The sequence below is a fragment of the Balaenoptera acutorostrata genome, chromosome 15 (genome assembly GCF_949987535.1).
Source record: "Balaenoptera acutorostrata chromosome 15, mBalAcu1.1, whole genome shotgun sequence".
Classification (NCBI taxonomy): domain Eukaryota; kingdom Metazoa; phylum Chordata; class Mammalia; order Artiodactyla; family Balaenopteridae; genus Balaenoptera; species Balaenoptera acutorostrata.
Window position 1 is genome coordinate 86,156,147 of NC_080078.1, and position 70,767 is coordinate 86,226,913.

The 70,767-nt window shown below is 51.0% G+C and overlaps 1 protein-coding gene across 1 annotated transcript; it reads left to right on the forward strand.

Moving 5' to 3' along the window:
• Window positions 1-511: 511 nt before the first annotated feature.
• Window positions 512-22,898, forward strand: EDN3 (endothelin 3). Its single transcript, XM_057529513.1, has 5 exons — window positions 512-695; window positions 1,327-1,615; window positions 18,196-18,369; window positions 19,465-19,545; window positions 22,399-22,898. The coding sequence occupies exons 1-5, from the start codon at window positions 644-646 to the stop codon at window positions 22,436-22,438; spliced, it is 636 nt and encodes a 211-aa protein (XP_057385496.1). The 5' UTR covers window positions 512-643; the 3' UTR covers window positions 22,439-22,898.
• The last annotated feature ends 47,869 nt before the right edge of the window (window positions 22,899-70,767 follow it).

The window sequence follows — 70,767 nt, forward strand, 5'->3', positions numbered from 1 at the left end:
CAGGTCTGTGCAAGGGTAAGGTGTCATTAGGTGAACGCTGAGAAATGCTGCTTTCCAGAGCCCCAGAGATAAAAGACAGGATTCAGGCGCAGCCTTTTATCTCTCCCACTGCGCTGCGGTGGGAGCAGCAGGGTCCGGGCAGCGACGCAGCGGCGTGGGCGCGTGAGCGTGAGTGCGCGCGTGTGCGTGTGTATGCGAGTGTGTGCGCGCGTGTGAGCGTGAGTGTGTGCGCGCGCGTGGCCTTCCGGCAGCTGTCCCGGCCCCCACCCCACCCATCGCACCCGGCCCTGCGCCTGGCCGGCTCCCCCGCGCCTGCGAGGCGACCCCCGTGCGCCCCGGGTTCAAAGGCCCTGCGCGGCAGCTCCAGCCCCTCCGGGGGGCGGGGAGGCGAGGGGGGTGGTGCGGGAAGCAGAAGAGCCGGAGCCCACAGCCGGCCAGCCCTGCGCCGGGATGGGTAGCGCGCTCTGAAGTTCGAGACCGTCGCAGCCAACTCCTGGCCGCAGCCCGGGACGCAGCCAGCCAGCGGCCGGCCTCGAAGACCCCCTAGCCGGAGGGCGAGGCCCGCTGTGCCCGGCACGAGCGCCCTTTCGCGGCCACAGGCGTCCGTCCTCCGGCCCGGTGCTCCCGCGGCCGACCGGGGTTCATGGAGCTGCGGCTGTGGCTCCTTTTCGGGCTCGCAGTGACCTCCGCCGCAGGTAAGCGGGAGGGGCGGCGCGCGGCTCCTGGCGCGAGCGCACACAAAAGGACCCCGGGACGGGCGGGGCGGGGGGCGCGGGGAAGGGGGCATCGCTGGCAGAGGCCTCTGGCCCCGGCTCGCCACCCCTGCAGGCGCCCGGGGGGCGGGCTGGGGGGCAGAACCTGAGGGCACGGACCCCCCGCGGGCTCGGGAGGTTGCAGCCCACACGCATGCTGGAGACCCGGGGCCCGGGGCGGACTTTGTCGATTTTTCGTGAAGTCGGGAACTTTTCCAAAAGTTTGCAGACGATTCACAAACTGTGCAAAATGACTGCAGAGTTTTCCGAAAGCCTGCACAATGCTTGCACGTCTTCAGCGGGCACAGATAGCTTGCAGGCTGCGCGACGAGAAGAGCTCCCAAGCTTTTCACCAAGTGTGCACGCAACTTGCAAACTTTTCGGAAACTGCGCGCCTAGCTTTGCACGCTTTTCCGAACCTCGGGCGTAGCTTGGAGACTTAACAGAAAGTGTCATTAGCTTGCAAACTTGGCAGAAAGTTTGGCTCTCCCCCTCCCCTGGGTTTTGGGGGATGGTGGGTGTCCGGGGCCTGCACCCTCGGCAACTCAGGAGCCCCTCCATCTGCCTTCTGCAGGATTGGCGCCTCGCCCCCAGCCTGGGGACGCTGGCAGGAGCGGCGAGCCCCGGGCCCCCTCTGCAGCCAGATCGGAGGGGGACACGGAGGAGACTGTGCCCAGAACAGCAGTGCGTGGTCCAAGCCCCCGAAGCCCTGGGCAGGAGGAGGGACCTGGTCGGTTTGGGGAGCAGGCGGCCAAGGGAGGCCCTGTGCACCACCGAGCCCGGCGCTGTACATGTTTTACCTACAAGGACAAAGAGTGTGTCTACTATTGCCACCTGGACATCATCTGGATCAACACTCCTGAGTGAGTCAGCCCTGGGGGCGGGGCTCCTGGGCCAGGCCCCTCTCTTCACACTCCGGGATGACCTGGTCCCATCCCAGCCTGGTCAGCCCAGAGCCCGCCTGGCACAGCCTTCAGCCCTCGCTAGGCTCTCCTGCCAGCCCAGGTCAGGTCTGCAGGTCAAGGGTGTGACCCCCATCCCCTCTGAGGGTCTGGCGCAGGAGAAACCCAACCCCAGAGTTTCTGATCCGGTGGAAGGGCGAGCCTTCCCTCTGCGGGAAATGAGCCCGCCAGAGGGATTAGACACCTGAGAAGTCCCTCTGGGAGGGAAGAAGCCCCGAAAGTTATCTCCTGCCCCAGGGGCTAAGTGGGCCTGGCCCCCCTTGCTGACCCTGCCAGGCTCCAAGGAGTTTCAGATTCCTTGAAAGCAGCCTGCTGTCTAGGGAGCACAGGGGTGGGCTTGGCAGGGCCTAGTGGAACCTGCCCCGTAGGGGTGAAATTCCATGGGCTTCAGGCTCCTTACCTCCTGGGGGGGGGCAAGCCCATGGGTCCTCCCCAGGCTGTCACCCCCTGCCCCAGACAGCTCCCCTTGTCCCTTCCGGTCCCTGAGAACTCTCTTACTGCAGGACCGAGACAGTGGCATCTGAGTTAGTTGTGGGGTCTCCTTGCTGTAAAGCCCACTCTCTCCCGAGGCCGTGGGCAGCGACTCAGTTGAGGAACCCCTTCTGCAGAAACATCATCCTGCAAACTGTGAAGAGGGCTTGACCTTGCTCTGCTCACCAGCCTTTGGGCTTCGCCTTCCTGGTCTCTAAAATCTGGGACTTGGACCAGACGTCTCTAGATGTCTCTAGGTATTCTTGGGATCTCTTGGGCGTCCTGCTTGCACCTGACTAGGGATTCGTAGCCTTCCTGGAGCCCTTGGCCTGGAAAGCCAACTTTGCCACTGTGTTTGGAGCCCCTTGATTCGTGTCCTTCAGGGGTTCCTTCATTCCGAGCCGTCTAACCTCTGAGCACCCTGGGTGATATCTCGATGGGCCTCACATACCCACCTTGTTTCACCGATACCTTGAGGATGAAATGCAAAGGAGGGTGAACCTGGGGGGCCGAATGTATTTCAAACCAGGTCATGAGCCGTCTAAGTACATCTGGGAGAGGTCTGGAAAGTCACCCTGTTGTCCAGCATGGCAAGCAGGGCTGGCTCCAGCGGGGAGCCTGGACGTGTGCACAGGGTTCCAGCTCAGAAAGACCCTCATGGTTTAAAGTGTATTGTCGCCATCTTGAAATGCTTAATACTTTTTTTAAAAAAATCGAAGTATAGTTGACTTACAATATCGTGTTAGTTTCAGGTGTGCAGCACAGCGATGGAAATGCTTAATACTTTTTGAAGCAAGGGCTCCATGTTTGCATTTTATCCCGGGTCCCCCAAAATGAAGCTGACCCAGATGGCAGAATTTGCTTGCCGGGCTGTGTCCGATCAGGTTCCTACACATACCGTCAGCCCACAGTAGGGAGGGTGGGGCCAGGTCATAACAGTGATGTGTGCTGGGGAGGGACTCCTGGACGGGCTGTCACTGATTGCCTTCTATTCTCAGACAGTGATCAGGGTCACCTTCTCCTACAGCCCCATCACCCTGACACTTGTCCTTTCTGATTCTTTCTTCCTGGCATTGTCCTCTGACCAAATGAACTTCACAGAATCCAGGACTGAGGGCAGCCTTGGTAGGAATACCAGGCTGTGGGTCTAGAAGGAGAAAGAAGAAAGCTAAGCAAGTTTGGGGCAGGGGGGCCTTTGCAGAGGAGAGGAGGGGAGGAAGGAGGGGATATTTGGAGACCACCTTAGTTCTCTGCCTGTTGCCAAGCCCTGAGCAGTGGCTGCGGGAAGCGATTGTCGCGAAGCCCTGCGACCTGGTGGGAATCCTGTCTCCCAGTTCTGAGCTGGCGTGTAGGGCCCGAGTTGAAGCCATGGGTCTTTGGCTTTTTCTAGGACAGCCAACTCGCTAACGTTCCCCTCACAGCTTGATTTACCTCTTCCCCTCTTCCCTGACCCTGATTCATTTTAAACACTAGGGGGAAAGGATTAAATATGGTGTTTGGGAGTTTCGTGAGCTACCCGGGGAAACAAAAAAAATGACAATAGCCAGACTTGAGCATTTTGAAGTCAGACAAGCAACATAACTTTTATACGGAAGATGTTCCTGGATGGTCTTTCTCTGTCTTCCTTTCTTTTCCTCCTCCCTCCCTCCCTCCCTCTTTCTTTCCTTCCTTCCAAAAATTCTCTGTTGATATATGGACAGGTCCACTGGCAAACTTTAAAACATCTTGGATAAGATCGCGAAGTGAGGAAATGGGTTTTAGGGAACTTGGACCTTTGGAGAAATGGAAGAATCTGAAGAATGGCTGGATTGAGCTAAACGGACAAGGGTAGCGCGCACCGAGGACTTTTCCAGCTTCTGCCCCCCACCCCTTAGCTGTCACCCCCTCTTCTTTAGCAGACCCTCTTGCTCTCTCGAAACTTCTCCAGGGTGTGAGTTGCATCCTGTCCCCACCGCTGGCTGTGCTGGGAACCCGCAGGAGTCTGGAGCCTCGTGCCTATATCGAGAGTCTTGAACTTTGGGTGATTTTCAGCTTCTGGTGTCTTTCCTTCTACTGCCTTCCGGTCACATGGAGGCAGAGGCAAAAATCCGGCTGTGCCTCGGAAGGACGCTTGCAAGGTTGCAGGCATTCTTGGAGAATCGTCGTTCTGGCTGCGTTTAAGGACCCAAAAACTTCAGGAGGGATGCTGTAGTTACTGTATCTCACGTGGAAAGTTAAGGCTCGAGAGACAAGCTGCTCCCAGTGGTATTTTCTGGGTATGAGATCCAAGTTCTCTGGTTTCCCCACATCCTTCTATGCACTTGGTTCTTCCAGACCTGAGCTCGAGCAGCACCCAGCACATAGTAGATCTCAGTAACGCTGGTGACTTCCTGTGAGGCCCTTGTCTTTGTTGTCACTGAGGTTCTGTCTGCGGGTCTTTCTCCCACAAATGAGGCGTGCTGTCCCAGGGCGTGTGGGTGCTGCCAGAGGTCTCACATCCCTATAGACGTGTGCGGGAATGTGGATTTTTCCAGGGCTGTTGCCCATAACTTCCATTGTTTCTTCCAGAAGATCCAGGACCCCAAAGAGAAATGAACCAAGTGCATCGTGGACACTGCCCTTCTTGCCCCTGGGGAGGCGGCTGAGATGGCAGCTCACCCACGGGACAAGGGGTGCTCATGGCTCTCCTTGGCCACGTTAGGAAGCCCCGCCCCTCCCCTCCCCCCAGCAACCCCACCGTTGCCAACAGAAACAAAAGCAAAACTCCACACCAGAGAAGAACACATCCCGTCTTATGGCCATGGAAAATTTGCCAAGAATAAGATAATAAGGAGAGAAGTAGCGACAAGTAGCCCATGTGCTTACATCCCTGTGCACTCGGGGTTGTTTTCCATGAGAATACTTCAACAACAGGAGTGTCCTATGACATGGTGGGGGATTGTGTCTGTCAGGGTCTCCAGAGAGATGGAACTAATAGGACGTGTGTGTGTAGATATCTATGTGTGTATAAACACACCACACACACACACACACGCACACACACACACAGGAGCTGATGTTGCAGTCTTCAGTCTGAGGCATCCTGGAGGCAGAATTCCCTTCCTGCTCAGGGCACCTCACTCCTCTCTGTCCTCTCCTTCACCTGATTGGACGAGGCCCACCCGCGTTATGAAGGGTAATCTGCTTTACTCAACATCTACTGATTTAAATGTTAATTGCCTCTAAAATATACCTCCCTAGCAACATCTAGACTGGCATTTGGTCACATATCTGGGTACCATGGCCCAGCCAAGTTGACACATAAAAAATTAACCATCACAGAGCTCTCAGTGCTAATGGTACCCCATAGCAGGGCAGTCCCTCTGCACCTGCCACTGTACACCTGGCCATGGAGTGAAACCACTCATTCTCAGATGGCCAGTGGAGTTAGCTGCAGGGCCCCCAGCAAGGAACCCTGCTCTGTTCCTCCCCACTTTTTTCCTGAGAATTGAGGGAAACTGCCATCTGTTAAATCCCTCCAAGGACATAATGAGGGAGGCATTGTGATGCTATGACAGTGACCATGTTTCCAAACAAAAATCTGAGCCACATGGGCTGACAAGTAGGAATGTATTTCTGGAAAGAGCAGCGCAAGATGTTTGGAATCACGGCTGTGGTGGAAAATCTGGGCTCTGTAATCTCGTGGGAAGACTCCAGACCCAGGAGCTCTGCCCTGTGTCCTGGATGTGACTCGCTGCATGACCTGGGGGTGATGCCACCCTCTCCCTGTGCCCCTGGGTAAGTTGCAGACATCAGTGTGACTTTAGGATGGTGACCTAACAAGATGATCAACCTGGCCACACTGACTCAGGAACGACATTTGTTTCCCCAAAGAAGCAGAGTAAAAATAATAATAACAAAACATTTTAATTGTATTTCAATGTATTCTACCACAAAAAGGCAACAATTCAACAGACTCACCTTTGCCTCCTGTGTTGTTCAAGAGAGATAGGCCAGCACATTTCTAAGAAAGGACGTTTTAAGTTTGAGAACATCCCAGAGGAAAGGATGGATTTGGTTTGCCAGCCTCCCACTGATGCGGGGCCAGCTGCCCACCCACCATGTGATTTCAGAGACCCCAATAACAGTCACGTGACCCGTGAGTCAGGACTGGGAGTATCGTTGCTGGAGAGGCAGCTTTTGAGGCAGAAGGATAGTCTTTCTGAGCTTCGTCATGATCATGTAGACGATGGTGATGATGGTGACAGTGGTCCACACTGATGTTGACCGTGACTTCTATGAGTAAAGATGTGTGAGGATGTCATGAGAAGGCGCGAGGGGCATTCTCAGCACAGTGTCTGGACTCTAGTAGACACTCAGTACCTCAAAGACATGACCACGCAGATAACTGTACAGCCCCTGGGGCTGCATAGCCCTTCCTGCCGCCCCACCTGCCGTATCCCAGTCTCTGATTGGAGAAGCCGGTGACTGAGAAGCTCAAGTCCTGCTGAGGTGGGCTTCCTTGGACCCTCCAACTGGTCTTGCGCTGCTTCCTGCAGTAACGCTGAGGAGCGCGCACCCGGGTACCTCAGTTTTTCCCTACTCTATGGCCCTTGGTGCGCGGTCTATTAGCATTTGATTTGCATAAGGTTTACAGACCCTGGGAAAAGGTGTGTTTGGCTGACTGCTGATAAGCGGCTTGATAAGCGCTCTGGTGGCCAAAGGTTGTTACAGGCTTGATGAGATTTGGTCCTGCCCTTTCTGCCCCTCCTTTCTTGTTTGAGTCCTACTTACCTTGGTAAATAATTAGAATTTTGGGGAACAGGGCATGGTGTTCTCTGAAGGCACTGCCCTGGGCTTCCTCTGCTCATTGGGGAGGTGGGTACAGTGAAGCAGGGGAGAGGGAGGGGGTCTGGCATTTCAGGATAATTCGAATGATCTGTTTAGAACTTTTTTGTTGAACGATGAAATCTTAGCGAGGGTGAGTCTAACAGAATAGACACAATTTCCATGGACCCAGCACCGCCGGGGACCTGAGTGTGGGCCACTAGGAAGGGATCCCAGGAAATAACTACGGAATCTGTTTACAAAAATGGTAAATAAATAAGGACACATAAGAAAAGACTGTATCAGCCAGACTAAAAATGATCTTGAACTCAGGGTTCTGACTGATCTTGTTTTTACGCTCTGAGTTGTTTCCCTTCCATGTAACCATCTCCGCCTTGGAAATCTAGTAGACGTTTACATCCCAATTTTGAGTCTGGGTAGCAGTAGCTCAGAACATTTCACGGCAAGATGCGTCTTTAAAATTTGAGGGCCTCGGGGCTAAATTTCAGAGTTTGTTGGCAAGGCCGGCTCACACAAGGTGACCTTCCGGTTGGGTTCACTTGGACTGAAAGTCCCCTTTTCTACCCCAGAGTGGGTGTGAGGAGGTGAGATATCCAGGGACAAAGATGGGTTCGTTGAAATGCATCTGATCCTGACTGGATGAGAAAGAGGCTTGAGGCTGGAAGGCAGTTTGATTTGCCTCGAGAAAACTCGGTACAAAGAGGTCGTGACCCTGCATGACCCTGGAGGGAGAATTTAGATTTCTGCTAGATGAAAGGGGCATTGCAGCTAGGAACTTGGCCTTAAATCTGAAGGCAGATGAAAGGCTCTGACTTCTCTGGTGCGGTATATTCCTGCAAGAATTTAAAACAAAGGAAGCTGGGCAGCAAACATTGCTTTCGTTAAGGGGGTCCCACGGCTGGGTCGGAGCTCACAGGGCTTTGTACCGCCAGCTCTCCATCCCGCCCTGGGATGTGCATCTCAGCACGTCCAGTGGGGCTGCCTGGGGCCCCTTTCCTAGCTCCAGGGAACCCCGTGTCACTGACGCTCAGCTTTGGAGCACATAACAAATAGATCAACTGTTTAATAAGAGGGAAATGACCCCATCCCATTCTAAGTCATGTTTCGGTGGAAACGGAGACCTCCTTAAAATGGGACACGCGTGTGCACACACACACACACACACACACTTTCCCCCTATTTGGGATAGGAACCAATTTTTTTTTTTTTTTTAGGCATTAGCACACCCAGTCCCAGGAAGGCATAGCCTTTTTTTTTTTTTTTTTTAATTTATTTATTTATTTTGGCCGTGTTGGGTCTTCATTTCTGTGCGAGGGCTTTCTCCAGTTGCGGCAAGTGGGGGCCACTCTTCATCGCGGTGCGCAGGCCTCTCACTATCGCGGCCTCTCTTGTTGCAGAGCACAGGCTCCAGACGCACAGGCTCAGTGATTGTGGCTCACGGGCGTAGTTGCTCCGTGGCATGTGGGATCTTCCCAGACCAGGGCTCGAACCCGTGTCCCCTGCATTAGCAGGCGGATTCTCAACCACTGCGCCACCAGGGAAGCCCTAGGAACCAATTTTATTTGGAAAGAAAATAAATCCGGGCAATGGCCACGATGTAGATGAGCTGCCGGTCCAGACACAGTTCAGGGGGTTTCTAAAGTCCTGCTCCCCCGCCGAGTCTCCCAGGAATGGACAGCAGGATAGGGCGTCCCCTGGCCTTTCTCATCTGCCCCGGCTCAGAATCTCGGGGGAGCCAAGAGCTTTGGGAGAACTTGGCAATGTTCAGAGCCCTGGACATCTTCTCTTCTTTTATAGCCTCTCAGGGCTGACTTAGCAGGAGGCCTTAATAAACAGTAACACTAGAACAGGGCAGCCAGCGAACCCTGTGCCCGGCCCAGTAATTTAAAAAACAGAAACAGATTCATGCATCCATGAGAAAGCCTCGGAGGCTGATGTGGCCGAGGTGCTGTGATCCTTTCTTGCTCAACGATGGCACGAACCGCCCACAACTTGGGGGGCGGCCAACAGCTTTGCCAGCAGTCAGAAGCAAGTTGGCAAGAGAGCAGAGGTGTCTGTAGCTTTTCTGGGTTTTTCTAAATCTGATTTCCATGGGTTTCTTGCAGGGTGGAGAATAGGGTGAGGCTCATGACCCGCTCTTTCAGGTGCAAACTTGAAGATGTCAAAAAGTAAAATAAAACTTAATGCGATGTTTTTAAAAAGTCAAAATTAGGGCAAGCATCACTAGTCATAATCAACCAAATATCGACATTTTTAATAAAGACAGGATCTGACCCTGTGCTTGGTTCTTGTTTGGGGATAAAGCCTGTCTCTCTAGAGGGACTCAAGTCTTCTTAGTTTGAGGTAAGCAATCAAGTGATTAGAGCTACCACAGGATGCAAACAATTAGATTAGGAAGAAAATGAGTGTCCTTATTTTTGTTGCCATGGCGAGCATGGCTTCGTTCGGTAGGACTTTTCCATCCTTAAGATGAAATCTCCTGAAAATTAGCAACTGGTGTCTTCTCTTGCTTCCTGTGGGTTATTTAAAGGGATGTGTGATGGTGTCTGTATTTTTTTTTTTTTATCCCTGTACAAATACCCCCATTCTTAAAAAAATACCTGCTCCTTCTTTTACCCCTTCTGTTTCCACTGCTGGGAACTATTTTGAGCCACGTCTGTCTGCAGCTTTGCATAAAGTCATAATGAGGCCACGCCAGACAGACGTGGATTGCTCATGCCTACATTCGACCTGGAATTCGTTAGGGTCACTGGGGGTTGGGGAGAGAAACTCTAGCCTAACTCATATGGACGCATTTGGGTTGTACCAGATGGAGGGGAAACCAGCTAATCTGTTGGATTCCACAGATGGCTTCATTCTCCAAATATTGCAGGCGTTTGTTGCCCTAACTTTTTTTTTTTTTTAAAGCTGTCACTCTTGGAAATCCCACCCCACACACCAAACACAGAAGGCTTTTTCTGCCGTTCTCCCTTGCTTTGACCACTGGTCAAATATCCTTCATTCAGAGCCCCTGTGTCTGCATTGGGGGAGGAAGCTGCTGTGTCCAGGGAGCTGATGGGATGATATCACCTGTGGCTTTGGGGTGATTTTTAAGCTCCGTTATGTGGCGGTAGGACGTGGGAGAGTCCTACTCTTTGGGCCAAAGCTTTCTAAATACAGTTGGTGAGATCCTGGGAATCTCTCCACTTGGGTGGGGTAGAGAGCCCACATTTCATTGTGGTTTAATTGCTGGAGAGAAGGGCTGGGCCCTGCTCTAGGATTTGTGCTGTTCGGAGATGCTCAAGTAACAGTGAGGGCGTTCGGGAATCTCTCGATGGAATTTGGAGCTGGACGGACCTTCCCGAGAGCCAGTGATTTCATTTGTCAACCCCAGAGAGAAGCCACTCACCTAGGGCCTCTCAGGGAACTAGTCTTCAATTTGGGCCAGAAACCTGGGTCTGTCTGCCAAGGGAAGCCTCTGGTTTTGTCTCTGAGGCCTCATCCATCCGGTAGCCTGGTTTCTTCCTCATGTGTCTGCGGAAGTTACTAGCAAGACATGGTTCTTCCATTTCTAGTGATCTAGAGACCATATTCTCTCTAGAAGAACCTCAAAGAGGGGCCGATTGAGGACAACAATAGTGAAATCCAGTGACTTAGCCAGGAATTCTGTACATTTGGCAGACTGGGCATGGCCTAGGAGAAATGGCCAATTGAGACCTCCTTCCCTCCCTCCTTTCTTCACGTAGCAGACCTTTGTTATTGAGATGTTGAGGTATTATTGGGCACCTGCTGTGAGCCAGGTACTGCCTGGGCTGCCCTGGGTGCCGAGGTGAACAGGCAGAGAACAGCTGTTACCAACCCCAGGGGACAAAAAGGAAGCCACACCTGCAGCAGAGGTGAGGAACGCCCCCATTCCTTGGGTCCGATTGATGGAGAGTCAATGTCCTCTTTGAAAATGTATGTAATTCTGGTAAAATTCCCCAACAACCAAGTCCTGGATAAATTCAAAAGTCGTGGGTTGTTTTTTTCTGGGGGGGAGGGTGAGGGGAATGTCTTAAAAAAAATTAATCTCCAACCCACAGCACATTGCTCACACTTTTGATATTTCTAAATGCTCTGGGGTCATTGGCTATTTCTGAGGCTGCAGGAGGACTTTCTCCATTGCCAGGTGGTGGAGGAACAATTTGCCTTGGGGTCCTCCCACTTAGAGATGCGGGGATTTTCTGCAGAAGTAAAGCTACAAATTGCCAGTTCACTTTATGTTGTTTGTGAGCGTGAAGTTTGTGTCATATTCTTCAGAACCAGAAAGCGTGTGCGTGTGTTTCTGCTTGCGTAACGAGGTCAAGGAGGAGATACAGTTTGGCTGTTTTCTTTCCTGGAGGTTGGAAGGGCACCCAGTGGTTGTCTGGCCCAAGGCCTGTCCCAAGCAGACTTTCACAGGTGTTTGGTGAGCGGACAAGGAGTCAAGTCACTGCAGGGTAAGCCTTGTGAGGTGGTCAGCCAAGTATCTGGGGGCTGGGCTCTGAGCGTCATGGGGTCATATGCTTGCTTCCACCTGCCCAAAGGACAGTGTGATCCGAACCAAACATTTCACAGTGGGCATACCTGGGAAGAAAGGCTTCCAGCCAGCTTCGTGGGCTAGGTTTTGTCCTGATTCGGAACATATTCTTTTGTGTTTGTTTCGATGAAGAAAATCTCTACTTGTCCTTGTCAGCTGCAGAGACTCCGGGTCTTTCTATGAAGCCCAAGAGATCATGGTTGCATCCATCTGGAGAAAGTGAGTTCCGGGGTCAGCTAGAGGTCACTGGTCGCAAGCAACAGAAACCTAGTGTTGCTAACACAGCATAGGAGTTTATTGGGAGGACACAGCGTGGCCCACAAACTGGAAGGGAGGGAGAAGCAGCACCAGGCTTAGAAAGGAGAGGTACCGAGACAGGACTGGGGGTCCCAGTGGGAGCACAGTCGACAGACAAGGCAGGACGGAGCCGCCTGGCAAGTAGCAGCTTCAGAGTATTTTCTGACCTTGAATTGCTTTGCTCAGGAGTCTTGGGAGGGAGAGGGTGTGATGGGCCAGCTTGGGTCACCTGTTGAGTCCTGAGGCAGGGGAAGGTGAGACTGTCAATCGACACTCTCTGCACGACCTCACACAGGGAGGGAGGGATAATTCCCCAGGGGAAAGATAAGAGATTGGATTCCAGGAGACAAAAACAGCCAGCGGTGATTCCAGGCTCTAGAGAATTCTGGGCTTTTAAGTCCTTCGAGAGGGGTACTCCTCTCTCTGAGCTGGTGTTTCCCTCTTGCCTCTATGTCTTTGTGCAAAGTGGCAGTGGCGGGGGAGGGGGGGGGGGGATGGTCCACTAGATTCTTGTTGAAGTGAATGGATGCTTTTATAGGCCTTTGAATATTCAGCCACTTCCTGTAGTTACTTCATCCTGTCTTACTCTTAAACAGAGTTCTTAGCTAGCAGTTTTTTCTGGCTAAGGTTACAAAGACAGTCAGTGAAGTTGATCCACACTTTCTTCCTTGCCCAAGAAGATATTTTGAAGCTTGAGAGAACAAGTGAGTGGTGTCTTCTAAGGAAGGAATTTAATAAAATCTGAAATCAAGCCCTAGTTAGAAAGCATGTTGGAGTCCCGAAGTTGATTCTCTGGGGAGTGTTGGGGGGGCAGTATCTAATGAGTGCTGGTGCCTGGCAGCTGGGCCTGCTGCCGCTGCCTGTCTGCCTACCCCTGGGAAACAGTTGTTCCCCTTCCTCTCGGCTGCAGGACCGGTCAGCAGAGTCGCGCCTTCTGTACAGTGTGTCCCAAAGGCGATCCTGCCCTTGCTTTCCCTTTCAGAAGGAAAAATGTGAACCAGAGAAGACAGAGCATCAACTTGATGTTCTGACCATGAAGTGAAAATGTTCTGTTTGTTGGGGAGACACTCCGCTAGAACCTAGGCTTTTTGAATTGATAATGACAGCACCTTTATTTGTAAAAATAGTAGCAGGTGCTAATTTTGTCACCATGTCACTTGACCTGTCTGGCTTTGCTTTGTGGGACAAGCCACTAGAGCAGGGGTTGTAAACTGAGATGCCCCTGAGGGCTAGACAGGTGAGAGAAGCAAGCAAAGAAGGACAGATACAGGGACTGGGGCCAAATAGAGAGCTTGAGCCAGACTCTGACAGCATCACTCAGCTCCAGACACCTGCTGCCATGTTGGAGTGTGGGGTTGGAGTGAGTATAACTTCCAGTTATACAAGAGAAGCTGGAAATTGTGATGTTTATGTGAAATTTTCAGATTAAAGAAAAACCACCCTCTTTTGATTGGATGAAGCCCACAAAAATGCCAATTTGCTAACCTCTGTACTAGATTAAAACTGTGGGTGGACAGGGCCACTGGTCTGTCTCATTCATGGATGTTCACCCAGAGTCTACTCCAGGGCCCATACATTGCAAACCACTCCACAAATATTTGTTGAGTGCTATTCAGTGATGGGGGGGGAGGATATGATAACTGGGTTTTCAAGGACAATTTGATAAACTTTCCTGAGAATTTAGAATTTGGCCAGTGAAGCTCCTTTTGCTGCAAGTGGCTGACCCTTGTGAATATCTGCTTCCCTCCTTTCACTTCAGGGACTGAAGCCAATTTTCCGATCAGAGAGATGGAGATGGTTGATTCGTTTAGGAAAAGGCAACAGTGAACTTAAAAACAGATTCTTAAAAGAAACATTCAACTTTCCTTATTTAAAAACTTCTTGTAGAAAGAAATAAAGTTCTTCCAGTGTGATGATGCAGATGAACAATGAACACAGGAGATTTGGAAGTTTAGTATTTAACATTTATGTGCGACATATGGGAGAAAATGTTAAATGGTAAATATGACTCTGGCACCACCGTCACTGAGCAAATCATGAATGTTCTGACCACATATGCTGAGGACAATTTATTATACAAATACACACAATGCTAGACATCGCCTATGTGAATGTTTTGGGGTGTTTTGTCTAAGAGCACTCGGACTCATCTTCTCATCTGCTTCTGTTTTGTTTGGAGCTCTGTGTTATAACTGGAACATTAACAGGTGGAAGAGCTGACTACTTTTACAAAGAATTGTGTTCTCTAAGCCCCACTGTAAAGCACAGGCTAAACCATAGGTCAGATGGTGTGCTGGTCAAAGTTCTCAGCCGATTTAACTTCATTTTCCTGGTTCCATCATTGGGTCCTTCCAATTCACCATTCAGGAAACATTCAAGAAATGATAAAGGTACCAAAACAATTAGAACATGAGTGCTTATTGGGCAGACAGTGTAGAATGATGGACCAGCCAAAAGGAAGCCTGGCAAAGAATGGCATTGCTATGCCATGTGGCACTCTGGTTCCTTCTTACCTGTCTTTATTACTTAGTCACACATCTCAAACGCAGGCCTGGTAGATGGGGTTTTTCTGCCTGGTAAAACTCTCTTGAATTCCCAGACCAAAAAAGCAACAATGGCAGCCACATTAATTCACCACTAGGAGCTCTTTGCTAAGCATTTTTCATGCAGTGCAGTGTATCATTCAGTCCGTCTGACAACCCTTTCATAGATCAGGAAACTGTGGAGCGGGTGGAGTGCTCATCATGTAAGTGCTTTACAACATAATAATGGGATCACTAGGTAACCTTTCTCTGTGCTCTGTGTACCTTGCACATACCTGGGTGTATTGGCTTGTCAGGTTTCCTTGACCTGTACTGTTTTCATACACCAGTAGCATGTGAACTCCTTAAGGCCTTTCTGCATCCTCATCACACTTAGACTAATACCACGGAGATACAGGCAGACCTTGAAAATACTGTGGATTTGGTTCCAGACAGCCTCAACGAAGTGAAAAAGCAAGTCACATGAATTTTTTGGTTTCTAATGCATATTAGAGTTATGTTTATGCTATACTGCAGTCCATTAGGTATGCAATAGCATTATGTCTAAAAAAATGTATATCCCTTAAAAAATACTTTATTGCTAAAAAATGCTAATCATCATCTGACAATGCAGGGTTGCCACAAAGCTTCAATTTGTAAAATCCATAGTATCTGTGAAGTGCAATAAAATGAGGTATGCCCAGATATAGTGGATGCTTGGCAAGTGTTGGAAATTCTTTGTAATGAATTTTGTGGTTGTTGAATGTTTTAGGTTGGAGAGAATCCAGTCTTATTGGACTAGTTTATCTCACAATCAACAACCAGTTGCTTAATTAATAGTCTTCATTTGCTCAGCCTTGTACTGGGTCCACAGCAGGTGCAAAAGAAGTAGCCCTTTCTTGTACTGTTGAGGAGCTGGTATCCACTCTTAAACCTAAAGACACCTAGGGGCTTCCCTGGTGGCGCAGTGGTTAAGAATCTGCCTGCCAGTGCAGGGGACACGGGTTCGAGCCCTGGTCCGGGAAGACCCCACATGCCACGGAGCAGCTAAGCCCGTGCGCCACAACTGCCGAGCCTGTGCTCTAGAACTCGCGAGCCACAGCTACTGAAGCCCGCGCGCCTAGAGCCCGTGCTCCGCAACAAGAGAAGCCAACACAACGAGAAGCCCGCACATCTCAACGAAGAGTAGCCCCCGCTCGCCACACCTAGAGAAAGCCTGTGCGCAGCAATGAAGACCCAACGCAGCCAAAAATAAATAAATAAATTAATTAATTAATTAATTTAAAACAATACATATATATAGAAAAAAGAAAGACACCTGCCCTGGGCCCTGTGGCGTAGAGGGTGCCTCTGACCCTCCTCTGGCCATATCTCCCAGCCCATTGCAAGGAGTCTATGAGACTGAAAGCATATACCCCTTCTTCTAGACCATGTTCCAGGTATTCACGATCCTGGAATCCCTCTACTCAGATGTCCCTGAGCCCACTTCCAGGGTCTGATACCCATGGACAGAACAGGGCTCCAGCACATCTCCCAAGGCCTACAGGGTGGTCAGGGGACAGCTGCTTGTGGGATGGGGGGGGCGGTAGATGGAGCTTGGGCTTCATGTGGGATGGAGCAGGTTGGAAGGCAATGTACCTTGTGCTGCCATGTTCCAACACGGAACTCCAAGGAGCCCCAGAATCCTAACATCAAGCTCCAACTTCCAAGGTGTTTTGAAGCTGAACTCTCTTATTTAAGCACTTATCAGATTGATTTAAAAACCTTTAAGTTTTCGACCTATGGGAGGTGGGCCTTTGTTGGAGCTGGAACTCTTGATGGGGGGCGGGCCTTCTGTGGTCTGGACCATCTCTTAAGTCCTCTGGTTCATAGCTTTCGTCATCCCCCACCGGCTTCCAGGTCAGCCAGCGGAGTGCGCACCTGGGGCTTGGAGCAGGGGTTTCCTGCCTCCATAAGCATTCTTGGAAAGTTACAAGGGCTCATTTGCATACTAGCTCCTTCCACGAGGCTGCTGGGAAAGCGCTTAGCGGTTCTCTATTACCAAATACCACGTTGCCTTGTTTGCTCACTAAAAACACTTTGTGCGTTTGCAAAGTTGAGTGGCTCTGCGCACACAAACGCCTAATCCACTGACAGCAATTTCAAAATCGCAGGTCTTGCTGTTGATGGAAAAATGGGAGCCTTGGTTGTTATTCCTTGTGTGTCATTTTCACCAAGAAATGGGGGTCTGGGTTTAATGTCAACACCTAGAGATTTAATGTGGCCCTATTACTGGAAATCTATACCTTTAGCCAAATCCTGCCTCACCACAATGTCTGTATTGTTTTGCTACCTCACCCCCACCCCTATTTCCCATTCCTGAGAAAAGATGGGGTTTTAGCCAAGATTCAGCTCAGAAGGGGACTGGCCCCTGCTTGCTTTCTCTATCCTGTGAGCACAGACTGCTCAGTACTGGGCCTGCTTGGATCCAGGGAAGCCACTACAAGGCCATTTCTCAACTCACTTGGGTGGGAGGGAGTGGGGAGAGGGGAAAAGAGAGAGAGGGTGGGGTTATGGGGTTATGTTCTTAGCTCCAGTCTCCTGCCCAGCAGGGAACAGGTTCGTTCCAAGCATCAGGTCACGATGGGGCACCCCCCCCCCGACTCTGCCCTCACCGCCCCAGAAAGGCTCCATGGCATGTGTTTCAAATTAAAGGAAATTCTATTTGATGCTATTTTGAAAATGCACAGAGAATGTCAGAACCCCTTTTGAGGTGGATGATTGGTGATACTCCATGGGGCTCACAGAAACCAAGGTGGTTGATCTCGGGGGCTAGCGGGAAAGCCAAGACTTATTGGAAAAGTAACTTTTGGCCACATGTGTTTCCTCTAGTTATTAGTAATCTGTCCCCCAAATCCTGTTCAGTAGTGCTAATGAATTAAGCATATGCTTTTAACTTTTTCCCACTGAATTGCCTGGCGGTGTCCTCCCATCCCTGGAGAGCAGTGGTTTGGATGGACACAAGCATAAGAAACAGATGTAAACATTTATTGTTTCAAATGACACCATCACCCTCGTCCCAGCTCCAACCATAAATGAAATGGATAAACAGTTTCATAAGACTTTTCCCAAGGTCAGTTCTGTCCTCGGCTGAATCTCACAGGGCACAGAGGGTTCCCCTGACGTTTGTGGCTTTGAGAAAGCCGTGTTCAGGGGCCAGGATGTGTCTCTAACGGCCGTAATTGGATTTGTCCTATTCCAGTTAGTGCAGACTATAAATATGACGTGCACACGGAAGAAATACGGTGGCCAGCAGGGCGGGAGCCAGGGCCGGCCTTGGGCTGTGGGTTTGGAAGGCATCTTACTGGTCTGGTTGACCAGGCTCATGTGCCGCTGGCTCAAGGATGAAGACTGGGGTCAGCGTTCGGGTCAGCAGGACTGTCCATGTCAGGGGTTTGAGTGCTGGAAGGAAAACCAGAACTGCCCTGGAAAGACCCGGGCTGGGAGGCGTGCTGGCCATGGATGGGTCTTGAAAAGACTAAAAACGCATCCACCCGGCGTCTGCTTGCTCCCTCCGCAAGAGGAGGCCATCGTCCATCTCCCCCAGGGTCTCCCCATCTTTCCATCCCGGCTGCCCCAGCCCACTGCCTGGGGAGTAGCGGGTAGCGGGGATGAAGGATCCACTCCAGAGTCTTCCCAAGGCCCCAAGTGCAGGGGAGGGTGTGGATACCAGTTCCTGGGACAGGACTGCACCGCCTGCCTCATCCACGCCCAGGCCCACCATCTCGCACGCCCTCGCCAGCGACCCGAGCAGGGAGGCTGGGGCGGTTCGTCCAGACGTGGCCCTGACCTTTCTCTGTCCTTTGCAGACGGACTGTGCCCTATGGACTGTCCAACTACAGAGGCAGCTTCCGGGGCAGGAGGTCGGCCGGGACCTTTCCGCAGAGCTCGCAGCCGTCGAAGGGGACGCCGCGCTGCGCCTGTGCGGAGAGCGAGGACGCCGCCTGCGTGCACTTCTGCGCCTGGACCCCAGCTGCCCGCGGGTACGACCCCCTCCCCGGACCCCGGCTGCCCGCGGGTATGACCCTCCTCCCTGGCTTTCTGCATTTCCAGAGATCGGTTGCCCTGGGCCGTGTGGGTGCAGCAGGGCTCTGCCTGTTCCGCCCGACGCGGTCCTGCAGGCGGGGAGGGCGCGGGCTGCACGCCGAGGGTGCCGCAGCCCCGTCCCTTCACTGCCTTTCAAAGCAAGGCCTGCAACGTGGCCACGGCCGTGTCTGGTCTCCAGACGTATTTCTTCTGGACTGCACAGCAAGCCGCCAAAATTTGAATAAGTTGCCAACACTTAAAAATTGCAGAATCACCCCCCTCCTCAACAAGTGCATATTTTTAGCTTCTCTAAAAATAGCAAATGGGACCATCTGGTCTCACCAGCCCACATCCCCTCTTGGCCGGATAGGCTGGAACCAAATGAGGGCCACTCAGGTTCTAGTGGGACATGCAACGTCCATTCACCTGTGTCACTCATCATCTTACTTGGTGGCCCCCCAGGCCCCCGAGTTTGAGACCCTGTAGTCTACTCTAACTGCTGGAGAGAAGCTTGTGAGTCACTGTGGACTTGAATAAATAAGCAAGACCCTAGGTTCGACCCGTGGTAGCCATGTAAGCTGGTTTTTACTACTCATGCTCCTGGTCCTCTTTTTCTTTACTTTGGGCCAAGATCCATCAACCCCGCCAGGCAGAGCTGCCTTGTAAAGCCTCTTCCAAGAGCCATCGCTGGCGGGATGGGACCTCCAGGTGCTTCTCAGCAAGTAAAACGCACAAGCAGAGGGGCTTTCTATGCAGCAGGTGCTGTGGTAGCCAGGGGCCCAGGATCTGCTGTCCAGAAACCCCAGCGCCAACCACATTTTTCTTCTTGGCTCGTTAACATCTGATGGATAACTGAGTAGTGTGGGTGGAGGCTGGACTCTGGTAGAAACCCACCCACCATGTGCTCAGCCTTCAGAAACTGTGCCTGAGATGCGGACCTGGGGGACCGCACTCATGTTGGTGGGAAGAGGAAATCATTCATAATTGGATGCTGAAGAACCAGCCCTGTGGAAATGTGGCTTGATTCATTCAAACCAGCTCTCTCCCCACAGGAATTCAAGGACGGCACGAACACCTGACAGAGAAGCAGGAAAGCAGGCCAGCGGTGCTGCCGGGGGCGTGCGTCCGAGGAGGTGAAGCTGCTTTCTGAGTCGCTGCCACATGGGGGGCACGGAGGATGTGTGGGGCGCACCTGGTCTGTGCGGGCGGCCAGCGGGACACCACGTGTGGTGGGCATCCACAGGCAATGGTGCTTTTGGTAGATCACCCCTGGGGACAGAACAGCCTAAAGCTGTGGACAGCCTGCCCTGCGTCTTAGGAGCTGAGTCCTGCGCTCCCTGGAGCTTTTGAGCAGTGATGTCCAGCCCTGGATTTCACCAGGTCTGGACAAATCTCACCGATCGCTGCCTCTCAGAGCCCCTGCAGGCTCATCTATCGGTGCCCATGTTGCGCCTCTGCTCCCATAGCAACTGGTGGTCTCTACAAAAAGAATCATTTCTTCTTTTCAGCAGCTGATTCTGGACAGAGGCGAATTATAGCAGCTGGGCACCAGGCCCTCCGAGTCCTCCAGTTCATTTTAGGAATTTTTTTTTTAACCCACTTGTCTTTTTTGTATGATCCTGAGGGTTTCCTGCAGCCCAACTGGGTTTATTTGTCATTCAATCGATCAGAAATCGTTATTACTGAGTCACCTACACATCTGCAATGGGATGGTAATTGATGTTCATAGTAATGACCTGAGGCGGGGCTTGGGGTCCTACAGGGTCTGATCAAGGGAGGATTAAACCCTGTTTGGTATCCAGGAGGCTTTCCGAATTGGTGGCAGATTGCTTTGAGTCGTCTGGAGAGGGTTCTCTCAGCATCCACAATAAAAATGCAGAGGAGAGGCAGAGACAGACCCCAGGAGAGCATGAATTAGGCCCCAGCTGGTCCCCACTTTGCCTCTTCTTCCTTCTTCCTTTTTCTCCTCTTCCTCACCCCAAACCCAAACCCAAACCCTTCTCCGCAAGGGAGGAATGTGATTAAAACCACCATCCATCGTGGCATTTATTCAATTCAGCAAAGATTTGTTGAGCACCTGTGATGTGCAGGGCACCGTCCTAGATGCTGGGGACACCACAGGGAATAAGGCAGAAGGTCAGCCTTCCTGGCACTTAAATAGTGGGGGAAACAGATAGCAAACCAATACATTAAACACAGAGTAGGGCATGTGAAGGAGAGCAGGAAGCAGGCTGGGGGCAGGAAGTGTTGGAGGGTGGCTGCAGTTTGGGTGGACAGGGGTGGTCTCACTGGCCAGGTGACATTGGCATAAAGAACTGGAGGAAGTGGGGAGGGGTGAGCCAGAGGGATGAGGAAGGGAAGGGGATGTCAGGCAGGGGAAGGGTAAGTGCAAAGGCCCTGTGGTAGGAATGTGCTGTGCTGGGTGTGTTCTAGGAAGGCAGCAGAGGCCAGCACAGAAAAAGCACTGGTTGCTTTTGCTGTTGGTGTTATCATTCTGTTGGATGTTCAGGAGATGAGAACGGTGGCACAGATGTCCCACTGGGGCCTGGAAAGGTGCTTCTTCTAGGTCTTTACGATGCATGTCAAGCTCCTGTAAGACGCTTTACTTGGGAAGAAAAAGTCTTTCCTTATAAGCACGGTCCCTACTTTCTTGCAAGACTCAAGTTAGTAATCTCCAGATTGACATTCTCAGAGTGGAAGCTGCTGCCATCCTGAGCTTGTGATCATCAAAGATGGGACCAGACTGTGGGAGAGAGAACTCGCCGTGGCCACGTCAGCAGCGATGATTGTGCTTACACCTTCCCAGGTGGATGGCAGGCTCTGAAATTGCCTAGAAGCTCTGGCAAGGAGGTGCCGTTCAAAACAGGGAACGGGCTAGAGATAGGCTGGGGAGACGTCTCCTCTTTCAGCCAGCAGAGAGCTCTTCTTTTGTAACAGGCCTCTTTTTTTTTCTTTTGCCCCCCTTTTCCGAGATAGGTTAAAGTCAAGGCCAGACAAAGCGAGTAGGCTTTAGACCTCCACCATCAAATGCTTGCCCCGGCAGTGGACCTCCCCGCCTCCCAGGCTCTGCCTGCCCTTTCAGGAGCCCCCTGGGAGAGGGTCCTGCAGCAGGAAGGCCTCAGTTATGGCTCCTGCGTGGTTCACATTTCCACCTCTTTGAGGACAAGAAATGAGTTTTGCCTGGGGGAGAAAACCCACTCAAAGGGTCCTCACTTAACAATACAGCCCTTCCCCAAGAATGCCCCATCCAAAGACCCCAGTTTCCCTAATGGGTAAAACGATCCCAGCTGTGCCCTGGGGCCCGACGCCCAGGGCTCCGGTTTCATGCAGGAAATTGTTTGCGGAGAGGTATGGCAGTTGCAAAGCCACTTCTCTTGGAGAATAAGTGGACTTCAAGCTAACTCTTTGCAAATGTAACCCCGTGTCCATGTTGGAACAGATGCAGGCCCTGGCAGGAGCATGCCGACGTCTGAGCCCTCACATGGGGCAGGCGTGGGGTGTGAGCCACTGAGGCCGCCCGGCGTCAACTTGAGACGCAGATCACAGCTGTACAGGTTTGATGAGTTTGAAGCTTAAAGGATTTAGACAGGCATTTTCAGCTGTGCTTAGTCCCACTAAAAGAATGTATCTCCAAAAAAGAAAAGAAAGAAGAAACCTTGATGTTTGTGATAAGAAAAGGAGGAAATTAACACCTGCGGGTTTTGAACCCCCGGGCGGGTGTGCAGCAGAGAGACTTCTGTGCCCTTCACAGACAGGCAGACGATGAACAACAGACCCAGTTGCCAGGAAGCCACTGTAAAGGCAGCCCCAGCTCAAGGCTATTAAGGTGATATTTGTTTTCAGGAAGAAATGTGGATCTTTGGGGGAAGGGCTTCAAAATAAGCTGCAAACACAACCGCTTTGTAAGTTATGTAAATTTCTATTTATCTATGTAATTGGCAACAACTGGGAATTGTAAACACCTGACAGTTCGCAATCTCTTTCAGCTGCGCTCTAGCGGCCACGCTGAGATTGCTGAGCGTCTGAAGTTGATGGAGTGTTTAGTCATCCACGGGGATGGGGAGAGGCCGCCTCCTCCCCCGACGGCAGAGAGATAAGAGCCGGCATTTGAGTGCCTGCCGAGGTCCTGATGTGATGGTGGATGCCGGGGTGCTAGCCTTGACCAAATGCTAAATTTTCGATGAGTATATCCTAAGTGTTACAGGTATAAAAGCGAGTGTCACAAGGAAATGGAAGGGACTGATTTGCCAGCAGGATGGGGTACAGTTTAGAGAAGCAATTATTTATTGTGAAACTGTTCTCTGTGTCAACTCCTTTTGGCGGATGTGTTCAACGCAAAGCCTCTGTACATAGAGAGATGTTCACTTGTGTTCTGAGTCCCACCTCAGTCCTTAGGGCTTGAATCACATTTTTAAACACCTGTGCACTGTTTGTCTCTGTGGCAAGATGATATCTCGGAGAGAAATTCATTCATTGTGCTAACACAGAAAATACTGTCAAATGCATAATAAAAAAAATCTCAAAGTTTGCTCTGATGTGGGTTTTTCTCGCTGGTGTGATATGCATGGTTACACGTCAGTTTTCCGTGGACCTCTGGAGAGGACAGAAAAGTTATCATTGGGGAAGTAGATTCATCTGAAGTCAATTATGGAGCAAGATGGGTGAGGGGGCTGCTTGAATTTTAAGGAAGGAGCGGGATCTGGGGACCATCCAAGGAAGATAAAACATTCAGGGTGGTTGGGAAGAGATAAATCTGGGGAGGGCATTGGCTCCTTCCCCGGGCACCATCCTGGTCACCTTCATAGCGATGCATAGCTTTGTCTTCTGTCCCCAGAGGCACGGACATGTGCTGGGCAGGATTCCAGGGAGAGGACGGTCATAGGCAACAGCCAACAGTGGACCTTTGCAGCCTTTCCGATGGGCATTTTATTTTGCTTTGCTGCTCACGGTTCTTGAGAATTAGTAGCTCGAAGTGACCACCTTTTGTTTGATCTTCTCTATCAATGGCAATGTTTTTAAGCCTCCAAGACTTATAAGACATCTGGGGGGTGGGAGTGCCAGGTTCTTCCCTCCCTCCCTCCCTCTCTCCCTCCCTCCCTCCCTTCCTCCCCCTCCCTCCCTTCCTCTCCCTCCCTCCCTCTCTCCCTCCCTCCCTCTCTCCCTCCCTGTCTCCCTTTTGAGTCAAGAATTGGAGACCATCAGAGGCAGGGAATTGGACAAAGAGACCCAGCCTAAAAGCCAAGAGAAATCCAGTATTCTGGGTGGGTTTGATCACATCTAATCTGCGAAAGCCCAGGAGCCTCTTGTTTTAATTAAACACATTTTAGAGAATTTTGACTTTGGTGAACTGACAGAGCTGGGTCCTGATTTATCCTGTAGGATGTGAAGCCGCACAGGAGGAGCTGCGCTGTGCACGGGAGGTGCTCCCCCGGGACTCTCAGCCCTTTTAGCCGCTGCAGATCCAGAGAGACGGAGGAGGAGGGCCAAGGGGTCCCAGGCGCTGGGAGAGCAAGTCCCAGTGTGGCGGGCGTTTCTGGCATCTGGGTGGAGGAATAGAAGGGGAACCCGTGGAGCTGTGAGTAGGATGGGCTACAGGATTTACAGGGCCCAGTGCAAAATGCAAATGCAGGACTCCTGGTGAAACCGTGGGTAATCATTAATTGAATCCATTACACCTGTAACCTGCCTTCACCATCAAGGTCGTTTTAATTGTTGCTACAAAAAACGTGCTTGTCCTCCAAGGGGCACGTAGCCTAAAGAAGAAGATATTTGTCCAAGCTGTTTTCCAAGAACTTGGAGTCAGCTGTTTCTAGTTCAAGCTGAGCCAGTTAAGACTGGATAAGACCACCAACCCTCCAACTGGGCATGTGTGAGTGTCTGCTCGGTGACCTTTTGACGTCAGAGGGCTCAAGTCTCCACCCTCGGATCGTGCTAAGCACCTCCATGTTTTAATGTGCAGAGGCCTGGAGCTTGGTTACATCTGTGCAGAATGACAATTACTGCACCTTTTTCCAACCACCTTCTCCACGCTGCTCACGTTCCCCACGCCTCAGACCACCCTGCTTCTTCATCCCAAAGTACCTCAAGCCCCTTGCCTTCAAGAAGGGGCGTCTGGGACTCGGTGTCCCATCTCCTCGCTTGGCTGCCACGTGAGTAAACCCTTTCTTTGCTGCAAACCTTGGAGTCTTAGCATTTTCGCTTGTGCGTCAGGCAAAACGAACCTGGTTCGGTAACGCTGGATCAAAATTATTGAGAATTTCAAGACGGCAACAGGAGAACCAAGCTAGGGGCCTTTCTAGGGACAGGGCCTGTCACCTGCCCAGTTTGCAGGCCGGGAAAGCCCAGTGGAAGGGGCTGTTCGGTCTGGAGACCTGGCTTTGCCACCAAATCCCCGAGGGGAACCAACCTTAAACTGAGCCTCACTTTCCTCGTTTATAAATGGATGTGATCACCGGCCCCTGCCTACCTCACAGCCTTATTGGGAGGCCAAGTGGAAAGAAACAAGTATATAGACAACTTTTTTAATCCTAAACTCACACAAGGCAAAGATACAGTCTTCAAAGTTTGCCCTGAACTAGTCCCGAGCTCCTATTTTTACTTAGAAGTTTCTCACGGAAGCACATCTGTGAATGTTCCTCAGAGTAATAGAATTTGAAATTGTTATAGAAATTGTCAGGATAGTCAATTAGCCCCATCCCCACCCCTGGAAGACATGTATTCTCAAAATCCCCAAATCCTTTTATATGAATTCTTAAGTATCTCGAAGCTTCTGTAAATCAAGCTACCTGTTATTCACACCATTATAAATCCACTTGGGTCCTTCCGTCACCTGAATATGTGATTTCTTGTCTCTTTGCTGGCAGGAACGCTCAGAATTGTTGAGATCTGAGTGGTATTTAGTGCAGGGAAATTGTAAGAATTAATAACAGTGGGGGGCCAGAGTGAATAAACGTGAGCACCCTTCCGCCAGGCGTGTCTCATTAATCCTTCCAGCGTTCCGGAATGAGGCGCTGAGTAAATGACAAGAGGTGGGCGAGAAACGGAAGAGGCGGAGGGATCAAGAATTCGTGACAGAGGGAAAGAGTCCCATGGGACCGGGGCGGGTGGGGGGGGGGGTCGTCTATCGAACAGGAGCTTGTTGCCTCCCCTTCTTCCTTCCTCCCTTCTCCTCCCCCGTCTTTGTTTGAACAGACCTCCATCATGGAGCTACTCTACATCAATTCCTATTTATCTACACGATTGGCAAGAACCGCCAGGGTCAAGTCTGGCCGGTACTGGCTCCCCACACAGCACGATCTGTGGGGGTGGGATGCGGGGTGTTCCACCATCTGCAGAAACGTCGGGTCTTTCTCTACAGCTTCTGTTCTGTTCGTTTCATGAGGGGCATTCACAGCCAAGGGTTTCCACCTCTTCTTCCACAGTGAATCTCGTAGCAGATGTCCCCTTTGTCTATCGTGGTATTAGATGTATCTCAGCCCCAGAAAGGGGGTGGAGAGAGAACCCACCTGGACACAGAGACGAGATAAGCACCTGGGACACAGCGCCACAATAGACAGCACTCCAGAGATGCTTATGATGCAGCATATAACGGGATGAAGAAGCGGGTACTGACCCAGTCTGGGTGTGGGGAAGACTTCTTGGAGGAGATGGGAAAGCCAAGCCAGGCAATGGAGGAAGGGCACCCCAAGTGATGGGCAGAGCCTGAGCAGAGGCTTGGAGAAGGACCAGGTGGGATGCTGTGCAGGGGGAAGGGCAGGAAACTTGGGCTGTTCTAGCATCAGCTGTGCATCAGGGCGCAGTCAGAGAGAGCAGATGGGGACAGACGGCAAGTGAGAGGGATGAGGAATTCATGACCAGGTCCGTGACGCAAGGAACCAAAGCGAACTCTGTGACCCTTGAGCCATCTCAGGGTACCAGCTCCCTGTCTGAAACATGAGATTCAAAGGGGGCTGAGTTATCTCTGTTGAGACAGATTCCTGTTTTGCTGTTTTCAGACACACCTGTGGGCTCCACCTCCCAGAAAAGAGGGGTGGCTATCTAGCACAGCTCTTGCTAAGCTTCCGTCTGCCTGGGCCAGGAACCTGCCATCCTTCATCTCACCGTGTTTGGGTCTGGCACACACGGCGGAGGCTTAGCAAGTATATGTTGGATGAATAGATACACCTGTAAATACTGAGTCCTGTGGAGCAGGGATCAGCAAAATGTTCCTGTAAAGAACCAGAGCGTAAATATCCTTGGCTGTCTGGACTATACAGTGTCTGTGGCAGCTACTCTGCTGTTGTAACTGGAAAGCAACCCTAGATAATACGTATATGAATATATGAACTGGCTTGGCTGTGTTCCAATAAAACTTTGTTTGCCAAAACAGTCAGTGGGCCAGTGGGCTGCAGCTTGCCAATCCCTGCTACAGAGAACTCCATGAGTAGTGAATTTTGTGTTGGAATTTATAGATGACAGTTTGGCTGGGGAATTTATAGATGACAGTTTGGCTGGGGATAGAATTTAGGTTGACAGCTGTATTCCCGCAGTTGCTTAAAGATGTTATGTCATTCTCTCCTGATGTCAGTTACTGCTGGCAGAAAATCTTGTCTAAGACCGACTGCCCTTCCTGCCTTGGTAATTTGTCTTTTCTCTCTGGTGCTTTAGGAATTTTATCCTTATCGCTGATGGTCTGAAGTTTCAGTAGCAAGTGTCTAAGTGGGGATTTTTTTTTTTCCTCCGGTTTATACCAATTAGTACTTGGTATAACTTTTCAATCCGAGGATCTCTACCCCCTAACTCCTATTTTAAAAGTTTCTGGAAGACTTTATGCTCTGTCCCCAATACTGCTGCTCTGCTGGTCTGTCTCTCTGGAGTGTCTATTAATAGAATTTCTTTTTAAAAAATATTTTTTATTGAAGCATAGTTGATTTACAACTTTGTGTTAGTTTTAGGTGTATAGCACAGTGATTCAGTTATACATTTTACATATATATATATATGTTCTTTTCCAGATTCTTTTCCCTTAGAAGTTATTACAAAATATTGAGTATAGTTCCCTGTGCTATACAGTGGGTCCTTGTTGGTTATCTATTTTATATATAGTAGTGTGTATATGTTAATCCCAAACTCCTAATTTATCCCTCCCTCCTCTTTCCCTTTTGGTAACCTTACATTTTTTTTCTATGTCTGTGAGTCTGTTTCTGTTTTGTATATTAGTTCCTTTGTATCATTTTCTTTTTAGATCCCACATAGAAGTGATATCATATGATATTTGTCTTTGTCTGACTTACTTCACTTAGTATGATCATCTCTAGGTTCTTCCATGTTGCTGCAAATGGCATTATTTCATTCTTTTTTATGGCTGAGTAATATTCCATTGTGTGTGTGAGTGTGTGTGTGTGTGTGTGTGTATTACATCTTCTTTAGAATTTCAAGTACATATTTTCTTCATTTTCCCTTGCCTGCATATTATATGTTCTTTTTCTTTCTTTCTTTGAGGCTGAGTTTAGTATTGAAAATCCAGGCCTATCATTAGAAGACTCTTTTAGGTTTTCCAGGGAGCAAGTTTTCCCATAAAACTTTCTTCCAGTCAGTCAATCCACAGATGTTCCTAGGGGCTCTGCCTGTGCAAGATACTATGAGGAGTCTGAAACACACATGAATTTCTCCCATCTATTCAAAGTATGTGCCACGTTTTAAAATCTTCGGTATATTTAATTCCATGATACAGGTGCTTTCATTGTCCTCATCTCACAGATTCTCAAGAAAACAGAGACCCAGGGAGGTAATTAGCCCACAGTCACGTGGCTGGTACTTGGTCCTCACCTATCTGCATAGCGCTCGCTTAGTTAACGGCAAGACAGTGAGGAATTAAGGCTCATGATAATTTTACGAAGATTTTGTAAATTAAAGCATTTAACAAGTGATACTCTCACATGATTGAGAAATTAAAACTGTGAAAAAATTACATATACGAAATCTTTTTCCCTTCGCTGACCCTGGCCACCCTGTTCTAGGTGGTCATTTTTATTACTTTCTAGTCCACCCTGTCGCTGTTCCATTGTGAGAATATGGGCAAATCCAAACACATAGGCTTGCTTCTCTCTGCTTTCTTACGTGAAAGCATACGACACTGTGATTTTTTTTTTTTCCGGACACCACTTCTTGGTCCAAATGCGTGGTTTTTTTCTGATACCAAATATGCGTCATTTTTCCACACCAGTACTCCAATTCTGTGACATCAGCTGGGTGTCAATTCAATTCAATTTCAAGGTACCTGGAGGTAGCATCGGATCCCACAAATCAAGGACTCATTCCCATGAGACCGACCCCATTTCAGATACCAGCACAAGAGGGGTCCCCAGGTGATCCCCACTTCTGCCCAGCTGACTACAATTTGCCTGTTCTCACAACCTTTGCCTCCTCATCAGGTCTGATAACTCACTAGAATGATTTGCAGAACTCAGGAAAGCACTCTGTTTGCAGCTACAGGTTTTTTGTTTTGTTTTGTTTTGACAAAGAATGCAACTCAAGAACAGCCAGATGGAAGAGGGGCATAGAACAGGCTATTGGGGGAGGGGGTGTCAGGCTGGCACAGAGCTTCCATGCCCCCTCTAAGCCCACCCCCTCCCCAGCACATCAATGTATTCGCCAATCCAGAAGCTCCCAAACCCCATTAGGGGTTTTTATCGAGGTATAATTGATTAAATCTCTGGCCACTGGGGGTTGAATTCAACCTCTAGCCCCTCTCCCCTCCCTGGGGATCATGAGTTGGGGCTGAAAGTTCCAACCCTTTAATCATGGCTTCGTCTTTCTGGCATCAGCCCCCATCCTGAAGATACCTGGGCCCCTGCCCCCGCCATGAGTCACCTCATTAGTATAGAAAAGATAGGAAATTCCAGAGGTTTTAGGAGCTTGGTGACAGAAACTGGGCACAAAGACCAAATATTTATTTTCTATTATACCGTGAACCCATACTTCTTTTGTACCTCGCTTTTTTTGCTTCTTATGTCTAGGAGATGAATTTACCATGGTTTCTTCAACTGATACCTGTTGATAGGCAATTGGGTCACTTTCAATATTTTTATTATATGACAAATAATACTATGATGAATAACCCCACAATGATCATTTCATATACATGCACATCATTTCTAGAAGTGAGATCGGTGTGTTAAAGCGTCAAGATGTCCGTATTTTGGGTAGATACTGTCATAGTTGAGGAAAGTGTTGTTATTATCCCCACCTCTAGAGAAGTAATCTATCTGAGGCTCAACGAGGTGAAGTAATGTCCCCAAAGTGCCACGGCTAATAAGGAGGTAAGAGGGACCAACTTATTTAGGAGTTAGGGAGGCCTGATGGGCTGGGATGGAAAGTACTGTCTGGGTAAGTGGAGATAACGTTTCATGAGCTGGAACATTAGGGAAAACAGTGGGTGGGGTGAGGACCGGTACACAAGGAAGTGGGAGCCATTGAATGTTGTTGAGAACCTCTCCTGTCCCATAGTCATCCTGGGGGTGACTGATCCTTTCTGGAATTTTGATAACATCAGTAAGGGCAGCAGGAGCCATTAAAAACAGGATATATTTGTTTCTTCCTTACTGTTGAGTGAACCCCCTCATAGGCAATTCTTTCAGACTGGACTCCTTTGGTTGGTTGTCAAGGACAGCTGCCATTTTCAGAAACACTAGGCCTCCATCCCATTATGATAGCTTTTGCATCTTTTCACCAACACGAGCATATTTTCCTCATGGAGAATGCAAAAGACAAGGTCCATATCCGTGTATGCCAAACATTTTGGGGATGTCTATAAAGCCCATTCTTTAAAAACTTAACCGCCCACCCTCAGGATAGATCACTGTGGCAGAGTTTATACCACATGACCCCACCACTCTGGCCATATCTGATTGGACCAGGGTTGGCCACCTGAACAAACTGTCCACTAGGAGTTTAGAAGTGGGATGGTCTGAGAGCTGGATAGATATTGGGGGTGAGGGAGCTGCAGTTGTGGGTGTCACAGCTCAGGAAGGAGCTCCTTTCTCTTTAAAAAAATTTTTTTAATTTAATTTTTTATTGAAGTATATTGATTTACAGTGTTGTGTTAGTTGAAGGTGTTCAGCAAAGTGATTCAGTTTTACATACATACATACCTATATATCTATTCTTTTTCAGATTCTTTTCCCTTATAGGCTATTACAAAATATTGAGTATAGTTCCCTGTGCTCTACAGTACGTCCTTATTGGTTATCTGTTTTATATATAGTAGTGTGTGTATGTTAATTCCAAACTTCAATTTATCCCTCCCCCCACCTTTCCCCTTTGGTAACCATAAGTTTGTTTTCTATGTCTGTGGGTCTATTTCTGTTTTGTATATAAGTTCATTTGTATCTTTTTTTTAGATTCCACATATAAGTGATATATGGCATTTGTCTTTTGCTATCTTACTTCACTTAGTATAATAATCTCTAGGTTCATCCATGTTGCTGCAAATGGCATTATTTCATTCTTTGTTATGGCCGAGTAATATTCCATTGTGTGTGTGTGTGTGTGTGTGTGTGTGTGTGTGTGTGTACTGCCTTAGACAGAGCATTGAAGAAAGCCCATCTTCAGAGATGGAGAGAGGAACAAGGAACCTACAGTCCTAGCAGAGAGACAAGACAGCATGAAGCCTGGTTCTTGGTGATGCTTTGTCTCTGGCTCAACTTCTTATAAGCACTGGGTGTACTTTACACTTGGATTTCATGCAATAACACATTCTTGTCTCAGCAAAATCCCTCCAGTTCCTGAAGCTCATGTAATGAGATAAAAATTCTAATGTGGGCACTCTCCTCTAACTTACCAGACAGAACCCAGTAATTACCAACTCTTATGGCCTCAAGTCCAAGGGAAAAGAGAGAGCTTTGACTCAATTGCTCCTGTAAAGTCCTGCATCCATTGCAGTTGGGCCAACCTGGGTCATCTGTCCATCCCTGAACTGGTCACTGGGCCAGGGGATTGGCCTGGGCTCCGATGCTCGCTCAGCTCTTGGACTGAAGGAAGCTTGGATGCTCTTCTCAGAAGATGGGGAAAATGAGAGATGGGCAACTAAACCCATGGGCCCCTATTGCAGGTGCCTGTAACCCAAGGACGTTGATTAAGGTATCACGTCTGCCTTGAATTAAGTGAACTAAGTGCTGCCAAGAGAAACCACGGTTTTCAGCAGTTTCCAGCCTGCCAATGTGAAATGCACCTTGACAGGCGTATTCAGGGACTTCTTTCCAGGCACAGCTTTCTAGCATTTCTCACCAGGGAAGACCCGGTGCCGACTTTATTTCTCTCCATGCCCTGTGACCCAAGAAAGAGCCTAGGGTTTTAATTGGGGGAAAGAGAAAATTCAAAGGGAAAGTATGCCTTCTTTTTAAGAACAGTGTTAGAGGAGACTGTCTCACAAATTGCAATGTAACTATAAGTCTGAGGCCAACGAGTGTGTGTGTGTGTGTGTGTGTGTGTAGCATTACAGGGATGCCCAGGACACCATCACCCACAACCATACTTCAGTCTTACCCAGGGTCAGAGGGTCTGGAGGTTCAAAAGTCAAATCTTTTCTATTTTAAGTACTCATGCACTTAGTTGCTTGCATCAAAGACCAGGGGAAACATTTTCCTAGTGACTAATTGATTTACTTGGGCTCAAGGAGTCCTAATTACAGGTATAGGTTAGAGATAAGAAAACATCAGTGTGAATCAGAATTGCTATTGAATCTTCTTCAAAGTTATTTGACAACAGAGGGACTTCCAGCTGGCTCAGGGACTATAAATATGGCCCTAGCTTAGGTCTGGGGTGAGATGAGCTCTAAAGGTTTTGCTTTTTCTCTTGGTTTATGTAAACTGGAAGTCAGTATTGGCATGGGGTGCTGGGGGGTGGGGGGAAGGCCAGTTCCTAAGACCGTACTATTTACCAGTTACTCTTAAGATAAAGTGAGCGTAAATCCCTCATGTGACTGTGAGGCCATATTTGATTTGGTCCTTCCCCATCTACAATCTCATCTTTCAAATTATTTTTTAAATTTAATGCTAGTTGATTGACAGTATTGTGTTAGTTTCAGGTACACGGCTTCAGATTCTTTTCCGTTATAGGTTATTACAAGATACTGACTCTAGGTCCCTGTGCTCTACAGTAGGTTCTTGTTGTTTATCTCTTACAACCTCATCTTGCCCAGTTACTACTGATACTCCAGCCACACAAGACTCCTTGCAGCTTCCTGAATTCCTGTCCTCCTGGTGACCTTCACCGTGCACACCAAGCCGTCATCCACATGGTCCTGTCTTGGGAGAGAGCCGCTAAGAGGCACAATTCAGTGATGGAAAAGACTCGAGTCCTTTACTTGAATTTCCCACAGGTGTTGAAGGGAGACCCCACAGATCAGCAACACCTGTCAGCATCTTCCCGCACACGCACAGCCGCTCACACCTTCTCCACATCTCCCACGAGGCAAGCGCCTCCTGTCCTCAGCCCTTCCCCCAGTTCCATCTCACAGGGCGGGTTCCCCTTCAGACGGGGTAGGTGGAGGAGCCAGAGGGGGAGGTGAAGGTCAAGGCTGCAGACCTCCTTGTTGATTCACACGTAGTTCGTCCTGTGCATACTTATTTTGTCATTTTGTTTATTACTCGTCTCCTCCATTAGTCTCCCAGGCGAGGACATCCGTCGTGTTTTCTGCGTGACCGCAGCACTCAGACCAGCACTCAGTGCTCACAGGGAGTACTGCCCAGTTCCTGCCTGGAGAGCCCACCGTCCAGTGGAAAAGCAAGTCAACAGACAGAACGTGATCAGTCTGGGATTCTGTGACTTGTAGGGTCCTGCACGAGCAAGGACCAAGCAGGCCTCCTCTCCAGGACACCTAACAGGTACCTGCCAGCCATGGGGCTCTTGCACTGTCTCACCAAGAGTCACCACATTCGTCCGCCTGTGGTGTGTTTCTTTTTTTTTTTTTTAACTTTGGGTTTATTTATTTATTTATTTATTTATTTATTTATGGCTGTGTTGGGTCTTCATATCTGTGCGAGGACTTTCTCTAGTTGTGGCAAGTGGGGGCCACTCTTCATCGCGGTGCGCGGGCCTCTCACTGTTGCGGCCTCTTTTGTTGCGGAGCACAGGCTCCAGACGCGCAGGCTCAGTAATTGTGGCTCACAGGCCTAGTTGCTCTGCGGCATGTGGGATCTTCCCAGACCAGGGCTCAAACCCGTGTCCCCTGCATTGGCAGGCGGATTCTCAACCACTGCGCCACCAGGGAAGCCCTATGGTGTGTTTCTTGATTTAGACCAGTGCTAATGTCCCCTAAGCAATTAGCCTCTCGAGATCTCACTTTTTCCATCTGAAAAATGAGGATGCTTTCCCAGAGCTGTCTGCAGACTTTTGCAGGCCATGGTCACCATCATTGTTAGCGGTCTCGGGCCACAATATGTTGACTGCATGAAAGTACACGCACATCCATGCTAGACAATTTTGCGGGGACTATAAAATTCTCTGAAAGGTTTATTATTTTTCTTTGGACACATGTGGAATTAGGGTCAGTTAAAGGGGAAAGGATAACTATACGAACTTATGATTTTCAACATTTTAAAATTTTACTCAGAAGAAATTATTCACTTGGCTTGCGTGTGTTAAATTTGACTTAGACAGTTACATGTGAATACAGCAGAGTTGCAGTTGACTAGTTGACAAAATGCTTATGTGTTGAAGGCATTTAGTGAAGCATTTATCAATTTTATTTTGCAAGGTTTGTTTGTATCTCGGAGCCAATAGATTTCATTTTTTTTCAGCCCTCAAATTCGGGTCCTTGAGAGCTTTCTCAACCAAAGCCTTGTTCCTACAAGGATATGCTTCGGGATAAAATGGCTCCAGGCTGCCATTTGGGTTCTTTTTTTCTTTTTCTTTTTTTGCCAGTAGGGTTCTTGATTATCATGGGTCCAAGTACTGCTTAGATTCAGATGATCAGTCTTGAGAAATGAAACCAAATGCTTGAAGTTTGGCTAGCTTCTGTCAACAGTTCCGTTAGCCATTGCTTGGTAGCAGATCATCTCAAAATTTAGTGACTTTGAAAAGATAACCGTTTGTTATTTTGCCCATGGGTCTGTGGGTCGTCTGAGTGTTTCTACTGACCAGGCTTGGCTGCTTGGCTGCTGTCCGTGGGTTGGCTTATCATGTACCGTCAGCTGGGCTTGGCTCGGGACTCGCTGGGCTGACCTGGCTCTGCTCCGCGTGGTCCCTTGTCTTCCCACAGGCTGGTCTCCCTGCTGGAGGCAGGAGTGTGAGGGAGCAAAAGATGCAGGGTCCCTGGGGCCTCAGTTCCTCTACATCTTGCTACTGGAAGCAAGGCACAAGGCAGCCCAGATTCGAGCGGCACAGAAATGAACTCCGTTTCTCAATAGCAGGGGTCACAAAATCATATTGCAAAGGGCGTGGATATATGAGAGAGGTGGAGAATTGGAGTTACAGTGGTGTATTTATCACAGATGGACAGCAAATCCCTCATTTGTGTTTTATAGTTCAAGGAAATGTTCAGCCCTAGCAAGAAATAGAACTTCCTTGTACCCAAATTCTGTCTGTCCTATACAGTGCAATCTGTGTTTCCTTGATGTTAAGTCCAGTGACAGAGATGCGAAATGCACATTCGCTGAGATGGTCTTTCCCAGCGTCAAGCTGTGTAGTGTGCAAGTGTATGTGTTGGTCCCAATGTCTCGTCAGAGGCCTCCATCCCTTGGGCTCTGGGGTTTGTAACTCTGCTGTTAACTAGTTGTCTGCCTTTGAACCAGTGAATTAATCTTCTGAGCCCCAGTTGCTTTCAAGACTGGGATGGCAATGTCGGCTTCCTCACAGGGCTGTCGTGTGGACTTGATTAATATATGCCAAGGGCTTGACGAGCTCCTGGACACCTTGAATGTCTTCGATAAATGTGACCATTCCTGCTGTTCTTGCTGGCTCTCTAGAGCCCAGGGAAGTCTGTTGAATGAATTAATTAATGATGTGAGACCCGCTTTTCAAGAGCAGAGCAATAGAACATACACGAGGAAAAGAAGGCAAGGAAGTTTGCCCAGGCCCTTGGGGTCTCGTGAGGAACAACATGGACCCCCGGTCCCCTGTCGTGTGTCAGATGTCTGGGCTGTTACGTAGCTAATGGGAGAATAACCTGAGACTTTTGAAGCATGGGAAGAGGGCTTTTTCTCAGAACTTTGAGATGCTTCTTTTCTGTTAGGATAGTAAAACCACGAGGACAGCAAAGGATAACAGTATTATTGGAGAGGTTCCAAGCTCTTTCTGAACCAGGCATGGACGAGGGTCTGGGCGGAAGCCCGTCTTCTGATGGACAGTCCTTGCTGGAAGACAGATGGGGCCTCGTTGCTGCAGGAGGTGGGGGACATCGGTGGGAGGGGATTCAAATGTTCTCAGGGACAGGAACAGGCTGGGAATGGCACTGGTAACATCTGAAATGGAACACTTGGGCCCCTTTGGCTCACAAGTAAGCTTCTGGGCATGGGAGTTCCTGAGCCCAGATGGTGGGAAAATCCTCAGAAAATTTTTGGATTTGGGTCCCTGCAGCTGGGCAGCAGCTGTGGGCCTGGAATCGGAGCCAACCACAAGTGGTACCCACCTGCTCTGGTTACTACATTTCTCCCAACCTCGTCAGGGGGGCCCAGCCATCTCTCACTTGAGAGTTGCAGGGAATACGGAAGAAGCTGGGAAGAGACTGTTGTGAAAGGATTAGGGAGATGGGCGTTCAGCCTGGAAGCCTCGCAGAGGCTCAGGGTTAATTAGCAGAAAGGCCCGGAACAGCAGAATTTGCACTGTTTTGCACTCAGGCCTCAATGAAATCATCCTCTGATGTCATATTTTCTGCACCTGCAGAATTGCGTGGTCCACGTTTGGTAATGTGGGCTCCATAATTTCGAGTTTATAATTGTTCTGACAGGGAACGGATTGGATCGTCAAATTATCTATGAAATAGCAAATTAAGAGCATAATCCCGATGGCATGGGACATGCCTGTAGGAACAAACTCCATGCCTTTTCAGCACATCTGTTACTGTGTCATAAATTAATAGGGTAATTACCGATGAGTCTTTTCCAGGTCTATCAGAATTCTGGTGGGCGACCTTCTCTCGGTTTTGGCTGTGCTCAGAGTCGCACACAGTAGCACTTAAGGTAGCTCATTACAACTGTTTCCTTTCTGATGCACTTAGAATACTTCACCCACGATGAAACGGAGAAGAAATTCAGGGCTCAGTTGTGGAGTCAGGCGGCCTGGGTCCTAGCCTCAGTTCTGCCACTTGCTGCCCTGGTTGGTTCCTTAATCTCTCTGAGCCTCAATTTTTCCACCTGTAGTAATGGGAGATGATAAGGCCCCCTGCCAACACTCAGCAGCAACGTTCCAGGTTGGCGAGAGAAACCACCTTGGGGGTGGATCTTCCTGCCCCCTGCAACCCATCAGAAGTCTGCAGCTTGGGTCTCCATCTTGACTGCAACCTCAGGAAAGACCCCAAGCGGGAACTACCCAGCTAGCCCCTCCTGCATTCCTGACTCACAGAAACTTTTAAGATAATAAATTGCTTAATTGCTGTAAGCAAAACAATACTACTAATAATAGTACTGACCTGTAGGGTCATTCTGAGGATGAAATGAGTCAATGCAGAGAAAGTGCTTAGGACCATCTTAGCACAGAGTAAAAGCTCATAAATGATAGAGGTAGCAAGCTTTGCCCTGCTGTGTGAAGGAAAAGAACAGATAAAATACACAGGCTTACAAAGGGGGATTGGGGTAGGGTTGCCAGATTTAGCAAACTAAAATGTGGGAAACCCAGTTCAATTTGAATTTCAGATAAGCAATAAATTTTTAGTAGAAGTATATCCCGTACAATCGTTGGGACATACTATGCTGAGAAGTTACTGGTTGTTTATCTGAAATTCAAATTGCACTGCGTGCCCTATATTTCATCTGGTAATCTGAGATCGAGGGGATTTCGTTCTGCACATTCCAACAGATGTCTGTCTCTGGCGTGGTTCAGCCCTTTATTCCCTAATTGGAAAACAAAACAAAACAGCAGTTTCTGAGTGTAGAACTGACTTCGGCAATTACCAAACCTGACAACAATACAGAGGAATTACCATTCTCGTCGCCTCCTGGCAGAAGTGCAAGCTGGAATGATCCATCTGTAAACAGTCTGTCAAAATGATGGAAGAACTTGCAAATGTTCATACCTCGAACTTTGATCAGAAAGGTATTCATCACAATGTTACTTAAAATAGCAAAATACCTGGAGGAAAAAAAAAAAAAAACACAAACCTGTTGCTTAAATAATATTCTGAAACCTTCCCCTAAATTTTTTTAGCAAGAAGCGAGAAATCCGATGACGGCTGTCAAAGAAATTTTCGGTGGAGTGAGAAAAAATAAACACCAAAACATAGTCTTCTGGTTGGGCTGTCATTGGCCCAGGAACGGACATTTGGAGGTGACTGTCCACGTGCAGAGGGGTTCCTTCTGCAGATGCACTGGCCCCTCTACCATTCATCAGGGCTCACGCACAGACCATCAACTCTGATTCCTTGCCCCAGGGCCCGAGGTTCAGAGAAACTTGAAGTCAGAGGGTTGGATCGGTGTCTTAGGAAACATACAAAACGCATGCAAAATTCCTTTCACACATAACCCGTCAGGAATACCGGCTTTGCCTAAACTGAGGCGCTCCTGACAGCGTCTGGGGTAGTGTAAGGGCTCCAGACAGGCTTAGGGTCAGGCTGGCAGCCGTGCGCTGGGAGGATGCTGGTGTGATTTCAATTCCAACACGCGGCGAGGCTCCCTGTTACACAGGCAGCCACGTGTGTTTGCTGGATCCTGGGATGTTGGTGGGTGGAAGGGCGGTGAATGGTGGCCTGGCCAAGCCGAGGCTGGAATCCACAGCCTGATGTCTGGGGAAGTGATGGGTTGTGGATTACCCGCAACGTTGACGTGCATGAAAGAGTTTGGGGCAAGGTGGTTTCCTAAAGGACAGAGACAAGGCAGGGGGCGTTCCGTGGCATCCCCCTTGCCTACCTTCCCATTGCCATGTGGACTTGAGCCGCTGTCTCATGAGAAGGTGGAGGCAGCGCAGCTGTGGGCCCCCAGACCAGGGGCGCAGAGGTCGGGACCTGCCCCCCTTCTGCCGCAAGCCCAGCAATTCCGAGGCACCTTCCCCAGTAGACTCAGTAAGCACGGTGCTACGGCCCACAAGACTTCCAGGGTGCTTTGACAATGCTGACATTTCTTTTAAAGTCAGAAGAAAAAGGAACATCATAACAATGACTATCTAATAACAGATTCAGCCTGGATTACGTTCATCCTTATACCGATGGAATTGTAAAGTATGACTTTCAGTACTTTTTAGGGAGGAGGGGACCAGGAAGGCCAAAGTGCCCGGGACCAGTGAGAAGCACGATATGGTTCTGGGTGGCAGCACCTCCTCAGGGAGGTCTTTCTCCAAAGATGGGTTTTCTCCTGGAAGTTTGGGGAAAAGGAGGGCCGGTGTCCTGCTGGAGGACGTACGTGGCCCTGTATCTGCACAACTCGAGAGGACCCCGGGGACTCCAAGAAATTCTACCCATGCAGCTGAGGGCGAGAGCAGTGAGGCAGCGGTGATGCACTGCACCCAAAAGCTGGGGTCTGGGGGTGCAGCCCCAGACATCTGAGCGTTCACCTTTACCAGCAGCATCTGGGGAGGCCTGAGTGCTCGGGACTGGAAGCCTGACCCCGTACCGCTGGGCGTCTGTGGCAAGCTCTTAGACCTCCCTCTGCCTTGATTTCCCCATCTGTAAAATGGGATAGTGAGGACGCTTTCTCACGGGGTGGTCGTGAGGGCTACGGGAGCTGGTGCTTATAAACACTTAGCAGGGTATGCACGGGGCATGTGTCATCGATGAAAATCATGAGAAAGAGGGGCCGAGAGGAGGGGTCTGCGTCTGCAGTCCCTCCGTGTGTCTGCCATGAAACCCTTCACCGTCCAGCGGCCCCCCTCGTGTGGCATGAGGAGTCCCCTCGGGCCGCTCTAAGCCTCGGCCAGGACATGATCTGGGTTATTGGAACGTGCACCCTGTCAGACTAGGACTCCCCGGCTGGTTGTCTTTGCAAAGAAGCATGTGTTGAAAGAACAGCAAGGAGACAGGGGCGCTAAGTCGCAGGGTGCAGGGGTTCATCCATAAGGGGCGCTGCTCTGCTTCAGCCAGACGACATCTGCACCCAGCATGGTGAGGCTGGGGGTGCCTGCCAGGGAGCAGCTGGGGAGATGGATGGTGATGAAAAGAAAATCTTTCAGCCCGTCCTTCAGACAGCTTGGAATCACACATGAGCCAAAGGGCCTGGTGGAAACAATTCAGAGCTGACCCGGTGCCAGGCTCTGGGCTCGGCCCTGGGGCTCTGAGGCTGGTCCTTGCCTCCCGGAATCTGGTCCTCTGGGTGGAGGCATCCCGGGAGCCATCTGGAGGGCGATCAAAGGTCTAAGAGACATCCTGGGGGATCCCAGGGCGCTAAGTGTTCTGGAGACCGCCCGACGGCCACGGTGCAAATCCTGGCTCCCCACTTACTGGCTCTGTGACTTAGGGCAAATTACTCAACCTCTCTGTGCTGGTGCCCTCATCTGTGGTCTTTATGAGGGTTAAATGGGGTGATACATCTAAGTGTTTGGAAAACTGGCACAAGCTCCCTGGTGTTCTGCCCTGGGATTCTGGGAAGGCATCAGGAGGGCTTCCTGGAGAAGGCAGCCTTTAGTGAGGCATCAAAGACTGAGGTTCCTTGAGGAGCCATGAAGTGTGGGGAGTGGGGGGGGGGACAGTTAGGCTCACATTAGAAGGGGCACTTGGGCTCCCCACAGGGTTAGGGGTCAGACAGGGCCCCAGAGACCCTGGGGCACTGGAACAACAGCCCAGCCAGGCACGAGGCGACAGAGGCCAGAGGGGCTGCTGACCCGCTCTCAGGAAAAGTCTGCTCAGGAGAGATTTATGACCGAGATGTGACGTGTCTCCCTCCCCACCCATCCCTCGTGGGGGGAGCTTGGCTGCTGCTGAACTTGGGTGCACGTGGAACACACATTCTTTCCCAGAAAACTCCAGAGCCCCGAGTTCCTTTGTCAAAGAGAGTGCCACCGGGCAGCGTGGTGACAGTGGCCGCCATCTGTCGGGGCGACTGTGATTTAGGGAGGTGTCTGGGCGTCCGTGCAGATGGCCTGCTGCCCTGTCGTGTGGTGCCCTCTCATCTGGGCTGGTCACACCCGGCGGATGGATGCGCTGGAGAAACGAGGTGAAGACACGGCGCTCTGGAGATGTCACAGGGTGGCAGCCTCTGCTTTGCACCTGCCTGGTCCTCACTTTGCTAGAAGAGCCACACGTTCGTCTGGAAAAGCCACTTGGGCGTCCGCTCGGAGACACGCTCTGGGCGATGGAGGTCTCATCATCTGCTCTGTCTCACCCAATTCTCATAACACTGCGTGGGGACCATCTTGATCTACATCCCATAGATGAGGAGACTAGGGAAGGAGAAGGATTCAGGGTAGAGGCTGACCTTGGACGTTGGACCTTGAGCCACAATCCGAACCTTTCGCCAGTTCTGTAGACGGGGTTTCTCGGCCCCGGTGCCGCTGATATTTTGTGCTGGATTCTTTCTTCTCCATCGTGGGGCTGTCCTTGTGCCTCGTTGGGTGTTTAGCGGCATCCCTGGCCTCTACCCACGAGATGCCAGTAGACCCGCCCCCCTCCACTCGTGACAACCAGACTGTTTCCAGACCTGCCAGATGTGCCCTGGGGGAAAATCGGTCCCGGCTTAGAACTCATGCTTTAGGGAGAGGCTAAGATGACCTCAAAATATCTCCAGCTGCCCCCTTTCCTCCAACCCATCCCCAGCACCAGCGCTGCCTGTTGGTCTGACCTGCTGAAAATGAGCTCCGACCTTGTCGCCTGCTGGGCTATGGTGTGCCTTGGTCAGGCTGCAGGCAAAGGTCTCCCAGAGATTGAAACTTCCACGTACCTTTCTCATCTGTATTTTGCTTCCCTGGCGATGCCTCAGAGCCTGTGTTAGCCTCGGGACATTTACACAAGCCTCCAGCCGTTTCCTGTGCCACTTTATCAAGGCACTGCTCACATTCAGGTTAAACTGTCTGCGGTGTCCAGCATGGGGCAAAATCCCAAGGGTCTTGAAGGCCATCTGCGTGTTGTAGGCAACTGTGTGAGGAGGTGGGCGCCCTGATACTCAGCCGGCAGAGGCCAGAGTGGCGGCCTCCTTTCTGGAGGGTCATGGGGGGCCGAGGCCAAGAGGTGGAGTTCATGTGTTCCTGGCTCCAGTGGGTCGCCTCTGGAAAGAATCCCGCAGGAGTGCAGCAGGTGTGTCTGCGGAAGGCTGTTCATCCCAGGCGCCGTGAATAGTGAGAGGTTGAGAGCAACTCAACGCCCACTGACAGCAGGTTGGGTAAAGGCGAACCCCAAGACTGCTCGGCACCGGCCACCTTTAGACACAAGATGCACATTAATATTTAGGGACATGGTGCTCCTCGAAGAAGAGGAGAGGATGCAGACACACAGGGAAGAGGCCACGTGGAGATGGAAGCAGACATTGGAGCCACGCGGCTCGGCGCCGGGGTCACCGATGGCCGGCCGCGCTTGGGGGCCTGGAGTCCACAGGGAAGCAGTCTGGACTCCGAGCTGAGGAGCCCCTGCAGGGCTGGGAACAGGGGAGTGACATCCTGGGATTTACGCTTTAGGAGGACCACTTGGGCCGGGGGGGAGATGGGCTTGGAGAAGGGGGAGGGCAAGGAGGTCAGTGAAGGATATCCGGGGCTCACAGCATCGAGGAGGCAGGAGAACCAGGGCTGGGGCTGGGCTGGAAGCAAAGACGCTCTCGAGGCCCAGGACAGAGAGGCTGCAGGAATGGTCTGATCAGAATCACTCCTGGAATGAGCGAATGCAGCCGTTTCCAGGCTCGGTTACCCTCTGCTGGATCATCACTGTCCCAGGGGGAGGGTCTGATTGGCCAGCATGCTGGTGGGGACATGCTTCTCAGCTTGGGGACAGCGGCACTCATTATGAACAGTCCTACCCGATGGCATTCAAGGGCGGGGAAGTTCCCCAAAAGGATAACGTGAGAAAGAAGAAGTGGATGCTGGAAGTCAAAAATCCAGAGAAGATAAACCAGAGGCTACTACACAGATGGTGACAGGCACTGCAGAAGTGACTGCGGTTCCTAAGCCTCTCTGTGTCCACGGGATTGGTGATGTGACTCCCTGTCTTCTCCCCAAAAGACGTCGGTTTCCCCATCCTTTGAATTGGGGCTGGTCTGTGGCTGGCTTTGTTCAACTTAATGAGTCAGAACGGACAGTGTGGCAGCCCAGAGCCCCAGGCGACAGGAGGTCTCGGGTGATTCGGCTCTCTAGGGACCCTGCCCAGATGCCATGAGAATAAGCCTGTGGCGGATGAGAAGCCACACGCAGGAGAGCCCAGTTGTCCCAGCCAAGGCCATCCTAGACCAGCCAACAACCAGCCAGCCCAGCCAGCTCTCTCAAAGTCATGAGAGAGCCCAGCCAAGACCAGCAGAGCTGCCCACCTAAACTGCAGAGGACCACAGAATAATGAGTGAGTCCAGCTGAGCCCAGAAGAACCACTGGCTGATCCATGGACCCATGAACAATAGTAGAGGTTTATTGTTTCAAGCCTTTTAGTCTGGGACTTGTTTGTTATGCAGCAAATGCTAACTGATGTACAGTAAATAGACCAAGGCTCAGGGAGAAGATTGATTTGGCCAAAGTCACATGACTGGTGGGTGTTAGGTCCAGAGGGGAGACCCTGACTCCAATGGAGCCAGTCCCCATAATAACAGAACCAGAGTCAATAAGAGGTTTGTTTCAATAACCAAAAAACTTCCCAGAGAAAGAAGAAGCATCACGTCTTTACTGCATGCAGCTCGGAGTCTCTGCAGTGGCCCTCAGCTCCCAGGCTGAGCAGCGAGAGAACATCAGACGTGTTTGTAGCTCAGACTCTGTTTCTTAGCACCTCGTGGGGGCTCCTGGCTCGTGGAAATGAACATATTGGGCTGCACTGAGGCGAGAGAAACACAACAGAGACAATGATTCCAAAAGCAGCGCTAACTGAAGTAACAGCAAAACTCATTTGGTGGAACACACGGCTGGGAGGACCTCACAGTTCTGGAAGGCGCAGCTCAAGGGGACGGGTGTGAATGCTCTTCCCAGTCTGCCTGGCCACCGGGAACTGGGGCTCTGCTAAGCAAACGGCGGGCTGGGGAGAATGTAGGCAGGCGAGTCCTGGCCCTGACCCGGTGTCACCCTCAGGACTTCCCTGAATCCCAGCTTTCCCATCCATAACGTGGGATAGTAACACAAGGCAAAGATGAAAGAGAACAGTGTCCTGGAAAGATGGAAAGGCCTGTACAAAAGTGTGGCATCGAGGTCATGAGCATGGACTTCAGGTCGGGTTTGGTCCTGCCTCTGGGCAGTTGTCACTTAAGTTTTCAGAGTCTCATTGTCCTCATTGTAAAAGGAAGATGATAATGACATTTGACCGTGAGAACCAGAGGACAGGCCTTTCAACCCCAAGCCTCCCTCTTCCCCAACACTTAGCCTGGTACCTGTTATGTGTTAGGCTCTTGATGAATAGTGGCTGAACCCATAGAAAAAATATAGTAGCTGTTCACTGAACACCTCCTATGTGCCAAGTGCGTTACATACTGTATCCATTGGAGACATACTGTCTCCAGGGAATATCTATCTATCTATCTAGAGAGAGAGAGAGAGAGAGAGAGAGAGGAGGGGAGAAATGAAGCTAGGACCTGCACCCTGATGGGTGAGAAGGAGGTAACTAAGTCAACAGGGCAGGGAGCGTCAGCAGTGGCAACAGCAGGTGCAAAGGCCCTGTGGTCAGGGGAGCAGGGGCATGTGAAAAAGAAGAACTGAGGGAGATGCAGCCAGGCAGATCAACAAGGGCTGGACCACACAGGCCTCGGAAGCCAAGGTGAGGGGTTATTGGAGGGCACTGAGCAGAGGGTGACTTGACAGTGAAGGGGCTGCTGGAGGAGCCCGAGGGGTGGAAGGGAAGCAGGTGAGAGACAGAGGTGACCTTGGCAAGGGCTCGGGCAGTGGGATGCCAGGCTGCTTCCACACCTTGGTGCTGTCTCTGCAAAGGCGCTTTATAAATAACGTGTTTTGTAGCTGCTGACATTCGGGGCCGGCCTGGAGGACCTGAAGACAGGGGCCTCTGGCCTCCCGCCCCAGCCTCCCTGGGCCCCCATCCCTTGCCCAGCTTCTTCTAAGGGGCGTGCCTTGCTGGTCAAGAAAGCTGTTATCTTTAAAAATTAACTTCCAAGTAAAACCCTCCTGCAGGGGACTTGCCTCCCCTCCCCCATGCCTTCAAGACTGACGGAGATCAGATGTGTTTGGGGTAGGGCAGGACCATAGGGTGACAGGTTCAGATGTGGTTTTAGAGCCCAGCCTTTCCTAATGGAGTCTGAGTTCAATGGCAAAACCACAGCCCCACAGAGAAAGGCACCTTGCTGCCCTTGCCTCTGAGCAGACAGAGTCCAAGGCAGTGGGACCCATAGACTCAGCCCCATCCTCCTGCTGTTCCGTGGTCTTTTGGAAAGAAAGCCCAAAGGGTAGATTTGAGGGGAAGGCTTTCCAGTGTCTGGGCACCAAGAAGGCCAGGTTGGCACCGAGGCCTGTATTCCGGCCTCACCTAGCTCGCCCCCAGGGGCATGTGGCCCCTCCCGCCTTGCTCTCTGCACACCGGCCCCACAAACCTTCTCAGGGCTGATACTTTCAGTGCCAGGTGCAGCTACAATCTGATCGGTGGGACAATCGGGCCAGCAAATTGTGGCCAAATCCAGCCCACCCACTGTGTTTGTAAGGCCTGCAAGCTATGAATGCTTTTTACACTTTCAAATGGTTGATTAAATTTTTAAAAATCAAACCAATATTTCATGACCTGAAAAATTACCTGAAATTCACACTTCAGCATCCACAAAGGAAGTTTTATTGGAACGCAGCCACGCCTGTTCTTTTAGGGATTGCTCCAGGCTGCTTCCTCGACTTCCTCTGCTGAGTGGTCCCTCCCAAAATCTACAATATATACTATGTGACCTTTTACAGAAAATGTTTTTCTGACGCCTGGTTGGAATTGTGAAATCCCTCCCTGCTGGTTGTTAAACAGCAGCTGCCCTGAGCGCCCCTCCCCAGGAACCTTCGGGACCTCTCCCAATCCAGCAACAAAGGGGTGACAGCTGGGCCGTCAGGAGGGGTCCAGACCCCTGCGACAACCCAGGTCTTCTCTCATGGTGGTTCCCACCATTCTACCCGTGCTTCGTGGTTTAAATCCCGCCCCTGGTCCTCTTGCTGTCCTTCAGCAAACTGTGCTTCCTTTTGCCGCAGAGTCTTAGTTCACTCTGTTCCCTGTGCCCGGATGCTCTTCCCCTCGTCCCCACCACCCACACAAACTCAGCTGGTCCCTCTCCTCCTCAGGTCTCGGCTAAAGTGTCCGCGGAGCCTCCTCTGCTCCAAGGTTAGGTCAGATCTCCGGTTCCGTGCTGCTGTGGCCATGAACTTCTCACGGTGCAGCCCATCGTGATCCCGCAAATATTTGTATTTAAATCCTCACCGCCTGCTGTGTTTACTGCCCTGCTCAGTGCGGGGACCCTGCCGTCGTTCTCAGGGCTGAATGGTGGGCACCTGGGAGGCACCGGGCTCCCGGCAGGACTCTGGGAAAAGATGGTTGACTGACTGCATTCCCGTGGCTTCTGTAACAAATGACTACGACCCGGGGGGCCTAACACTGCAGAGATGTATCCTCTCACAGCTCTGGAGGTGGAAGTCCAAAATGTAGGTGGCTTCAGGACCACGCTCCCTGCAGAGGCTGGAGGGGAGGGTCCGTCCTGCCACTTCCAGCTTCTGGTGGCCCCAGGTGTTCCGTGGCCGGTGGCCGCATCCCTCCCATCTCTACTTGCATCGTCAGGTGGCCTCCTCCTCTTCTGTTCCTCTCCTCTGTCTTGCTCTTATGAGGACACTTGTCATGGATTATGGGTCCACCCAGATAATCCAGGGTAATCTCCGGACCCTTAATCACATCTGCAAAGACGCGTTTTCCAAACAAAGGCACATTTTGAGCTTCCAGCGATTAGGACCCGATATCTTTGGGGGGCCATTTTTTAGTATACTGCAGTTTCCTGATTATAGATTCAGTGGAGGTGGAGGCCTTTTTAACAAACGAACTGTTTATTTTAGAACAGTTTCAGATTTACACACTTACTGTGAAGAACGTGTAGAGTGTTCCCATGTACCCCACACCTAGTTCCCCTACTAACGTTTTAGATCAGTGTGGTATGTTGTCACAACTAAGGAAGCAATAGAGTCCGCACTTTGTGTGGATTTCCTTAGTCCTTTCCCTAATGTCCTTTTTTCTTTTTTTTTCCTCCGCCGCGCCGTGAGGCTTATGGCTTGTGGGATCTTAGTCCCCTGACCAGGGATTGAACCTGTGCCCACAGCAGTGAAAGCATAGAGTCCTAACCACTGGACCGCCAGGGAAGTCCCCCTAATGTCCATTTTTTTAAAAAAAAATTGGAGCGTAGTTGCTTTACAATGTGTTATTTTCTGCTGTACAGCAAAGTGAATCAGCTACACGTGTACATATATCCCCTGTTTTTTGGATTTCCTTCCCATTTAGGTCTCTAATGTCCTTTTTCTGTCCCAGGATCCCACCCAGGACCCGACATGACATCTAGTAGTCACGTTTCCTTAGGCTCCTCTTGGCTGTGGAGGTTTTTCAGACTTTCCTTGTCAGGTATTTTGTAGAATTTGGGTTTGTCTGATGTTTTTCTCCTGGTTAGACTAGGGTTAAAGGTTTTGGGGAGGATGATTGGAAGGGCGCCCCTCTCATCACATCATATCCGGAGACCACGCACTCAACCTGACTTATCACTGTTGATGTTGACTTTGACCACCTGGCTGAGGTCGTGTTTATCAGATTTTTCTGCTGTAAAGTTACTCTTTTTTTTCCCCCTCCCTTTCCATCCCATCCTCTTTGGGAGGAGTCACAATGCACGGCCCACACTTCAAGAGCAGAGGTCGTGCTCTACCTCCTTGAGGCTGGAGGATACATCAACTATTTGGGATTATTCTTCATGGGAGACTTCTCTCTTCTCCCCAGTTTATTTATTTATTCAGTGATTTTTTTTTAGTCAGTATGGTCTCATGGATATTTATTTTAGCTTTGAGTTTTAATCCAGTATTACATTTTTATTTTTCTTGCACAAATTGTCCAGCTTTGACCACTCAGGGTTCTTCCGTTGGCTCCTGTGTCTCTTTGACTTACCCCCCATCACTGTGGGTGGTTATTATTAGTATTTTAAAGCGTTTCCTGACTTTCTGGCACTGGAAGATGCCCCAAGCCCATCTTGCATATTCCTGTCCGGAATAAGCTACTTCTCTAAGGAGCTCTGGTCGCTTTTATTGGAGAATGGTATTAGAAACCAAGATCCGGGTGCTGGGTGTGTTCACTGCTTCTGGGGTGTCGTCACTTCTAGGTGTGCTCAGCTGGCAGAGTGAGGAGATGGGTGTGTGTACACTAAGCCAGGCACTACACGTATCAACACATATTTTCATATGCAACTACCTGTGTCTATATTAAGGTCAGCATGAGTTCATACTGGTATCTCCAAGTGTAACCCACTACTTCATGGGTCATTTTCACCTCACCTCTTTGCTTATGGCACTCAAACAGTGAGAAAACCTGCGGTCCAGAGAGCATCAGGTTCCCCTTCTGTAAAGCACAGGGCTTAGAAGAAGGGGCCATCCATGCTGCTTCCAGCACTAACCCCCTAGGACACCAAGATAAAACAAACACAAATAAGCAGCTCATTAACCCAGATCCTATTTTTCCATTTGAACACAGCAGGTTTTTCCTAATGGATCTTAAACATATACTCTGGAAGGGCCTTTTACCTTTTCCAGGGATTATGTTGCAATCTAAACAAATATGTAAGGAGCAAAAAACAGCCATGATGACGTGAACATTTAGTGTGGCCTGCGGAGGCCCTGGGCTATTTGTCACCGTCCGTGTGGATGGCCCAGCCTCACTATGGGGTGATCACGCACCTCTCCTCTCCTCCCCCAAAGATCTTTGACCAAACAGGCCCCCTTTAACGGGGGAATCATTTAATGCACCAGAAAAGCTATGATCTGTGCTTCAGTGGGCCACCCAGGAGGCAACCCAGCTCTTAAAGATGTCAGCTGAGACGGGGAGACCTAGGGGCAAGTTCAGAGGTGCCTTCAGTTCTTTTACAGGAATTCCTCCCCACCGCCTGCCCATCCAAGGGTTGATAGTGTTGACAAATGCACTGGGCCAGGTCGCCGTTTTATAGCTATCCAAGTAACCCTGAGCCAATCAGAATAAACAATCACTATGAAAGTTGAATCCAGAACCGTCTTCATCCCCCCCACCGCCGCCCCCCTCCCCCCACCATGTGGAGTCCCTCTCTGACCCTTTCAGTGCCTCCTGCTCTGCTTCCCCGGTACCCTTACCCAGTGGCAGCCAGAGGGCAAATGAGCCATGAGCCTACCACTTTCCCCACCCAGACTTCAGCAGCAGGGGACAGGATCTGTGTGTGTCTCATCACCAGGTAGGCTGAGGATGTGGGCTCTGGGGCAGGTGCCCAGGAGGCAGCCTCTGTGGAACTTGGGTTCTCTAAGGCTCAGCCTTCTCCTCTGTGAATTGGAGGCAATAATACCCCCAACTCAGAGGTGGGGTTACTATTTCCATTTTAGAGATGAGGATTCTGCACACTAAAATTTGATGAGCGTTGCTTTAATTATTGGCAAGTCTTCCTTTCTTCCTTGCTTCCTTCCTTCCTTCCTTCCATCTATCCATCCAATTATCACTTAGTACCTCCGCGATGTGAGGCTCTGTATGGAGTCCTTAGGAACACAACAGTGATCTTTCTGGAAGTCTTCGCTCATCATGGTGGGGAAAGAGAATCAAATAAATACCTACGTTTTGGCCCAGTCAGATGAAGGGTGGTAACAGAGGCAATGGGGACCCAGGGGAGGGAGGGCCCGTTTTCCTGCAGGGTAGGGTGAGTGACAGAGGGGCAGAGGGAGGTGGGCGGGAGAAGCACATTGGGGTGGGCTTGTGTGCCAGCTTGCTGAGTTGGGACCCAACCTGCCAGCAGGGAACTCTGGTGCATGCCTTAGCAAGGGAAACTAAATTTGAAGAGTGAAAAAGAAACAAGAGAAAAATGACTTTCTCCCCCTCCGAAACTGTGGCGGCGGGTTCGTAATCCTGAGGGCTTGGAATAGGTTAAACTTGCTTTCCCTAATGGAGTGTGGCAGCAACAATGTAGCGCTTATCTGGAAATCTTTCATCTGAAGACAGGCAGATGCTGTGCTCCTTCCTCTCCAAGGCGGAAGTTATTTATCCACCTGAACCTTGACGTCAGTATTGAATCGTTCAAGGAATTCAGGGCTGGTACCGCTGGAATGATCTGGGTAATTAATAACTTGTTCCCAGGAGATGGCAGGGCTGATAGGGTCTCACGTGTTGCCGAGATTTCTCCTTCCCTTCTCCTAGAACACGCCTCCCGCTGCCCCTCACTCTGGCCCACTGGATTCTGGATGGTTCTATTTTTTCAGTCATGGTTCTGGGGGTCTCCTCGGGTGACCCTGTTCTCTGCGCCTCACAAGGACTGGCCTCCCCAGATAGTGTTAACTGGTCATTTCTTTAAACAGTCGTTCAGGCCAGATTTCCTATTTTTCCTTCCCCCATTTCTGGCAGCTCGCCGGCCTGGCTGCACCCCCTGGCCCAGGTGGGAGTCACCTGCTGGAGCTTCCCTCCTCCCATGAAAGCAGGTCCCCTGTGAACTGGCCACGGGAAATCCGCAGGTTCCACACAAAACCCAGGCACCTGGGTTCTCTTGAGGAACCAGGTGATCTGGGCACCCACATTTGGTAACAGTGGGCTGGAGCTGGGGGCCGTTGCTGCCTTCAGGGGGCTTGTTTTGCCTGCCTGCTTGAAGCTGAGTGAGGGAAGGGGGCCCTCACCTCCCTGGTTTCCATCATGCTGGACCCACCGCATCCCAGGCCTCTCAGGTCACTGACATGGAGCAGAAAATGTGCACACATCAGGTGCACATCTGGGTCAGATTGAGACGATCCCACCATCCCCACCGGATCATGGCTGTTTGCAGAACTAAGGCTGGGGGTCCTGCAGGAACTGCGGAGAGTGCGGGCAGGGGGCGATTTGGCAGAGACAGAGGAAAGCTAGAGCTTGTGGAAGGGCACTCATCCTCACTCGGGACCTAGGACAGGCCGGAGGAGGGAGGTCTGAGCTCACAGGGGTTCCCCAACGTGATCTCGTCAGCTGGGGCAATGGGCACCTTTGCGGATGGTGGACCAGCCAGAGGGATCTCTCCTCACTCTGGAACCTGTTCAGACCTCAGCACGCCCTAGGGAGCCCCATGGTGCCCTCCAGCTGGCAGGAGAGGCCCATGGCAGTGAATTTCAGTGATGGGGAGACTAAGAAACATGGCTATTTCTTGCCCCTCTGAGTTGTGGCCTGAGATTCTCACTGGCTTCATGGGACCTGGAGCCCCGGGCAGGAGGGCACTTTCTCCTGCTCTGTGTGGCCTGCAGCCTCTGGATCGGCATCCCTCTGGGCAGGGGGCCATTGCCTGATTCACCAACTGCGGCAGTAGCAATTTCGCATTTCAATCTGACCCCCGTCCCCGAGACAGATGAGGACACTGGTCTCAGAGGCCCCCCCGGGTCACCCACTGGGATTCGGACCCCAGGTCAAGCCAGGCCTGAATCTCACCAGCTCCCAGCTGGCCACTGCTATGACCATTTGTTCCATTTTGTCTGCACAGAGCAGAGGCTGGTCATCCCTGTGTCCTTAGCCAGTGCCTGGCCGGGCCCGTCTGAGAGTCACACCTGTTCTTCTCTCTGCCTGGAATGCCTTCCCCACCCACTCACCTGGCTGGCTCTTCTTGTCTCAGCCTAAATACCCCCATCCCTGCCCTCTTAGGCCTTTTGTTTTGCTTTTTAAATAAATGGAATTTTTTAAATGAAAAAGCAAAATCAGAATTATGCCTTTTGTGATAAAAGCCATTCCCCCTTCAATTAAGTATAATTACACAAAGGTATGGTATTACCCGATAAGGCTAAGATTGGATATAAACAGTCTGGGTTTGGACCTCTATAACTGCCCAGCACCAGGCCCTGTGGGCCATCACAGGCCTTTGTTTCAGGTGTGTCCACTCTAGCCAGGGAGGCAGGCCTGTCCGGGGGACCCTCTCTAAGAGGATAGACACGTCCACTGCATGTCTAGTCACTGAGTCAAATGAATGAAGTAAAGGGAACAGCGAGGTCATGGGCTCAGCCCTGCTGCTCCAGCTGGATGACCTTGGGCAGTGGGCCGCTGGACTCCTGAAGCCTCAGTTTGCTCATCTGAAAAATGGGCGTGACCACAGCGCCTCTCCCTTGGGGCTGATATGAGTGTCCGGTGGGATCACAGCCACACTGGGCATGGCAAGGGCTCAGGAAGCAGCTATTTTGAATATCCTCAGGGTTGTTATAATTAATAGTGCACGTGGGGAAGGAGGAAGCAGGCCTCAGGGGAGCCCCCATTGTCACGGGTTTATCACCGGGCTGCAGGGCCTCGGGGATGGCCCCAAGGGAACCACAGGGACATTTGCCAAGGGGCTCCTGGGGTCCAGGAAAGCAGAAGGGAAATGCTGCCTTGGCCTTTTTGACCTCTGCGCGTCTCCCCCTCCCCACTCAGCTCCATGGAAGTCAGGGCCAGCAGGCTTCCTCTGCTGTGCTTTCCATTGTCTTTAGGACCGCTGCCACACTCTCTCTCTGTGTCTGTCTCTCTCCGTGTCCCCACCTGCTCACCGGGACCAGGGCCCACCCTCTAAGAAACGAAAGGGTGCGATGAAATACCAGGAGTTTTCTCCAGCAGGGGGAGGTGACCCCTGCTTCTACCTGGTGGGGTCCTGCGTGGGCTCTCAGCTGATCTGGGGAAACGCAGGGAACCCACTGTCTGGGGTTTCAGTGTGGCCCAGCCTTGGACCCCCTCTGGGTGCTCCCCCAAGGCCACGGCCAGGATATGGCTGGAGCTGGGGGTGAGGTCATCCGTGGTGTATTTCATGTTGACCGGATGCGGGCCGGACCTCAGAGGGAAGGAAGGAAGCTGTAACTGAGCCTGGCCGTGCCCAGCCCTGGCTTCTACACACTGCAGCCCAGCGCCTCCCACCCCCGTCCGTGGAGGAAGCAGGGTGGTCAAGGCCATCGCCGCTCGGGTCAGACGTGGCCACATTCAAATCCCAGCTGCACCGCTCAGCGGCAGCGTGGCCTTGGCCGTTCCTGGGCTCTCTGAGTCTTAGTTTCCTCCTGGGGTGGCGGGGACAGAGCTAGAACTTGCTGCATTGGTTGCTGGGATGACGAACAGGGATGCAGCACAGACAGGGTTTAGGAGGCAGCCTGGCACCGGCCACGCTCCGAAGCAGGAGCTGTCCCATCCCCGCTGGGGGAATAAGGAAACGGAGGCGCAGAGAGCTTGAGGGGTGAAGGCGGCCTGTGCTGGGCAATGGGTGGGGAAGGCTTCCGAGGATGAGCTCCACTCAGTGTGAGCAAAGGCGCGTGGGAGACAGAGGTGGAAACCCAGCACTGAGGTCACGCAGCTCCAGCCTCAAGAAGCTGGTAACGGTCTGCGGGCCCCTTGGCCATCTCCCCTTGCCTTCAAACCCTGCCTGTTCACACGTCCCAGGCTCCATTTGGTTTCCAGCGCCATGGAGGAGGAGGGGTCCATCCCCGAGTGCCCACCACGCCCGGGAAGCCTGCCCCTTCCCTGTGGACGGGCTTTCCCGTGTGATGGTTCACTGCCAGGTCCCCAGACCCAGCGTGGTACTCAGCCCTCATCAGGAGCTTCAGACGGGCTGAGAATGAATGAGTGAATGAATGAATGAACGAACGAACAAGCTCACACAGCAGGACCTTTCTGTCCTTCCTTATGGGACGTGAGCTTGTCGAAGCCAAATCCATGTCAGAGCCTCGTGGAAACAGAATAAATTAGTTCACCTGGGGAGCATTTGTTGCGGGAACAAGATGAGGAACAGAAACGGTGCCCGTGTGGCCAGAGCAGGCTGAGCGAGGGGAGAAGGCAGCCCGGAGGCCTTGGCAAGGTTTGGGCATTTTCAAAGGACAGCGGGATGTTCCTACTGGGGGTGCACGCATCTGGACACAAGCCGGGGTGTCCTCTCGCAGTTGGAAAGTCACCTGCCTCTTTCTACCCATTAGCCACAGCTTTGGGGGAGCGTGACCTTCGTTCCACGGCAGGGCCCACGAGGGTGTCTTCATCCTGCCTCCAGACGAACCCCGGGAGGGGGGGGGGGACCGTATGTGATCTCCTATTGATTCCCTTGCTAAAGCCCCATTTACAAAAAGGTGTTAAAAATTAATGTACAAAACCTTAAACTGTCAGCTTGGCAGCTGAAGGACACATGCAGATGCACTTTGTCACGGTGACAGATTCAGGGGCATTCATTTCTTACGGGGAGAACATCATTTGAATGAAGACAGCAGCCATCAGTTAAATAAACAGTCATGTAGTTTCAAGGACCAGCCGGGCTCAGAACACCGCCTGGCCGCTCCCTCCCAGGCTTTGCTGGCTTCTGAACTTTGATGTGTGTGCGGTTCCCTCAGAGGCCAGGAGATGGGGGGCCATCCCTGGAGGGAGGAGGAATTCCGTCTCATCCGCAGACTTCAGAGCTGGTCATGGAAGTTTTCAAATTCAAACTCGTTTTAAAACAATTATAAAATATGTGTTCATGATAGTGCAAAAGCAAATTAATCATGATGGGAGGAAATACAATTTAAAAGAAAAAATGTTCCCCCCTCCTTCGCCCTGATGTTACATTTTTCTGGAAGTTTTCCTTATATATTCACCCGTGTGTGTGTCTATCTTATATTTTAACAACTACAGTGGAGCCTCTTGTGTGCTGGTTGCCACTAGCTTTTCTCCTCTGGATTAACTGGGACCTCTTCCCATATGAGCCCAGGGAGGCGGAGGCCCTACCTTGGTCACTAGCTCGGCACCTGTTTTGAAGTAGCCCCCAGGAAATATTTGCGTCGAGTGGAGGAATAGAGGTGAGCCTCCCTGTTGGCCGGCTGTGGGGTTCTCATGGTGTGACACCCCCTCACGGGTCTCAGGGACCTAGGAGCTGGAGGTGAGGGCTGTAAGAAATCCTGCTCTGAAAGCCCCTTGCTTCTTAGATGCACAAACCAATGGAATCAGGAGGGTAAATTCTTGGAAGCGGAGTCCCCAAATCAAAGGGGCCAAGTGGTTAATTCTGATGGATATTGTCAAATAGCTGACCCGTCCAAGGAGATAGCTGGTCCTTGGCTCTTGGCACGGTTCTGGGTTTTTCCCGAAGTCTTGTACGTTCTTTCCGCCTGACCCGCTCAGGCCCAGAGACACAGCACGGCTGAGATGGAGGCCTCTGGAGCCGCTGCTCTTCTGGCTACCGCCGACCATGCCTCTGTACTAACTTCAAGGGTTGTTTTGAGGCCCCATGGGCAGCCGCTAAGTGACGCCACCCCTCCCGATGGTCCACTCCTCTTTGAAGTGGTTTCAAGTCCCAGAGATGAGGTGATCTGATCAATTATAGGCAAACAGCGGCCCAGAGAGGCAAAGCGACTTGCCCAAGGTCACACAGCTCATCAGGTTCCCAGGGGGAGCTCCACCACTTCTGCTTTTTGCTTTAAGCCCCAAATGTCTTTGTTTCTTCCTATGTAAAATGAGGACCATGTTATGGCTCTGGAGCCAGACAGCCTGGGTTTGAATCCTCACCTGCTGACTCTGGGTGAGCTCCTTCACCTGTGTGTGCCTGCGGAGGTCACAGGTGAGGGGCCTAATGGGGTGAGCTCCTCCCTGGGCCGATGCAAGGGAGACCCTGCTGCTGGGTGGCTGTGGCCCGGGCCCCGGGTTGGGGCAGAGCTGGGTCAGCGCCTCCTGCAGCTGCTGACCCTTCCTCCAGATCCGGCACCAAGGGTGCCCAAGTGACAGAGGAGAGCTGACTCTCCATGGGAGCTACAGGTCAATCCAGGCCCCGACGCGGTGCTGACCACAAAGACCTCGGCGTTGAGCAATGTGATCACCGTCGTGTAACTCACCCACTACGTCTGACCTTTGGATTCAAAGAATAATTAATGGGGCACTTTGGATGGGGCTTGGAGTGTCAAGCTTTTAATTAATACACCGGCCGCCCTGAATATATTTAGCTGGGCCATTCTGCCCGGTCCATCCAATTACCCAGACTCATTATACAACTTGATTGCGTTTTCCATTACTCAGTGATCTTGCTAAATGGGTGGCCAGGCTGCAGACGGGCAGCCAGCACCAGTATTGATTAGAGGACACAGTTTGTTACCCAATGGAGGCGATGCTCGGGGCCGTAAATCTCACGCAGGACGCAGCGTCTCTGCAGCCTCCAGGTGGGGATGGAATTGTGTTTGGATGAAGCATTTCAGCCATTGACCCTCCTTTCAAACTTCCCCTGCGTCCTGCCTTTTGTTTAATTGAATTGCCTTTCCGCTGCCAACTCTCCCTGTAAGTACACTCAGGGACCCCTCCTGCTTTAATAGCAGAAATGGATACAGGGCATTCTTCATCTGTCCCTGGGCTCCAGAATGACACAAAGCGTTAAGCTTGCCAGGAGCGCCTGGGGGATCAGCCACAGGAAGATGCTGAGCCTCCTTTTATTCTCAGCGGCTTAAGGATGGGTCCTGTACCAGCCCCGCCATCTCCTGCCTTGCATGGCCCTGGGGAGAAGGTGGGCTCTCACCCTTGGTGTGGGAGAAGCAGCAGTGTGTTCAGCTGGCGGCCCCAGGAACTTGTTTCTAAGGTTGTGATTGCAATCCCAAGGGGAGAAACACGCTTCCCTCCATAGAATCAAGAGTATTCTTTCATAGACCATAAGCTTCTTTAATTTATATCACCCCTTCAGAGCTGGATCAGTCTGTTTTCCCAATCTGAAACAGAGTACAGCAGGGGGGAAAAGGAAAAAAAAAAGGAAGATGAAGCAATGTTTGGGCTGTTTCTTCTACATAAAAGCTAGTGAATGCCGAGTACATGCCAAGCGCTTCACATTTGTCATCTCCAGTCCTCAGACAACCTAGGAAGTTAGTGCTTGGGTCAAATTTTTTTACTTTTACTTTTTGGATGAATTGAGACTTACAGAAGAGTTGCAAAAATAGGATTCCTGTAGACCCTTCAGCCAGCTTTCCCTTGTGTTGACAGCAAAAAGTGTTTTTAATTAGCGAGCTCTAAGAGAAAGCAGAGGCCCGGAGAGGTTAAGGAACCTGCACTAGGTCACACGGCAATGGTGGGATATGAGCATGAATCTGGGTTCAGCTTTGCCTGGGACACCCCAGCTGCCTGTAAGTGTGAACAGCAAAAGGGCTTAAAAAGAAGGAGCAAGGAAATGGAAACTGAGGTTCAGAGTGGTTAACTAACAAGGAAAAGTCCATGTTTTTACCCCCTACACTAATATATATGTATATTTGTGTATATATATTCTATATATGTATATTTAACATATATATTATGTTGACTGAAAAAAATGCACAACCTCAAAGTTGAGAAATATGTTTTATTTGGTGGGCAAAACTGAGGACTTAAGCCTGGGACACAGCCTCTCAGCTCTCTCTGAGGGACTGATCCAAAAAGGAGGAGGAACCATCAACTATAGGAGTTTTTGCAACAAAGACCAGGTAATCGGAACATCGAAAGATTCCTGTTAATTAAAGAAAACCAGACATCTCGGAAAAAAAAAAAAAAAAAAAGAAGGAGCAGGGGCTTGTCATGCAACTACAGAATCCAGGAGCAGAACCGTAGGTCCCTGCAAAAGGCTACGTCTGATGCCTAAGAGCCGAAATGAAGACAGAGCTCCATTTATATCTGAGACGGACTTTGCTTTGCAAAGGCCTGGAGGAGACTTGAATTCCTACAGGGTAGGAGGGATAACAAGCACCACACTGACCGGTGGCCGGGGTCCTCCCTCCCTTATTTAGACTTTATTAGCCTTGTTCTGTGGACCCCAAACTCTCCCCAAGGCTCTGCTTCCTGACCACCTCACAGGAGCCAATCAACAGCCAGAACATCTAATTGGGCTTGTGTTGACACTTCTTTTGGCAATCCAGTGGTACAATTAGCAACAATTAACCTTGAGAATAAATGAACCACCACAAAAGAAAAAGTTTCTCTTTTGCCAAGCACAGCAGACACCCTTTCAACAAACACCATTCTGATTTTCTGGACACTCCTAATGAGAAAAAGAGCTGCCGGTGGTTTAAATAAATAGACCGATGGGTCAAAAATAAATCCCATTAGTAAACACAGTAACTGATGCCAGGCTTGGCACTCAGCACTCCGCATTGACTTAGCTCTCTGAATCCCCTCTAAAATCTGGTAAAATCGACACTGTTAGGCCCTTAAGAAAAAAATTGTTTCTAAAAAAATTTATTTTATTGAAGTATAGTCGACTTCCAATATTAATTTCTGCTGTACAGCAAAGTGATTCAGTTATACATATATTTCATATTCTTTTCCATTATGGTTTATTTCAGGATATTGACTATAGCTCCCTGTGCTATACATTAGGACCTTGTTGTTTATGAAAAACAACTTTTTAATTTTGAAATAGACAGGAAATTGCAAACAAAGAACAGAGAGGTCTCATGTACACTTCATCCAGCTTGATGACATCTTATGTGACCATAGCACAGTTTCAAAAGCAGGAACATTGACACTGGTTCCATCTGCAGCCCTTATTCAGAGATCACGGGTTTTGCATGCACTGTGTGTGTGCGTGCGTGCATGCACATGTGTGTGTGTGTGTGTGTGTGTGTGTAGTTCTATTCAGTTTTGTCACTCTGATCTCCTTTTCATAGATGAGGAAACCAAACTGTAGAGAGGCTGAAGGGACTGGCCCAAGATGACAGGGCTTGTAAGTGGCCAAGCCAGGCAACATCAAGGTCAGATGCCTGCACACCCCACCTGCCCCTCTAGGCTTTCCAGTACCCCACTCTCTGGGAACATGATTAATATGTTGAAACTTGACTTGTGGATGAATTTAGCCCTTGAATAACCGACACAGCTGGTGGTAAAAATGTCTTCTTACCAGTTTATCTCCTCTAAAGATGATACGCGATGAGTAGAGATTTAAAAAATAAAAAGTGTGGTGCAAGTATCTTCCTGTCTGGGCATGGCCTTGATGTGAGTGAACGGGTGGAGAGTCGCGGAGAAGGGGCGGTTTGACAAGGTATCTCCAGTCTGGTGGTGTGGACAAAAGTGACCAGGGACAGCCAGGGTTGGGGGAGACCCACTGGCAAATGGAAACCCACCTCCCACGAGCCGGGGGCAGGCGAGGCCCCAACACACACACCAGAGGGAAGGTATCTGCTCACTTCCAAGGACCGCAAATTAATAACAAATTGCAAAACTAACATGCCCTAGCGACTTGCCTTTGTTCTTGGAGCTGTTAGGAATTTAAAAGGTCATCGAGCTACAATAAATAATGACACCCCCTCCCCAAAAAATAGCTTATTTTGTGCTTGAGAGATAGGGTTTTATTTTGGAGGGGGGTGGGGGGGTGTTTTAATGGCTCTGGGGAGGGGGTTTGAAATCATCTCCTTCCTTCTGGGAGGCAGTGGGAGTGGAAACTTACAGCAGGTTAAATTAAAAAAAAATCAATGGCGTTTCAGGTGATTGTGAATTAAGGGCTATTTGCTGAGGCTTAAAGGGGATTAAAGCCTGTGGATGATCAATGGGCCATTACTGCTGTGCTGGAGGGAGGGGAGAGCACGCTGCAGCCTTGGGGGCAGGGGCTGCCAGAGGGGAGGGGGCAGCTCTGACTGCACCCCTTTGAACATCAAAAGTATGCGATGTGTCGGCACGCGTCAGACTAGAGGAGCCAGGGCTCCAGTGCATGAGGGCAGCGGTTTGCTGGTTCACTGGCCCCTTGAAGACGCCCACACTTTGCCCTCCCGGACCTCACCCACCAGCGAGGAAATGAGAACGGCTCTCCATCCAAATCTTGTGCAGACAAAGCCAGAGGTGCAGCCCTGAGGCCGCCTCCATGCCAATCAATCCTGGGGCTGTAATAACTACAATTTTCTGATTTGAAGGCAAAACCAAATAACCCACAGGGGTAATTTGGGCCACATGCGGCCCTCTTCCTGAGAAGGAGCACAGATTGATTTTTCTTTCATAAGCCCAATTTCATGCGGCTCATTGACCCCCCTCCATCATTTCTGAGCTCTTTTCTTTCTTTCTGCTCAGGGCACAGTTAACAGAGGCTCAGAAAGTTTCTTGCTTCTGATTTCTCGCCTTTGTTGGCACAGCTTCACTTTTGTGCAGAGGAAAGGCCGAGAAGCCAGCAGCCCCAGGCCTGTCTTGGGAGAGTCGCTGATCCTTCGGGGTCTCAGTTCGCCCGTATCCACCACCGAGGGGCCGGAGCCTGTAGAGGGGTCCACCTCTGCCTGAGCACCAAACTCTACAGAAACACTGACAGCCTGGCTCTGCCCAGGGGCCCTGACTCAGCATTTCCAGCGGTCAATGCCTCTCTGGCCCCCACATCTGTTCTTTACCCAGTGAACTTTAAAGTATAAACCCTGGCTCAGAACTCACCAGCAGCTCCCAACTCACTGAGAGTGAAACCAGGAGTTGGGACTGTGGCCCCAGGGTCCTCCCCCTGTCGTCTCTGCCTGTACCTGTGCCACTCTTTCCCTTTTCATTCTGTTAAGCCATTCTGGGCTTCATTCAGTTGGTGGTTCTCTCCAAAGTGGTTCTCACCCCAGGGCCTTTGCACATGCTGTTTCCTTTGCCCGGAATGCTCTGATCTGCCCATGGCCCACCCATCATGTTCTTCAATCCTCAGCTCAGTGGTCACTTCCCCAGGTCACACCGTTTCCCTTCCTATAGCATCGCCCCGTATCGTGGCCTGGAATTCTGTTCTGTTTACCTGCTCGTGTGTCTCCTGCCTCACTAGAACATGCCCTTTCATACTTGCATCGGCACGCCTGGCCCCTTGTCTGGCACATAGTAGGTGTTCAGAAACTTCAGTGGAGGTCACGAATGAATGAATGCATTCTGTGATCAGACGAGTTTCGGAGGCCCTGGGACAGAGCCAAACGCTCATTACGGGCCTTTTTCAGCTGTGACATTTCATGAGTCTGGGCTCATCTTTCTTGAGCTCATTTTACACACGAGGGAGCAGAGGTCCCAGTAGGTTGATCATCCTGGGAGGGTTCCCCCCGTAGCTATTAGTGGGGTCCCCTCTCCGCCCTGGGGGCACCCTGCAGGCGGTTTTGGGTTTGGAAAGAAGGTAGATGGTACCACGTGGCCTCTGAGCCTGGCAAAACTGCCCTCGGGCTCAATGGGACCACCTGGCCTTGTCAGTGACCGAGGCCCCTCACTTCCAGTGAGGAGTTGAAACTGGCACCCAGAGCTCCGTTCCGGCGAGAGGCGTGCGGCTCCCAAGGTAGAAAGAGACAGAGTCGTTTTGAGGCCACTGACATCTTCCAGGTGCTTCCCCGGCTCTTAATCCTTCATAAAGAGCTGCCCATTAGCTCACCTCTGCGCACTGAAAATAGTGTAGGATCGCTTATCCCCTCTGGTGGGAGCCGTGCCCGGGAGGGCTCCAGGCTGGAAACTGAGCCCAGCCTTCCCTCCTCCAGGCCCGGAGCGGGGTCTGGGGACTCTGCAGGCTGGCAGAGTGTTTCCTGCAAGCCAGAGGCAGCCCATTCTATCGTAATGCCTAGCTCCACCGGAGGTGGTCTGCTGTGGTCTCCGTAAATCTCCCCTTCTCTTCCCCGACCGGCAGGAACGGCGGACCGAGAGAAAGGCCAGACGCGGACGCTGACACTTTGATTTATGCCCTCGCTTTCTCGCGTTCCAAGCTTTCCCTCTGTTTAGCTGCAGAGGTGGCCACGGAGCCCGGGTGCCCGCATTTTGGGCCCAGGAGTGCTTTCTCCAAGCTTCCAGCCAGCCGCAAGCTTGTCCCCTCAGCCCCACGTGGGGAGAGGCTCATGTCAGAGGGTATTTGGGGGCAAAGCCAGAGACGCAGCCCTTCACCCCCTGTCCCCTGCCTGCGGGAGGATGGAAACAGGAACTTCCATCAGCGCTCACCGAGCAGGCAGTGCCCAGCCCGGCGGAAGCACGCCGGCCACCCATTAGTCGTTATGGAAACTCATTACCCCGAGAGGTCATTCAGCTGAAAATATAAACAATTTCCAAAAGGTTTTAGCGAAATTCGTGGGTGACAGCCATCATGGCATTATTTAGAGAGTAGCACGCACCGCTTCTGGAGCCGTGGACGAGGCCTACCTCCGGTCAGGTGGGGACCTGCTCACCTGTACGTTTCTGCAGCCATCCCCCTCCCCACCACAGCAGCCAGAGGCCGGGCACATGGCAGGCCCTCCTAAAAGCCTCTGAGTCCAACAGTCCGAGGGCTACTCCACTGCTCTCAGCCAGGGCTCAGTAGGGAGAGAAAAGAGACGAGGCCATGGTACCCTCTGGTCTCCCCAGCAGGTTCCTCCTGCAAAGCGGAACAGAAAAGCATCACCTGTAATGAATGACGGTACTATATGACAGTAATAATAGCTAGGTGCCAGTAACGCAGCATTCAGTGTGATTATTGTTGCTGTATTGTGTTGTTTAATTGTGTTATTAATGATCAGTTGCTATTGACCTTAATTACTAGTAGTAACACAGAGTACCAGTGTGAGCCACTGGTGTTTTGAGAGCTATAATCCTGATCGCAACCCTGCGAGGCAGGCACTGTTATCACCCTCAGTGTACAGACGGGCAAACGGTTATGCCCTCTAACCTCCTTTCGTTGCATTAAAAATATGCCTCGGGCCCCGTACCAAGCAGGATCGTCAAGTTCCCTAAAGCACCATCTCGCTCTCTCTCACTTTTACCCAACATTCATTCAACAAGGATTTATGGAGCTCCTACTGCATGTTACATCTTGTTCTAGACGCTGGGGAGGAAGGGCAGGGCCTGTGTTTGGACTATGTTTTCTACTTGTTCATTTCTACTCACTGCCCAGAATCTATAGAGCATTTCTCCCAAGAGGGCTTTCCTGAATGTGCCAGCCAGAGGCAGGAGCCTCTTTGATGCCCCCCTGGATTCTGCGTTTCCCCGACCCCAGCATTTAGAGGTCTGGGGCAACTGCCCATTTTGCATCAGTCTTTCCTGTTTAAGGGCCGGGAACAGGATAGGCAGTCACTGAATATTTGTTGGATTTTATCACTGGGAAATGAGCTCCAGAAAAACTGGGTCTGTATTGTTCATCACTGTATCTCGTAGAACAGTGTCTGATCCCGAGTGGGTGCAAGATATATTTGTTGGATGGATGGATGGATGGATGGATGGGTAGAAGAGTGGACGGGTAGATGGTTCTCCAGTGGTGTTTGAATAGATGGTTGGTTATTAGATGGATGGAAGGAAGGGCAAATAGACAAACAGATGCTTGGATGGATGGTCAGAGAGATGGTTGAATGGATGAATGTCTGGATAGTTGAATATATAGATAAACAAAATGTTGGTTATTAGGATAGAGAGTTGGATGATTTAATGGCTGATTCAAAATCTCAGCATTGATGAACAGAATGCTTTCCACTGGCTTGTTTCTTGAAAGAGAAAGAGAGAGATGGGTGGGTGGAGGAGAAGAGAGACCCCACCTTCCCTCACACACTGCAACCCCGGTCCCCTCTCGCTGGCCTCTCCCATGCTTGTTTCCAGTCCCCACAGAGAAAGCAGGCTCCCCTGGCTCCCGTCCCGGGCGCAGCGCTCTGCCCTCCGGTGTGCAGACAGCTCGACAGCGAATTCTGACCTCTGCCTGGATTTCCTCAGCTGGCTGGACATGAACTTGTTCTCAGAGCCGTGAAGCTTGACATACGTTATCCGGAGACTTTCAACTCCCAAGTTTGCTCGGCCAAAGCAAGCCATCTTTGTTTAATCTTTGGGGTTCTTTCCCATGGAAACAGCTGCTGCAACCATGGCCATTTGTACAGGCCTGGAGCCCACAGGGCTTCCCCCATCCCCCGACCCCCACCATCACCACCTAAGTCCCAAAGTCCCCTTGTAGTCCCAGAGGGAGCATCTATTCTGCTGCCATTTCAGCTGCATTTTTGGAAATCAAAAATAGGTGGTGATGAAGGGACAGACATCAAGGGTTGAGGGACCCTGAGTGGCCTCTTGGCAGTTCACAGTTGCCTCAATAGAAACGGAATAGCCCTGCCCGGGGGACAGCGGCCTCGAGGGGCAGAGGCTGGTAAGTTGCTACTTGCCCCCGTGTCCTCAGCTTAGTTTCCTGGGAAATGCCACGCAACGTGGCTGCCCCAGGTGTTGGCAGGGGGGGTGGGTAGTCTTGACCAGCGAGGTCAGGGAGGGAGGGGAAGTCAGAGACTCTCTCCATGCAGACGTGTTCAGTGGACCCTGTAAAGCTGCAGCTTCCGGAAGGGGCAAGGACTCCAAGTGGTCCACAGGAAGAGTGTCCAGAAGTTCTGTTGGTTGTGTGAACCATTAGGAGGACATTCGTTCGTTCATTCGTTCACTCAACAAATACCCGTTGAGCGCTGGGCTGGGCTCGGGGGCTCCCCTTGCCCTCTGAGCCCCTGATGTACCTGCACTGCCATCCCTACCCCCGTCCCATCTCTGACCTCCTTCCCTCCCACCCGAGCCCCTCGCTGCAGCCGCGGTGGCTCTTCCTCTGCAGGGGGCCCCCCCACTCTTTCTACCCATCCCCCCACCCCGCTCTGAGGACCTAGGACTCCTTCTACATTGTTGCTTAAAATCTCCCTCCACCGTCCGGCTCCGAGGCGCCTGAAGACAGGGACTTGGTCTTGTGCCCAGCTGAGTCTCGGGTGCCATGCATGCAGTTGGAGCTTAATAAATGTTGACGGAGTGGATGAGTGCAGAGAAGAAGGCAGAATCAGCTCCCTGCCCTCATGGGCTTTATAGCACAGCAGGGAGACAGGCCTTGAACAGATATACAAAAACATAAACGTCCAACTAAAAATTATGACACATGCTCCGCAGAGGAAGGGGTGGGGGCCTCCTGAGGGAGGGTGTCCGGTTAGTGAGGTCTGCTGAGGCCTCTCCGGGCACGTGGCATTTGGATGGACGCTGAGTGGTGAGAGCGAGCCAGCCTTTCTTTCTTTTAAGCTTTTAAAAAGTCAACGTTTATTCCTTTTAAAATGCTCAAGAGACTTTTAAAAGGGCCAAAGGTCTAAAGATAGCCAGGTTTCAGGTAAGATGAGAGGCAGGTGCTGAGTGTCACTATCTCTGTTGCTTAAGCCTAACTTTCCACCTGTTCAATTCTGTACCTCCACGATTCTTCCACCTGGGGAGCGGTGAGCTCCTCTGGCTTTTGGCGGACTTCATCAAAAAGTACCACTCCGATAACGATGAGAAAAATAATGGCCGTAGCGATCACTGTCATGGCAAGGGAGAACGTTTTGTGATCCAGAGAGAAAGCTGCCATAGCAATTTCCAAAATCAAAATGATTAATCCAGTAAAGAATAAATAGAGTCGTCTGTAGACTCTGTATGAACACGTGCCTTGCGTTCTCCGCAGCACACATACCCGGCCTGTGGCCCAAATCCGCTGCCAGGTACAAATTCCTAGGTCCACCCAAACTCACGTACTAAATATTCACAGCAGCATTTTCCCCAAGAGCTCAGGCCTGGAGCCGCCCAAGGGCCGGTCACCAGACATGGGACGGATGCGTCGTGGTCCATCCACGTGACGGAATCCTGCGTAAGTCGCCATCGGCAACCTCGGTGACCTGGACGGATCCCACAGACACGGGGGTGAGAGGAGCCAGATATTTAAAAAGTCTGCTCTGAATGGTTCCACTTAATAATCTGCGGAGCAGGGAAAGTAAGGCGATGCTGGTGGGAGTCAGGGTCATGGCCGCCCTTCCAAAGGGGGTGGTGACTGCAGGACAGCGACGTGGGCCTTCTGAGATCTCGGCGGCTAGGTGTCACCGTCTGGGGGATAAGCGTGTGCCTCTGGGGAGCTGTGCCCCTCCCTGTACGGTTATACGAGAGGTTTGACGACGCAAGCCCCCGCTGCTATCTGAGGAAAGCGGAGAGGTCACCAGGAGGCAGCGAGAGGTTGTCCTGTGAGGCCAGAGCTGGGCTGCTTCTCCTGGACCCCTTGCTCAGGATCAGCCTCTCTCCACTGCAGGCCTCCCTCCCTCCCGGGCTGGCCTTCCACTTCTCCGCCCAAAGCTCCCCCATCCCGACTGGCCACTGATAAATCCGACCCCTCTACAGCCAGGCCAGTCGGGGCGGGGATGGGGGAGCTCCGCAGAAACCCGGCATCTGCCTGGATGGAACATCTCTGGCCTCGAGAGGCGGAGGCGAGCGCGACTGCTGACACGTGCGCGTTCCATATGGATTTAAGGCCCTGGCGAATGTGGGGAAGAAATTAAAAATTGCAGTTATTGGAGAAATCATTTTGGCTCCCAAAGAGCCTCTCGGGCTAATTTCTGAGCAAGAAGCAGCCGCCTGGAGCTGCGGAAGGCCCGGCCCATCTGCGCTGGCCCCTCGGGTCTTGTTAGCGCGGGACCAGAGCCTCATTAAATTCCGAATTAGGTGTTCCGCCAGCCAGCAGGTGTCTTCCGCTCAAACCAGAGGGGCCCCAGAAGCTGACGTTATTATAGTCACAGTTTCTCATTTGGTGTTTATATTAGCTCTTCATTTGGGTGTCAGCAATTAGCACATTGAAGACTTTCTGGAATCTGAGAGTCCTTCCAGAAGGTGGGGGTGGGAGGATGGGGGGTGGGGAGAAGGGCTGTCTCATGCCCCCAGGTTCACCGGGTCCCGCTTGGCTCACAGTCTTCCTTTGCTCTCTCCTTCCATGCATTTTGATGTAGGTTTGTATTTAGGGTGGACATTTTGAAAGAAAAGTTAGCATAATTTTTAATTTAGAATATCAGGAATCCAATGTCCTCGTTCGATCTGTTATTGCTGTTGGCTGCTTGGTGAGCACACGCCTGCTGGCGCCCCCGTGGTTCTGGCCGCTGCAGCCCAAGGTGATGGCAAGAGAGCGGCCAGGTGGTCCTCAGTTGGACCAGCCAAGGCTGGGCTGGACCGGGCTGGGCTGGGCTGGGCTGCGGCTCACCTGGGCTCTGGTTTAGATGGAAGTTGCGACTGGAGCTTGGTGTCCACATAGCAGGTTTATTTCCCGTTCAGAGGGCGGCTCCACCAGGGTCCCCGAAGCACACGAATATTTTAAAAGGCTAAGAAAGAAAAAGTATAATCAAAACCCCCGCAGGGCTGAGGAAGTGGGAAGAGGGCACTGAAACAAAGGCAAAGAAGTGGACATAACAGCAAATGAGAATCAATGGGCCAGAGCACAGAGACAGGGTAGGAAATGCTCCTCGGTGTCTGGGGGGGGGCCCAGGGTGGGTTCACCCCTACCCATGCAGACGGGCACACCTTTCTGGGACACACCTGTTGTCCAAGGCCAGCATAAACAGCCATATGTCCTTCAGGAGCCCTCGGCCCCAGAGCTTCACAACCCTAAGCTCCTGCCGGAAAATTTCTTCCCAGGGGTCAGGACAAGGGGAGAAATCCGGCGCAACCTGCCTCTGCCCTCCCCCTGCTCTTTCCTAGCTGACATCCAGGAAGCCATACTAGAGTGATAAAGATATTTCGCTGCTGCATTTTCACTTGGGGAACACATTTTATTGTTTAAATCCGGGGATGAAAACAGTCGATAGATCGATGAAGGCGAAATGACCTTGTGGTTGAGAAAAAAGACCTCCGTATCTCAACCCCCTTCAGTAGCTGCCTTCACCTAAATGCTAATGATCATCCTTTTAATTGATTTACGCAGGCTCTCCCCGGTGTGTTTGCATTGCGTGGGGTGTTTGACATTTCACAGCCTCACCTCTCCAGCATGGGATCGAGGCTTAGCAAGCGTGCTTCCGGAGCAGACACTAAACATTATTTAGAGTTTGATCTTTAGCTGACACAGCGGGCTCACACACAGCCCCCTTAACTGATGGAGTAAAAATCGAATCTGGAAGAGTGTATGCCCCGGGAGACTCCTAGAACGGATTGCCACTAGGGTGCGGGCCAGTCAATCCATCAATCGGTAGTACTTAGCGTCCTGCCGCCCCCTCTCCCTCCCCGACATCAGTTCAGCCCTGAATTCCATGCTGTGAAGACCTCAGACGAGGACCAGCTGTCCAAAGAGGCGAGACTCTCCCAGGTGTTGTGAGAGGCGCCCACTTTCAATGGTAAACCGTCCAGGACATTCACCCAGTTCGGAATGCAGGGAGGCAGCGAGTGAGAATCTGGGCAGACACGTGAGCAGAGACCCCTGGAGGGATGGAGGCTTTGCGGAGTCAGAGGGTGTGGGCCGGGGGGCAATGCGGTGTGTGGAAGTGACAGGCTGGGGACCTGGCTCTGCCGCTCTCCACCGTGTGAACTTGGCAGGTTCCCGCGGGACCACTCCGAAGCCTCCCATCTTCTTCTCCACATAAGGGAGCTTCTTTGGAATTGTCGGTAAGGGGGAGACGCAAGAGTTCGGGGGCAGAATAAGTAACCGTTCAGAAATAGAGATGTGGGGTCATGTCAAGACCAAACGTAACTACTCCCCAGGGCTGTTTGGATCTGGAGGCCCAGCCCAGCTGGGTGCAGCTAGCACCTCAGTTTTGTGAGCCATTAAGCTAGTAATTTCATCAATCACCTGAGAGCTGATCCCACCCATCAGCCCACCAGGCGGGTCCAGGGTACCTGGCTTCCCATAAACAAAATTCCATCGCTTATTACACAGACCCTCCTGGGCCTCGACAGATCGCTCTGACGGGAATTCCAAGGCCGAGAAATGGCACACATAACTTTCTCCTTATTAGGCAAGAAAATATCCAGAAGCGTTCGTCTACACGGAACGATTTCGTACGGGTTCAACGCAGTGTCAAAATAGCTCTGAACTATTCTCGGCTTCCTTTGTGCTCCCAGCTGCTTAAGGGATGCTCTTTTCAAGTGTGTGCGTTTGGAGCCCAGGAGGACCCCGCCACTAGGGTCTTGGCATGCAGAGTTAGTACAGATCAAAGGTACGAAACATTGAGGAAGGAGCGGGGCTAGAAATCTAGCCTTGGGAAATGTGGCTCTTTTGCCCCCACTTTTTCGGTTTGATGTATATTTACATTCAGTAAAATGCTTCCATTTTAAGTTTACAGCTTTGTAAACTCTACTAGGTGTACACCCATGCGGCCAGCCTCCTGATCAAGACATAAGGCATTTCCTTCAACCCAGAAAGTCCCCCTCTTTCCTTCCAGGTGACTACCCCCCATCCCTCAACCCTGGCGACCCAAAGATGACCAATGTTCTGATTGCTAGTACCATAGATTAATTCCGCCTGTTCTTGAACCTCATATAATTGGGCTGATACAGATATACGCAGTCACATCTGGCCTCTTTCACTCAGCATAATGCTTTTGAGAATCAGCTATGGTGTTGTCTACATCAGCAATTTGTTATTTTTATTCTTGTATGAATACATTTCATTTTGTGGATATACCTCAATCTGTTTACTATTATCTACTATTGAGAGATAGTTGGGTTGTTTCCAATTTGGGGGCTGTCATCCGTAAAGCTGCTCTAAACACTCTTGTACATGTGCTTTCATTCCTTTTGGGTGAATTCCTAGGAGTGGAATTGCTGCGTCATGTGATACCTCCTTGTTAAACTCTATCAGGAACTTTCCAAAAGTCCCAAAGTGGTCGTGCCTTTTCCCACCACCATCGGTGGTTTCTGAGAATTCCTGTTGCTCTACATCCTTGCCTCGGTTTTGATGGGCTTTTAAATGTTTGTTGTTCTCATGCATGTGGAATGGTATCTCATTGAGCTTTAATTTGCAGGAAAAAAGGTGAATTTATAATTAGGCTTGGTTGCTTCCACCTGGGGTACTCCCTGGGAAAAGTTAAAAAAAAAAATTGATGGTCTCTGAGTTGGAATGAATGGAGAGTTGTGAGCATGATTTTCTCAGTAAGCACAGCAGAAGTCCCTCTAGGATGGTAAGGGCCCTCAGGTGGCAGAGAGAGGAATGGCAGGGCCAGATGCCACCTGGAGCAACCCCCCAGGGGCAGGCATTCTTCCAAAGCCCTCAGATTCAGGATTACGCAGAGGATAAGGATCCCGTGGGGACAGGTCCTCTGTACTCGAATGACACTTTTTTCTCTTCAGTGACCTGTGTGTCAGGTTGCCCTGCCCACAGGGTCCAGGGCCAGATCCCCAGCCCAACTCCTGAGGATCTGAAGGCTGGAGTCATCACTCATGTACTCATTGGGTGGACATATTAACAGAAACAGGCTGCTATGGACCACGATGGTGGCCCTTGGCCCTGAAGGATGCTGGCAGGTGCAGGGAAAGGTTACCATGATTGATGCCAGTCCAGCAGCATCGATTTGCGCCCCCTGCAAGTGCCAGCTCCATCCTGACAGACAGCCCCCAGCCAACCTGGGGCCTTTGCTATCTCACTCTTTGCAAACCCTGAAGCACAGGGAAAGGTCAGCCTGCAGGTCTCGCCTTGCTCAGGGCAGCCCCTTGGCGCGGCTGCAGGGCTCGGCAAACCAGCCTTGGTCGTGGGCTCCCACAAAGGACATATGAAGCTGTATCCATACACTTAAAAATGATGATGGTGAGGAGGAGGGTGGTGACGATGACAACCTCCTCTTGATTGCTTACTACGATGCTCAACTCACTCCCTCAGTTAATTTTCACAGCCTCCAGGTGGGAAGATCCGTGTCCTGGGAGGGAGAGCTGAGCTATGGTTGAGGAACTTGCCCGAGAGCCCAGGAGGTTTAGGATTTGAACCTTGCAGAGCCTTTCCCATCCTGCCTTGCAGGGAAGCAGCGGGTCCCAGCTTTGCCCAAGCCCCACGTGCTTGTGCTTGCAGGGGTCAGAGAAACACAGCATTTTAATTAAGCATCGCTGGGGGTGGAACAGGTGAGGGAGGGGGTATGTTCTCACTGGATAGGCCAGGAAGGCCACCGGGAGGGGGAGGGAGTCAGCCCTGAAGGGGGGTTGGAGTTGCGTAGGGAAGGAGAGAGGTGTTTGGGGTGTGAGCGAGAGCAGGTGGAAAGATCCAGAGGTAGAACACGGTGCATGTGTCTGACGGGGCTGCGGGCTCTAACGGTGCGGAAGGGAGCTGGGGGAGAGGATGACATCGGGGGAGTCTGGCCTGGCTAGGAGGTGCTGAGTGCCAGGCACAGGGGCCTGGACCACAGTGGGCGGGCAGAGGGAGTGCTCT

Coding starts and splice junctions, on each gene's coding strand:
- EDN3 (XM_057529513.1), top strand. CDS start 644: ATGGAGCTGCGGCTGTGGCTCCTTTTCGGGCTCGCAGTGACCTCCGCC. Junction 696..1,326: donor CGCAGTGACCTCCGCCGCAG/GTAAGCGGGAGG, acceptor TGCCTTCTGCAG/GATTGGCGCCTCGCCCCCAG. Junction 18,370..19,464: donor TGGACCCCAGCTGCCCGCGG/GTACGACCCCCT, acceptor CTCTCCCCACAG/GAATTCAAGGACGGCACGAA.